The sequence below is a fragment of the Drosophila virilis genome, chromosome 3 (assembly GCF_030788295.1).
Source record: "Drosophila virilis strain 15010-1051.87 chromosome 3, Dvir_AGI_RSII-ME, whole genome shotgun sequence".
In the NCBI taxonomy this organism is placed as follows: Eukaryota; Metazoa; Arthropoda; class Insecta; order Diptera; family Drosophilidae; genus Drosophila; species Drosophila virilis.
The window spans coordinates 8931727-9001677 of record NC_091545.1 but is presented as its reverse complement, the minus strand read 5'-3'; the positions used below and the strand labels follow the sequence as shown (position 1 = coordinate 9001677).

General features: G+C 42.8%; 7 protein-coding genes and 1 long non-coding RNA gene across 16 annotated transcripts; 6 read left to right on the top strand and 2 right to left on the bottom strand.

Moving 5' to 3' along the window:
• Nucleotides 1–13841: 13841 nt before the first annotated feature.
• On the top strand, nt 13842–20424 carry Rsph3 (Radial spoke head protein 3). Of its 2 annotated transcripts, none has more exons than XM_015175361.3 (4): nt 13842–14126; nt 19236–19326; nt 19384–19799; nt 19859–20424. In XM_015175361.3, the coding sequence occupies exons 1-4, from the start codon at nt 13924–13926 to the stop codon at nt 20379–20381; spliced, it is 1233 nt and encodes a 410-aa protein (XP_015030847.1). In that variant the 5' UTR covers nt 13842–13923; the 3' UTR covers nt 20382–20424. The 2 variants fall into 2 exon arrangements, with proteins under 2 accessions (XP_015030847.1, XP_002046842.1); XM_002046806.4 differs by lacking the exon at nt 13842–14126 and adding an exon at nt 15977–17072.
• Nucleotides 20425–20764: 340 nt separating this feature from the next.
• Sbds (SBDS ribosome maturation factor) lies at nt 20765–21693 on the top strand. The gene is made up of 2 exons (XM_002046805.3): nt 20765–20927; nt 20987–21693. The coding sequence occupies exons 1-2, from the start codon at nt 20797–20799 to the stop codon at nt 21612–21614; spliced, it is 759 nt and encodes a 252-aa protein (XP_002046841.3). The 5' UTR covers nt 20765–20796; the 3' UTR covers nt 21615–21693.
• Ist1 (IST1-like protein) lies at nt 21627–23635 on the bottom strand. 5 transcript variants are annotated; one of them, XM_070208436.1, is made up of 5 exons: nt 23318–23634; nt 22503–23253; nt 22367–22429; nt 22035–22097; nt 21627–21929 (listed from the first exon to the last, which is right to left on the bottom strand). In XM_070208436.1, the coding sequence occupies exons 1-5, from the start codon at nt 23497–23499 to the stop codon at nt 21717–21719; spliced, it is 1272 nt and encodes a 423-aa protein (XP_070064537.1). In that variant the 5' UTR covers nt 23500–23634; the 3' UTR covers nt 21627–21716. The 5 variants fall into 5 exon arrangements, with proteins under 5 accessions (XP_070064537.1, XP_015031187.1, XP_015031186.1 ...); XM_015175701.3 differs by lacking the exon at nt 22035–22097 and having other exon boundaries at nt 23318–23635; XM_015175700.3 differs by lacking the exon at nt 22367–22429.
• A 475-nt stretch (nt 23636–24110) lies between these two features.
• On the top strand, nt 24111–32126 carry velo (sentrin-specific protease 6 veloren). Of its 4 annotated transcripts, none has more exons than XM_070208434.1 (9): nt 24111–24709; nt 24847–24947; nt 25015–25701; nt 26400–28817; nt 28879–28993; nt 29576–29694; nt 29760–29976; nt 30048–31495; nt 31567–32126. In XM_070208434.1, the coding sequence occupies exons 2-9, from the start codon at nt 24855–24857 to the stop codon at nt 31936–31938; spliced, it is 5469 nt and encodes a 1822-aa protein (XP_070064535.1). In that variant the 5' UTR covers nt 24111–24709; nt 24847–24854; the 3' UTR covers nt 31939–32126. The 4 variants fall into 4 exon arrangements, with proteins under 4 accessions (XP_070064535.1, XP_002046839.2, XP_032290179.1 ...); XM_002046803.4 differs by having other exon boundaries at nt 24112–24709; nt 24847–24953; XM_032434288.2 differs by lacking the exons at nt 24111–24709; nt 24847–24947; nt 25015–25701 and adding an exon at nt 26199–26336.
• Nucleotides 32127–34114: 1988 nt separating this feature from the next.
• Nucleotides 34115–37282, bottom strand: Ythdc1 (YTH domain containing 1). Its single transcript, XM_002046802.4, has 3 exons — nt 37123–37282; nt 35871–36990; nt 34115–35788 (listed from the first exon to the last, which is right to left on the bottom strand). Exons 2-3 carry the CDS (start codon nt 36814–36816, stop codon nt 34605–34607), a joined length of 2130 nt encoding a protein of 709 aa, XP_002046838.2. The 5' UTR covers nt 36817–36990; nt 37123–37282; the 3' UTR covers nt 34115–34604.
• Nucleotides 37283–37787: 505 nt separating this feature from the next.
• LOC6623909 (membrane protein BRI3) lies at nt 37788–38504 on the top strand. The gene is made up of 2 exons (XM_002046801.4): nt 37788–38009; nt 38069–38504. The coding sequence occupies exons 1-2, from the start codon at nt 37931–37933 to the stop codon at nt 38350–38352; spliced, it is 363 nt and encodes a 120-aa protein (XP_002046837.1). The 5' UTR covers nt 37788–37930; the 3' UTR covers nt 38353–38504.
• A 457-nt stretch (nt 38505–38961) lies between these two features.
• On the top strand, nt 38962–41115 carry Ids (iduronate 2-sulfatase). Its single transcript, XM_002046800.4, has 4 exons — nt 38962–39289; nt 39342–40377; nt 40434–40607; nt 40839–41115. The coding sequence occupies exons 1-4, from the start codon at nt 39029–39031 to the stop codon at nt 40973–40975; spliced, it is 1608 nt and encodes a 535-aa protein (XP_002046836.2). The 5' UTR covers nt 38962–39028; the 3' UTR covers nt 40976–41115.
• Nucleotides 41116–42138: 1023 nt separating this feature from the next.
• LOC116650509 (uncharacterized) lies at nt 42139–42902 on the top strand. Its single transcript, XR_004303487.2, has 3 exons — nt 42139–42325; nt 42398–42506; nt 42563–42902. It is a non-coding gene; the product is annotated as an uncharacterized lncRNA (long non-coding RNA).
• Nucleotides 42903–69951: the final 27049 nt, after the last annotated feature.

Below are 69951 nucleotides of genomic sequence, written 5' to 3'. Positions count from 1 at the left end.
CGCAGGGTGGGTACGCTGGCAAAGACGAAGTGGGACTTGGTTTATATCTCTTCATTTGCTGGCCCGTCCAGTTATTTATTGTATTTTACGTAGCTGCTGCTGCTGCTGTTGCTGCCGTGTGTTGCCGTGTGTTGCCGTTTAATTGAAGGCCAAAAGCTGCCGCATTGCTGCATGCATGGCAAGCATGTCCTGGTTGCAATCGCAGCTGATGGCCACTGGCCAGACATGCCCTTATTTGCGCTGCCAGCCAAAACGGCCAGTGCATAAATTATATGAACAACAGCATTTTATATACCCTTGATGCAACTGAAATATCCATAGCTTACTTATCATGTTTGTAACGCCCAAGGCCAAAAAACTATCGACTTGAACAGAAAACAAAACAAAACAAAAAACTAAAGTGATCGGCGATCAGAGCGATTGTCAGCAGTGATCACCGCGATTAGCACTTGCTTTAAGAAATTATTCATAAATTAGTATTCAACTATAAAATAGTCTATGATTAGCCAGATCGATATGATAACAGCTATTTACATATATTAAAATTGATTTCATTTCAGAGAACGTAAAAGTAGCCAAAGAGCATTTGCCCCTGTTCTAGGTAGAATATCAAGTTAAATAAACATATATTTTTCATTTCTAGTTATACTATAAAATTAAAAATAACAATGATAAGAATTAAGTTTGTAAAGCTTTGCATCGAGAAATTCTCCCAGTTTCTCTCGAAGCTGGCACCCTTTAAAATTGCTGTATGATCCCAACCGGATCGAGGCATGACCATACAGAGTATTTGTTCCACGTTTTTTGGCATTTGTTTTTGTTTTTGGCTCGACTGGCTGTTTTCAGGTGAAGGAAATGTATAAATCAAGATCTCACACATATATATAAAATTATATGCGACGATCATGGCACAACTTGCGCAATGAACGATCCGCACTTAGAATATGTAGCAATTGTTTTGACATCCATAAAACATGCGCTGGATTGGCCTCTTTAGGCAACGTCGCTCTAGATCATGCAAATCGCATCCGAAATCAATTAAAATGCAACAGCCGGGCGTTAATCAAACTTGGAATCAACTCGCTGGCGGTGCCAAATATGTCGTCGTTATCCCCGCCTGAAGAGCTGGGCCGAGGGACACGGGGCGCAGGGCAGCAGCTCCTCCTCTGATAACAATCGCGGCACTCTGACACTTATATAAGCAGTCAGCATCCGTACGGCGCGACCCGAGTGACAGACATCGATCAACGATCAGCGAGCAGCGACATTAACGCTGCATATATTGTCATAAATTACACGATAGAGCCCAGCTCTGTCCCGCCTCCAAGTTGCCCCCGTTGGGCCCTTTGCCGCAGGCTGTGCGTATGATCGCAGCAAAATATGCTCCCATGTGCAGCTGTTGTTGCTGTTGTTGTTGTTGCTGTTGTTGTTGTTTGTGAAACGATAAGCCCAAAAGTCATCGGCATTTAAACCAAAAGCATCCAACACCCCAAAGACTCAGCCCAAGCTCAGATATATCCACATCAAATCCGCATCCCCATCCCCAGAGCGCGTCAGATACGCATCAACGTTTGGCTAAACGTTATCCAGTTTGGGATTTTCTTTCCTTTCATTTTGTTTTCCTTTTTTTTTTCTCCAGCCAGTTTTTGCCTCATGTTGCAGAGTGTGGCCTCAGTTGCCCCCTCCCTCCCCAACGCAGATCGATATGTTAAAAACTGCGATTAAATGCGTCGAGCAATGCGACTGCGAGTGCAACTGCGGCCTCTGTCTGGGAGTTGTGACAAAACTTTGATTGACATGGCTTTTGTATGTTGGCAACGGCAGCAGATCCGATTGCAAGGAACAGCACCGAAGATGTGACAACAACAACCACTTGGGGCAAAGGTCTGAAAGATGAGGCAATTGTTGCAGCTGTACGAAAAGAAAAAAAAGTAAAGCAAACAAACTAGATTCTATCTGCGTGCTGCTGCTGAGCCCCATCTGCAGCTCTAATTCTACAGTATATTAATGGGTACATATACATATTTATAGTTAACGTTTTCTGTTTCACACCGATCGCTGATGTAATCTACCTTGCTAGTGTTTTATTTTGCATAATCAAGGCGTGCTCTAGAAAGTATGCTATACTGAAAGCGCAATTTCTATTGATATTGAACGAATCACTTTCCTATTCAATTCTCTAGCAATATCCGCTAGACCCCTCTATATGAAAATTTATAGTTATGCTATTATTAAATAGCAAAACAAACTTAACAGAACTTTGTAAAAGAAACAAGGACAAATTCAAAAAGAAGTTCGGTGATTCGCTCAACGATTCGAACCAAGTTTCTGGCATTAGCCATGCTGGCAGCCAGCTTTTGAACCCAACATATATTTTTAACATTTTAAATAGACAATTCAATTCAATTGTTGCTTTCCTTTGCCTTATTGCTGGTATAAAAGCGTGAGATTTTCATATACTGGATAACGCATCCTGCTCGTATGTGGCAAAGGTATTAATACTTTGTGGATAGGTCGTCCTTACAAGCTTATAAATCCTATTTTCGGTAGTCGGTTCAGCTGTTTTCTTTTAATTCGTTTAGTTCAACAAAATACATTAACATTTGAAGATCAAAGCAGTTCGTTCGGAAACTAGTGTAAATTCATGATAGAAATAAGAAGAGCTTATATTTAAAAATTAGCTCTAAGATATTGGAATTCTATAAAGTATACAATTCAAAACGAATGCGTTCACTATCTTATCTTACCATCGGACTTGAAATCTTGAGAGAGAACCGCCTATGAACAGATCTTATCGACAGCTTTCCAAAAGGAACACACCTCCCATTAAATATTCACGTTTGTGTACATAAATTGGCCTCAAGGCGTCATAACTTAATAATTTTATGTCATTTCAAAAGCAAAACTCCCAAAAACGAGATGACATCCAAATCCATTTGATATTTTATATACTAAGTAAAATACGTATTAACAAGATCTGCAGAGCAACCTATATATCTGGCTATTGTCTGGCAGTTGCCGCAGCAAATCTATGCAAAGTATTCATATTATAAATATTTTAATTTAATGCACAAATCGAAAATCGAAAAGATACGGAGAGGGTAGGAAAAAAAATGAAAGAAAAACAATCAACTGGCAAACAAAAGCAAACTTGGCAGGCAACAGGCATAAAAGTCGTGATACTAACAAATTTCATTAATGTACAACAGCGGCAACAAGTTGCAGGCACGGCTCACTGGCTGGCCTGCTGGCTGCCTCATCGTCCTCATCTCCTGCAGCAGCAGCAGCAACAGTTGATGCAACCGCCGGCGATTCCATTCATAAAACGGGCGCACTCAGGCACAAACAAGGCACAGACAAGAGCGGGGTTGGATTTGAGGACAGACACTAAGCGCATTGCATGATTTTGCATAATTTTATGTAAATTTCAGGCAGGCGGCTCGAGACTTGGCAGCGAATCGAATGCGCGCAGGCGCAACCACACATCAGTATAGAAGGCGGGGGCGTGGCAGTGTCTGGGCTTGCCGCGCCGCGCTTTGCTGCGCCTCGACGACATGATATATGCCACATGATGACCACGACTAAGCAGCCGATGCGGCAAACAGTAGCAATTGCTTTTGTTGTACAAGGACACGATTATGCACAGGATACGGCACAGCCAGCGAGAACGAGAATGAGATTGAGAGCGAGAGCGAGAGGGGGAGTAGCTCCAAAGCTGAGCTCAATTTATGCAAAGTGTAAAACGTGGCTCAGTTGAGAATATCAAAAACCAAATACAAACAAAAGCAACGCGCGCATTTTGATTTTATAAACAATTTTTTTGTGTATATACACAACAAATAATACGAAAAGTGCTTCTCAAGGCGCAGAAACATATGACAATGACATGGAATTTATGTGCAACCAAATGCCACAAAATATTGTTTAGGGCATATCGAAACGGGGCAGCAGTTCCGAGTAAAACAGGCGAACAAGTCAAGTCAGCAGGCCAAAAGACGCTGCAGCCCCCACACGGCATCAAGTTGCACAGTGGCACCAATGCCATAAACACCAAATCATTTCAAAGAAAGCTTAAAGCTTAACAAGTGTGTAATCATGCCAAATTTAATTTATTTATTTTAAAAACTTCAAAAAACATCAAGTTTCTTATTTTTATGATTTTTTAAAAGTATTTACTGGTATATAGTCCATGCGCTTAAAAAACAGTTTCAATCTTCGCTTTGTGAATCTCGCTTAGAGCTTTTAAAAGCTTCTTAAAATTCAACTAAAATAAATCTATATTCAATTGATGGGTTCAAGTAAAATTTCTATATACAAAGCTTTATATTCTCATCTATTTTATTTATTTACGTTGTACATAAATCCCTGCTTAATGCTTTCAAATGCTTTTAAAGCTTCTTCCTTAATGAAAGTTATCTGTAAAATATATGTATTAAATATACTTGACATCCTATTGGTTTGTTTGAGATTTTCATGATTTTAATTGTATGTTTTTTTTAGATTATTCGTAAATCCTTCCAAGATACTTTCAAGTGCTTTCAAAGCTCATTTCTCAACAAATATATAGCAAAATATATGCAAAGAATGTGCCTAAACATTCTATTGATTATTTTAAGGGCTTTTCATCTAGAAAGTGCTTCATTTAAAATCTGCCTCCCTTTCGTAGAGCGATTTGAAAAGTGCGAGAGCGGGCCACTGTGCAGCATGGAAGTTGAGGGGCAGATTGGCTGTTCCTTGAATTGCAGTTGCCTGCGGTTCAGTTTTAGTTTTGTTGCTGTTGTGAGGTTGCACGTCAACGTCAACTCGGACAACGACGACGAGGAGTTGGCTCTGCCTCAGCCTCTGCCGCTGCCGCTACCGGTGAGCTGGGCCTCTAATCAGATTCAGATGTCGTCGAAAAATGCGCGACGCGCTGGCCATTTTAGCCCTGGACAGCCGCCCGGTTAGGCGGCCGCGTAACACGGTAGTTGATGCTTCTCCAACGGAGTTTGCTGCAACAGAAGAATGACGAAGTCATAGCCGCGATGCGTCAATTTTAGATTCAACAAAAATGATTGCAATGCATGTTGCCTGCCCAGGAACAGAGACAGGCTGTGGTCGAGACGGAGACAGAGGCAGAGGCGGAGGCGGAGGCGGAGGCAGAGGCCATGCAACCAGACCAGGCAAGCCCAACCAGTTTGGCCAGCCACTGGCAGCTACACAGGGAGTCAGCCAGGGAGTCAGCCAGGAGGCAGCCAGTTGGCAGTCGTCTGTCAGGGGCAACTTGTGAAATGCCAATTTATTCGTTAGCAAATATTGCATCTGATAGAACAACAACAGCGGACCCCTCGCTACTGACTGCAGTCGCAGTCGCCGTCGCAGTCGCAGTGGCTGTGATTTGAGTGCCAGTGCAACATATGCAGACATGACTGCCAGGACACAAAAGCGCATGGATCGCCAGTAAATGTCTGTGGCAGTGCCAGAGTCGGGGCCCCGGCTACTGAATCATGTGTAAAAATCTTAAGTGCAAACAATTGTACGCGTTTATCGTGTCTCTGGGGCGACGACCACCATTGAAGTTGGAGTTGGAGCTGAAGCTGGAGCTGATGCTGGAGCTGGAGCAGACAGCAGGCAGTCAGAGATTCCGTTTAATTAAGCGCGCTTTTGTGAAAATTGGTTTAAGCATTTTTTGGAAAGCCCTTAAGGTAGGCACATACACAAGCTTACATGCTGCCAGTACTAAGCCTGGATCGATTGATCGCTTTGCCAAAAAAATATCCATCAAATTGATCAAAGCTAATAAATCAAAAGATGCCACAGCATCAGCAGCAGCAGCATAAAATACTTTCAAGCTTTAGCAAAAGGTGCTCTGCGTTTTGCTGGAAATAGCCCGCAGAGGGGACAGGCTCCGAAATTAGTTTTGCGCCGCGTCCGTTATGACGACGCACGTAGCCCCAATGCTGACCCAATAATTATGCCCCTTTGCCCGAGAAACCGAGAGTGAAACCCAACCGAGGCGACCGACGCAGCCACTAACGACAGCCCATTCTATATATATATTTAAGATATATATATATATTTTTTTTTTTTTGTTATTTTGTGGCCCGCGGCGAACAACGCACAATTTTGCTTATCAGTTAGAGACAAACTCAGCTTTTCCATGTTAAAATACTCTAAAAACAAGGCAACATAACTCGTCTGTAGGCTTAGGCAATTAGAGAATGTGACTTTTATAGCACAGTTGCCAGATGTATGAAATTTAAGAAGAGCTTCTCCTTTACTTTTACTTAAAGTTTTGGGCTGAAAACCCATTTTAATTTATATTTGCGCGCTTGTTCGCTGAAAATATTCTAAATGTTGAATTTTTTCATATACAAAAGATGCGCTAAATTTTATTTTCACCAAAAATTGTCAGCTACCAAATATGATTAGCCAAATGCAATTGTTGGGCCTCCACTTGTATATTTGAAGTCAGAATCTCTCTCATGACATATTTGTATTTAACTTAACGTAACACATAGTTTCCAGTTCGTAGGAAAGTATTAAAAATAAGGTTAATTTAATAAACAGAGATCTAAGAGTTCGATTAGTTGGGACCTTCGCATTCGGACTGCTCCAGTTCTACGTCTCCTTAGAAGACGTCTAGCAAGTCCCAAGAGTCGCTAGTAAAAGTTAAATAAATAAACTTAACTTCAATTTAGAACTAGTCTTAGCTTGCAGTCTTGGTAGTTAGTAGCTGAGGCATGAGCATGATATTCTGGTAGGGTCGAGGAATATGTTGCAGAAACGCATGGAGTCTGGCAAGCTCGCATGGATCAACAGGAAGCTATCATAGCGTTACCCCAACCTAAACTTAGTATTAGTATTCGATGCTTAATTTGTTATAAAGAGTATATGAACTTCGTTCGTAGCCCTAAATAATGCTTTACCAATATATACTTGTTATTTCTCTTTTAACAAATGTTCAAAATTGTTGGCCAATATATACATTTATATTGTTGTTCATAGCACGCGACACAGCAGCAGCGAGGCAGGGAGGAGCTAGGGAGGGAAGATTAGTTGGAAAGCCTCCAAAAATATTGCTGGCCCCAGGGGCAAATGTCACACGGGGCCCATTTGTACGTCTAGACATCTTCTATGTTTCGAGTTGAGGTGGATTCCATTGGGAGCCGACGCTGACCGCTGGCTAATCAATTTTAAATGTGTTTTTGCGTGTCAATCGCTTGTTTGCGTGCCGACTTTTATTGATATGTTTAATTTGTTGTTGTTGCTGTTGTTGTTGTTGTTGTTGTTGCTGTGATTTTTAGTGACTATTGCTAGCCGTGGCTAAGGCATTTGTTAATAATTGGCTGCTCGCCTTGAGTTTTGATTGTTTTGAGTGAAATTCATTTGATTTATTGCACAAATTATGGAAAGTTTCTAAAGGGGTGTGAGCAAACGGACGCCAAAAGCTAGCTGTTAGGCTGTTGTAAGGCATTATGCAAGCCTTACAACAACAACAAAGTCTACTTTACACTTGTCGGCTGACGCATTTTACAAATTTGGCACGCTTGACCATAAAAAATGGTCCGAGCCATGGCAAAAAAGTGTGAAACTGCAAATGGCGTCGCCTTGGTTAGACAGGCTACCCCCCCCCCCCCCTCCTTAGCCCCCTTCAGACCACCATCCAAACCCCCTTCTCAGGCCGCTGCCCATAGCCATCTCTGGTTCTTGCCCCGTTTGGCATGGCATCGATTAGCATAGTTGTTGCCAGATACTGATATATGCACATATATATACAATATATACATCTATATATATATATCTATGTACAAACATATTTATTTAGAGTATGACAACTGCATTAGGGCTATGGGCGTGGCAAGAGACAATTCGGCCACGCGCTGCAGCGGAAGTTCAACTCATTTGGCCAGCGGCAAACGGAAGGGATTTCTTTTTAAGCGCATCCTGGCCACACGGCCAGCCAGGACAACTTCATTGATATATGTTTATTTTTGGCTGCCTTTCGTTTTTATTTTTTTTTTTCGTAAGCCAACTTCCTGTGCGTCTTTTGTTTGCTGCAAAAGCGTCATCAATTTCTCTGTTTACCCCCTGCCATGTTTAAGGCTTCGTTTTTTATGAAGCTGTCGCTCCCAGATTTCCCACTTTAATCAACAAACGCTACCAGCTTTCATTGTGGCCGTAAAATTAGGAGCATTTGTTGATGTTTTTTTTTTTACATAATTAAAAAGTGTTTTGGGCAAAATCCCAGCGCCAGCCACAACACAAAAATCACAATCAATAAAAAAAATTACGATGCGAAGCAAATAAAAATTAAAAAAGATGAAAAAAACCCAAAGAAAGGCAAAGGCTGTAAACATTATGAACCAGTCCGGAGTTAGATAGATGGCTGACACCCCACGCAGCGCCACCCAAAAACATGTGGAAATAACCCATTGATTGGTTGATTTCTTGCATAGTTATGTTTTTATGGGGCCCTTAAAATGTTTGTGGAATATGTTTCGAGTCTTCAGCTGACGAGTGCAATATGTTGACAATAAACAAAAGATTGTACACTTTAAGCAGATGCGCCTTTGCTAGTTTGATGACGTGAGATCGTTCCGTCGCATATGATTGGATATATATCTGGGCGGAGCAGGGGCATCATTAAGCCGCAATTTGTAGGCATCGTAAAAGTAAGCGGCGGAAAGGCGCAGAGTGCGGGGCAGCTATAAAATTGGTAATTTTACGATATTAATTGGGAAAACTACTGTTTATTGTACCCAATATAAAAGGATAGAAGTGAAGGAAAGACATTTCCTCCACTTTCTTTTCTAAGTTAAAAGTGCGCATTGCTCCATAATTAAATTATGAATATAATGAATATTATAAAATAACTCGTTAAATGCTCTCTCGATTGAACAGTGGAGAATATTTAAATTGTTAGGCTACAAAATATATTCACTTAATTTATAAATTCTGAAGAGGTTATTAAGAGTCAAAGTTGTTAATAAAAACAAATCCAACAGCTGCAATAAAATTTTATATTTTGCTCATAAATATTGATGAGCGAATAAGTATTTAAGATATAAGTTAATTAAAAATTTATGTTTTAAGTATCCTTAAATACCGAATAAATTGTTGAAATTGTTTAAGAGCTCAGAAATGCTCATACAAATATTCCGAACATTCAAATATAAAATATATGTTGCTTAAAATAAGTTATTAATACGTCTTTTATGCTATTGTTCAATTTGAAAATTGTTTGTTTCCAAAATGTCCACCTACAATTTCTATCAAGAGTTGATAATCTTCAAAAAAATTCAGTTTATAGATTAAGCAAGACAAGTTGGGATGGAGTAAGTCGGACAAATTGTTGCCATTGTTCAAATGTAACTGTTTGAGGTTCCCTCGGTTTTTGTTGTATTTTTATTATATGGTACCCAAGTGAACGTGACACATCTTCATATCCCATATAATGACTGTCACGCACATCCTTAACACTTGTTCGCTGTAAATTCGAGGCAGGAACCGCACTTTTCCACACATTTTCATTGTTTCCAGCTGCAAACGGAAGTGCGCGCCCGGCCATTATTTTGTGGTATTCTTGGTCAAAATCGACAATCGACAGCCTCTAATAGAGACTTCAATGGCCCAGCAGCACACGTACTTAGCGTGTCCAAACAGTTTTCCGGCTAATTGAGTTATGAGCCAAAACAAAGACAAACAAACTAGGAACAAGATCGATTACGATCGCCCAATACAATATTATTTACAACGCCAACCTTTCCCAGAAATGGGAAAGAGCGGACAAGTGCAGCATTGTGTGGCCAGAATTGCACGTGCAGCAGGTAAAACATATGCCAAGTTCTGGGAAGCACAATTTAGTTCTCCAGGGAGAGGTGAGAGTGAAAGTGTAGGCTACCAGAGATTCTTATCCCTGCCATAGTACACCTGGTGGCGCCTAACGGTGCCTCGACAGACAGAGAGAGAGAGAGAGGAAGAGAGAGCAACCTCTTTGATATGGGCAACTCGTCAACTCGACTTGGCGACTTCTCACAAATGGTCACAACAATAAATAAGCGCACCCAAATTATAATATATATAACAAATTTTTGTTTGACTTTTAATGACAGGCCAGATATATATATATATATATATATATATATATATAAGAAATGCAAAGCACGCAAGCTTTGTGGGTTTGTTTTTGGGACAGTTTGCATGACTGAAATATTTCTGGTATTATTGATTACCAACATTCGCCAAATAAATGGCTCTTTAACTACTTTTGGGGGCCTGACAAATGTGCGAGGTAAGTGGAATAGCTCTACCCAATCGCTCAGTCAGTCAGTCAGTCAGTCGAAGAGCCAGAGCGCCAGTTGGCCAGACATTAGACATTGTAACAGCCCGGCTGCTCCCTGACTCTAGTGCTTATTTGCATTGGACTCGGTCTCGGGATCGGCCACAGGTTCGGGTCGGGACTTGATAACAGAGAACATCGATCGCTCCAAACTACAGAGCGGAATAATTTAAAAAAAACTGCGTTTATTTGAAGCGTTGCGCACAAAAAAAAAAAAAGAAACAAAAACAAAATGAAAAAAAAAACATCCAAATAGAAAATGAAATAAAAATAAAAACGCGATCGTCTGTTCGTCAACCGCAACAGTAACAGCAAGAACAACAATAACAACTACTTCTACAGCTACAACAATAAGAATAAACAATATAAATGGCCGCATCGGAATTGCTAATTTGTTATTGAGTTTGGCTGGGCCCGCTTTGGGTTTTGTGTGCTGTGCGCTGTGGAGCTTGGGTCTGGGTCTGGCCGAGGGCCTCGAACACGTCGGGTTCCTGGTACGTTCTGTCCTCTGCCCCTCTCTCGCTCTCTCTCTCTCTCTCTCTCCCTCTCTCTCTCTCACTCTCTCTCCATCTCTCTCCATCTATCTGTCTGTTCGAGTGCCCCCCTCTGACGACATTTTTGATTTTTGTGCGACATTTTTGACATGCGGATGTTAACGAGTCTCCGAGTCACCGAGTCTCAATGACAACTGTTTCCAAAATTAGGCCCCGGCAAAGCTGCTCAAAGCACAGCTGCAAACGATTTCACAAATGCACAAATCCTGAGCCCAGAACAAATCCTTTGCCATTTACAATAAATTGAATTCGACCAATGCTGTTGCGGTCAAGCGACCGACTCCCCCCGCCCCTCAACAGCCCTCGCTGAGAATCAAAGTTGCAACCAACCGGGCGAAATGCTTCAAAACCGCAGGAAATTCGTCGAATTTGCCATGCGGTAAACTTGTGGCTAAGCCAGCAAAAAGGATGCACAAGGAGCAGGCCTTGCTGCAGGCCATTGTTCTATGTGTGTGTGTGTGTGTGTGTGTGTGTGCGTGTATATCTGTATGTGTATGCGTGAGTGTGGCCTGGACTGTGCATCTGTGTGTGCCAAATGCGGAATGCGTTGGCGTATGCATAATTGATGCGAATGTTTGCGGCAGTGCCCAGCTTAGAATCCAGAGATAGTTCTCATAATTGAGTCGAGCTGCCCTCACCCTTTGAAAAAAAAAGAGAGCAAGCCCAAAAAACTCAGCAAACCGAGTAAAAGAAGCTGTTGGCAAAATTGCAGAGCAACAACAAAAAATGCAAAGTTCATTTGGCAAGCTGAGATTTTTGCATTTGTTGTTGTATGCATCGAGAATATAATTAAAAGCGGCTTCATAGTTTGCTTTAAAGTGACTAAAACATATTGAAGTTGCTTCAATTAAATAACAAGTATATAGCACATCTATATCAATAGCTATTGGAACAACTATAAAAAATGTCGACACACCCATAAAATTCCATTTTAAAATAAAACTGTCTAGCTTAAAGCAAAGAGCTAAGTCCCACACAATTTTACAGTTACTTCCAGATTTCTTCTATACCAAATTGGTATACTTTTTTTATTTTCTACGGCGCCAGCGTAGTCATTGAAATAACTCATAAAAAACGCAACTGCCCGCAGAACCTGGCAATCTACAATGGTTTTTATGTGGCTCAAGCGTTACCTAGATGGTTTATTTCACCTTCCCCCTGGGTAAAACAGGCCTCGAGTTGTACCCGGTAGAGCAATAAATTAATCAAAACTCGAGTGCGACTTCAATTGTAAACGAGTGTTTGGTTTTCTTTGGAAAATCGCAGCTCACACCTACGCGTGTGTTGGGCAGAAAGATCTGTAAATGATTTGTTTGACAACAAACACAGTGGGACACATTCTCTGGACCTTTCGCAGAAAGGTAGCAGCCCCGTCTACCTATCAGTGCAAATGATCGAACACAAAACATTGTGGAAATTGCAGTCAAAGATTATCAATATCGTCATCGTCGTCGTCGTCGTCGTCACCAGACGTCGCCAGGCAGCGTCTGTGTGGCCGCTCGAGTGGGCATCATTAACCTTTTAAATGCCAACAAAAACATCGAACGGACAAGGGAACGGAGCTGAGACCTCTCTCTCAATCTCTCTCTCTCTCCCTCTCTATCTGCAAAATGTCAAACGTCATGGCACTTATTGATGTTTGCTCAATACTATAGACAGACCCAGCTCGTCGTCTCGGCCCATTCCTGTGATCTTATTAGGCAGCCATATGGGCCTGCACAAAGGGGTACAAACAAAAGGACACCAGAAGCGAACGGCGACACACGCGCACAGCAATTATCACCCACCCCCATCGGACTATTGCCTCTCCTCCGCAGCCATAAGTTGGGCATAAAGTCAAACGTCATCGTTGACAGGCGAGTCATTGCTCAATGAGAGCCCTCGGCATCGTCTCAGTGTTAATGAATAAGCAAAACAATAAAGTAAGGCCATGTAATTTCAACAAAACGTTCCTTTCCGATCTGATTGTGAGGGCTGGTCGAATGACATACGTTTCAAAGTATAATATATATCGATACGAAATAAGTTTGGCAGGAGAATCTAATTAATCGAAAGGCTACTGGGATGAGCTGAGGCTTAGAGATTTACTTGGAACGGATATGAGCATTTCGTTTAATTCCTTTAAATTGGCTACTGCAATGAATGTATATTTTGAGCATGAGACAGCAAACAAATCAACAGCTAGGCTTGGCATTCATTATTTAAGAATAGGTTTTTATATACAACAATTCATCAAATATATTTTATTCGAATTCAACTGCTTTAAAACTGCTTGCCGTTAGTGTGTAGAAAGCATTAAAAATGAACTGTTCGTGTAAACTGCTTGCCTTTCAACCCATTCAAGAAAGTAAGCAGTGGCTGTAAGAACGCAACAGCTCAGATTTAAATTCAGTCGTTGTGATTTATTTCAAATTGAAATTGAGTTTTTCCATCAATATAAGCATCCATGTCTATTCGATATCCCGCCGACATCACACAGTATAATGTGCTCTAGGTAAGCCTTTAACTTTGTCAAAACGGGAATCAGCAGCTTTTGCAGAATATCAATATTGTTTGCTATTCATAACATTTTCGAAAAATTTTCGAAAATGTTAAGTAACATAACAACTGCCACTGTTAATGGTTGGCGATTTCAATCCTTTTAAAGAGTTCATAACTCTTTTTGTCAATTTAGCCAAACCACAGATTCTTGCTTCTGCAAACATCACCCAATCCCAGCCCACAAAAGGCAACAGTTTGACTATGCAACAATGCCGACAATAGATTTCCATGGAAACCCGGAAAATTCCGCAGTTGTTTATTTTGGATACGACGCAGCCAAACACAACAAATGTCCACAAAAGCCAGCAATTCCAGAAATATATTTATTATATTATATTTTTATTTTCAAAGTGCATACTTAACAAACTCGATCAACAGGCTTTGTAAAATGTGTCGGCCTACAAGCTTTTTATACACTTAAATTTAGCTACAACCACAGTAGAAAAATATAAGTTTAAATTATATATATATTAAAAACATAGACAATAAGTGTGAAGAACCATAACAATGCCAACGATTCCGAAGCGTGTGCCCATGGGCAGCAAGGGCAACGGCCGCGGCATGGACCTACTCAGCGCTGGAGTAACACGCACAGAGGTCACGGAGATGCAGCTCAAATGGCAGGACAAGCCGTGTGAGGCGCCACCCTGCAAACAGAGCTTCTGGTGGGCCAGCCAGCCAAAGCCCATCAAAATCAAAGGTTGTCCCAAGTAAGTTTGCACAGATTTCTGGGTGGGCCGTAGACCCAAAGGAAGGGGATACCTTCCTACAGCCCACTCGGGTCAATGAATTCAGTAGCCGGCTTTGCCGGCTGATTGACCAAAGAAAACAGAAAACGAAAGTTTTGTCCAGAAGCAGCCAAGTCATAAATTGCGTAAATCAATTATTTAACACTTGATGGCATGTTCACCTGCCAGCCAAGGCACGCTAGCGGACACCTCCTCGTGCGTTGCACAGGAACAATGGGGCATCCGTATAGACGCAGGGCTCGTGTTGAATATTTGGTGCTGAAAACTAAAATTGACGCATTTTGTAGCTATACATGTCGTTAAATGCAAAAATAGACAAGCTAACATTGCGATAATTGTGGCCATCGCGGGTCATATAAAGGTTATTTAGATGATATAGCTATGAAATATAAAGCGAGACTTGTATATGAACTATAGTTTTTACTATAAATTTACAAGTTATCCAAGTTTTCTTTGCACTTTGCATTGGCTCGTGCACGACCTCAAATCCAGGCATGAGAGTATGTTTAGGTTTGTCATACATTTTCTTTATTTAAATAGAATTATTCAGTTTGTAACTTAATTCTGCCCCTTGCATTGAGAATATTGCATGTCGTAAATATTTTCATATTCACTTTGCGGGCTAAATTTGATCTCCACCCAAAGTTGCCATCTACCAAATATGGTTAGATTAAAGGAAACTTTGGGAGTAATTTATACTTTGGGGCTGGGTCTCGCTTATTAGAACCTTTATCTGGATAAAAGCAAATTCTTTTTGTGGATTCGACTTAATGTGACCTCTTAAGCCTTAATAATATCTATAATGTGTCTACCTTAATGGAACACAATTCGCGCTTTTATCGGGAAATCTAGATCAACGAGAATTATCCTACACGCCACTAAAAAAAACACAGATCACATTTGAAGATAGACTAATTGAATATGATATATAGATAGAGTTCTGTTGTTGACATATAGCCAACTAGTTGATTGCCCTTGAAGATAGCGTCTCTTGTCGAAAGCTTTGCACCTTTGACCTTTGTGGCAGCCACGCCTCCCATGTGCGACGCGTCGATAATTCCTCAGAAAAAGACTTGCCCGCTTGAGCACTTCATTAATTCCGCTTATCAGTGGCACACGTCAACTACTTAAGGTGGAGCTTACAATTGACCTTGGCCATTGACTTCGCGGCAGGAATGGGAACAGGCATAGGGACAGGGACAGGGACAGGGACAGGAACGATTCCGAGTAGGCGCCACCCACCTACATTTCAATGTCAGCGAAATGCGTGAAGTCATCTCTGCTCTAGGGGACGAGGGCAGGGGATTTACGGAAATGCGACACTTGGCAAAAACAACAGCCGTACAGCTTTGGGCTGTGCCAATTTCAAGGACACGGCACATAACGAGGTGGACAGCCAGGAAACGCTTTTAATTGGAAACACGACCCAGCTTGCGCCAACTTTTGCCGAACTGAAGTGGAGTACATAATGCGGCCTGCAAATGGCTTTGGCTTCTGGCTAAAGCGAATTTGGCGGCGTTTCAATTGTGCGGCAACAGTCAACACAGGCAGTTAATTGTTGGCATATGCGAGTCCCCAACACCGAACCGACCTAAGTTGGTGGCCGGTGGCAACTCCTGCAGCTGTTGGGCTGGGAGGGGAACCAACCCGCCGAGTGACCAGCGGTGGCATGCGATGGCCGAGCTCCGACCGAGGGCCGAGTGCTGCGGTCATTTGGCGTTCGCCAGTCGAACAGTGCGGTACAACGCGTGCTCCTTGCCGTCCACCAGGCCGGACACGGGCAGGACAGAGCAACGAAAAAAAAACATAAAAAAAACGGTATTGATTAACTTTCTTGTGTGTCTACACAATTGTGGCTATTTATACGCGGGCAATGCGTGGTGTGGAGCAAGTGTGATTTGTAAGACAACGCTAGAGGATCATGCCAGAGACGAACCGCAGCCCCAAGCAGCACATAAATCCAGAACACTTCCCAGACAATAGACCAGAGCAGACAGCCAAGACGGAGCAGCGTGCACAGAACTTCTCCTTTGCCACCAGCTATCCATATGCACCAGGACGCAGCAGCAACAGCAACAACAACAACAACAACTATCACAACTACAACAACAACAGCAATTATCCAGTCTACAACGTTCAGCGCTATCAGAGCCCGTACAATTTCCAGCACGTGGTCACCAACGCGTTCTCCGTGCTGCACAACTCCGTGGAGTTAGACTACGAGCAAAGCTCATACAATAACAAGCCCAATCAGGCCATAGTGCGTCCCATCATACGTGGACAGACGACGGAACATGTAGATCAGCCAGCTGTTGCCGCCGCGGGCAACGTTTCGTCCAATCCGCCATTGACGACGCGTTCGTTCTTCTCGCGCAGCACACAGGAAGTGCGCAGCTTTGCCGATGAGCTGAGCCAGAAGCTGCGCTTCCTGGCGCCGGAGGAGAACTACGCAGCCGGTGCTAGCAGTCGGAGCAGCGCCGGCACCGGCGCCTGGCTGGCCACACGGCAAATGGAACGTCCACGCTTCGAGACGACGGTGCCCACGGGCATATTTCTGCCGCCGCCGCATGAGCTGCAGATGCTGCCCGCATCCATGTTGCGGCGCCATGTCTATGCCTACTCCTCCTACCCCATGATCCTGCACAGCTACTACAATGCCAACAACAACAACAACAACAACAACAATAGCCAGAACAAGGACACCAGCCGCCAGATATCGTTAGCTGATAAGGAAAACAAAGCCTCCACTCGCCAGAACGGAGTGCGTGCCACGGCCGCTGTGGCAGCCGCCGCTGCCGCTGCCTCGGCCTCCAAACCCGACACCCAAACCCTGGCCGGTGGCCTGCACATAACCAAGGCGCAGTTCCAGCAGCAGCTGCAGCAACGACGTAACAATGGCGACAAGAGGTAATAAAAACTGCCCATCCCCGACCAAACCGCCAGCCCCAACCGCCGAACACGGGCTAAATACAGCACAAAATATTTCCATAAATTCAAATGCGAATGAAGGTGGAGGCGGGGGGGCGTGGGCCACACACTTTGGGGCTGTCCAGTGGTGGTTCCGTGGTTTGGTGGTTACTCAAGCAACCTACTTATCGATTGCGGCGTCAACATTTCAATTTGAAATTTTTTTCAATTCGCTTGGAATTTTTAAGTCCAATGCTGATTAATTTATTTGCCGAGTTCGTTAGCGAAATGAGTTTTGCTATCCCTCAGCAAGGACACAGAACGGACATCGCAATGTGTCATGCAACGTGCCTATTTCCCTGCACTCCTTCCCTCTCTCTTAAATAATTTAAATCAAGATGTTATTGGCGCTGGCAACAACAATTACAGGTAGAAGATACCCTGCACCCAGTGCCAAGCCGTCCTTACAAATAATCCAACTTCTTTTGACATATGTCTACATACCAAAAAAACACACTTTTCATGGCGAATGTGCTTTCTCTTCTTACCTTTCTCCCACACTTGTTATAGCGATTTCTTCGGTGTGTATAGTCCGATCTATATTAAACTTTCAGGCAAATCTATGATTAATACAAAAGCAAAAGTCCTTAGCTTTAAAAATAATATTTTTTATTTCAAAAATTGATTTAAAAAAAAAACTACTGTAGTCGGGTATATCGAGCTTTACATTTTTTATAAATGCTTCAAAAAGATAAGCCTCAATATCGGTCTGTATCGATAGTCCTGATCAAGAATAGATATTCTTAAAGTTTACATACATACATTTACATACATTTCCCCAAAAACAATATACCCTTTGTACCTATTTCAATGGGTTTAGAGTATAAAAAGTGCTACAATCGTGGGAAATTTACCTTAAATACCATATAATAAAACCAGAAACAAAAGAACTGAGAAGGAAGTAAGGCAGCAGGACATTGGACAAACGACATATGTGATTCGTATGAGAATAAAAATAGGAATATCAGCATGAGACTGAAGGCATGTGTATTTGTATATGGCCAAAGTGTTGCCCAGTTGTGCGGCTACAAAGTTTTATGTACATGCATGTACAATAAATAAGTTCTTTTTGTTAATGGACACAATTTAATACTCGTAATCTCAGCCTAGATGTGTACATATGTATGTTGACTGCATTGCCATATTATATGAAGATATACATCATTATATGTTTAACTTATATCATATTCCCCTATAACTGGCTATTTATATTTTAAACTTAAGATCTTTTCAAAATCGCTTAAGGACTACACCTAGGTGTCTAGCAAAGGAATAGATCGTTATAAAATCCTCTCTATTCACATAGATAAGCTTTCTATCTTTCTAAAATCTGTTACTTCACATATATCTTTTGAAAGAACTGGAGAAGCGTTTCACATGGCACAGGAACATTTCTCTGCCGCCGCACAGGTCAGCTTATATTTACTATTTACTCGTATTTGAGTCGTCATTTTGGTTGATTGCTTTGTACTTCAGGACCCAGACCCAGAGAGACCTCCTTCGTAGCACCCCGGATAGCAGACATTTGCCTTTTGGTGGTGCTGCTCCTTGGCTGGCAACTTCAAGTTGACTTCCTGTTTGTGGGCCAGTTTCTGCGCCAACAAACTGAAAAATTTGCATAGGTCACGAGTTCAGGTTCTAGCGCCCAAAGAAGTGCAATGTCTGACAATGTTATATACATACCTTACTATACTATATGTGTATAAATAAGCAAGTCATAAATTACTGACCAGTCCAGGGGCAAGTGCCAAGTCCTGCGCTCTCTTTAAACTTTTGTGTAGCAAGAAGGCTTTAATACTGCTTGTGCGATTAAAAGTGGGCTATGGGCTTAGCTCCTCCATCCAATGACCCAAAAGTGTAGTGAACTTAACGGAAATTGATTCGAATCGGAGATGACTTGACAAGCATTCGCGCCCCCATTGAGATGTGGGGGCAACACACAAATTTGATGTTTATCGCCTGAACAGTGCAACAGATTTGGGTATAAATAAGTATGAATAAACGAGTGGGGAGTGTGCTCAGCTAGCCAAGAACAAATCGCAGGTTTGTTGAACTGGGTCGAGGTTTACTAATTGCCTTCGTCTCCGCTTTAACTCACTCCAGACCCGTCGTGCCGCCGCCAGAGCCCTACATGAACATGATGTATGACCGTCGCGTCATAAAAGGAAGCAACTTTGGTACCCCGTCAATGCTGGTGAGTGTTAGGACCGACAGCAGCCCTGACCCGTGAGTAATTGCCTTTGATTTGCAGGCGGAGGTGGATCCATTCGACAAGGCTGCAGAGATACGGCGCCGCAATATGCTCCGCAAACGATCGATGCAGTGCCGCAATCAGCGCAATGTCCTGGGCACACCACCGCCAGTGAAGGGCAGGAAGCACGAAAATATACAGACGGAAAAATACTTGGAGAAATTGGTTCAACGTCCGCCGGAGTACTCAGTGGATACACAAACAGATTTGTTCCTGGAGAAGCCACCTACGCCTCCATATGTTGCCGCCAAAGTGGGCGTTGATGTGGGTACCGAGATTGGTGACGGCGAACTATTTCACTTTGATGCAGAAGCTCAGCCGATTATTGATGTACTCGTGGATGCCTGCATTGAGCAGAGCATGCTGGAAGTGGCTCACGAAATGGAATTGGCTGCGCTGCGCCGCAAGCAGGAGGAGTAATTACAAGGAGATTCGTTTATAGAGATGCAACCTATTAACAAATTTCTCATAACAGGTTCCTGGCTCAACGCGAGGCCGAGCTAGCCGAGCTACGGCGTTTGGAAGCCGAAGAGCTGCGTTTGCAGGCTGAGAAGGATCGCCGCTTGCGCCAGGATGCCATTGCCAAGCAGCTGGACGAGGAGATGCAGAAGAGCGTAACGGCAGCCAAGTTATTGCAGGGACACATTGCCAGCCTGGTACCAGAGGTGCTGGAGAACATTGAGCCGGCCAGCGATGCAGTCAAGAAGGAGCAATTAACGAAGGATATCTGCCCCTGGCTATCAGCTGAGGTTGCCCAAGAAGTGGGCCACATTGTGGACTCTCGCGAGATACTTACAGCCATCATACTGGAGATTATAAAACAGCGTGCAGCTGCTTACATCGACTACAAGGAAGAGGAGACAGAGCCATCATCGTCAGATGTCGGCATTTGTGAAGAGGAGGGATGCATGCTCGACGATATGGAGACATGCCCATGCGAGCCGGAAACTGAATATTCTGATTGTCCAGAGCCGCCGCCAGAGCCACCACATCTGTAAGGAGGGCAACAATTATAAATAAAATAAGATATGATTTGGTTAACTTCAGTTTTGAGTTTGAGGCGCGCCCGTTGGTCGTTAAGTGCATACTAACAAATCCAAAGTGCAGCTTTGTTATTGTGTCTGGCAACAAGCGGGCGTGCCTCGGCCGCTGCATGTTGCCACACACAATTCCATTGGCGCGAATATTGTTGCATCAAAAGTAATCAAATATTGTTAAAGGTTTATGTTTTATCGGAGTATTCAACAATAAAGACAAAAAAAAGTGAAAAGCTAAACGTAATTGCTGGAAGCCGTTACAAGACAGTGCTGTAAACTAAACAATTTATCGCCAATGTTGGTATTTTTTTTTATATGTTTGGTATTATTTGGCTTGCCTGTTTACAGTCACACCGAACAATCAAAACAGTCCAGCATGTCCAAAATATTCACACCTACAAATCAAATACGTCTTACAAATGTGGCCATTGTAAGGCTAAAGAAGGCTGGTAAGCGCTTCGAAATCGCCTGCTATAAAAACAAAGTGCTGTCCTGGCGCAACAACAGGTAAAATAATGCAAACATGCAAGATAGCCATGACTCATAAACTGAACCGATTTCCACAGCGAAAAGGACATCGATGAGGTGCTGCAGACGCACACCATCTTCACCAATGTGTCCAAGGGTCAGACAGCTAAAAAGGATGAACTGGTGAAGGCATTCGGCGCCAAAGATGAAACTGAAATTTGTAAGGAAATCCTGAGCAAAGGCGAACTTCAGGTGTCAGAGAAGGAGCGACACAGTGTGCTAGACTCGCAGCTCAATAGCATAGTCAATAGTGTAGCAGCACTTTGCGTAAATCCCGAAACACGTCGTCCGTATCCGGCCTCCATCATAGAGAAGTCTCTCAAGGATGCACATTTCTCCGTCAAGATGAACAAGAACACCAAGCAGAACACACTGGAGGCAATCAAAATGCTGCGCGACCACATGCCCATAGAGCGCTCACGCATGAAGCTGCGAGTGAGCTTTGCCGGCAAGGAGGGAGGCGGTAAGTTAAAGGATGCGGTTGTCAAGCTGGCCAACGCCGTGGAGCACGAGGAATGGGAGGAATCAACGCTGCATTTGACGCTGCTCATCGATCCCGGCCAGTATCGAGTCATAGACGAGCTGGTGCGCAACGAAACCAAGGGCAAAGGCCTACTGGAGCTGCTCGAACTCAAGGAAGTTGTCGAGAGCGACGAGCTGTTCTAGGCATTAAACGACTTGTATAAAATATATAGTTGATTATTATTGTTAACAAAATTTTGAATGCATAAAGATTAAAACTGTAGGGCGTGTGTGTTAGCATTTGCTTCACTTTCGCTTCTTCAAGTTTTCAAATCGTCGCGACAGTTCATCAAAGTCAATTTCATCGTCATCCCCGCGCTTGTCCCCGCCTGGCACATCCGGCAAATCGTTCGGCACGTTGGGCAGCGATGGCAAATCCATCGGTGGCGGTGCGCTGGGCTGCTCCGGTCCGCCGGGCGGCAGCTTTGAGCGAGGTTGAGGTTTCGGTTTGTTGGCATTCTGCAGCGAAAAAGACAATTATCAGTACATGATTTGTTGTGGTTCAGGTGTAAATATGAATCGTGTGCGTCGTTGCGACGTATCGGTCAAGAGCGAGTCGCTGACCTGCAAATTAACGGGATTAATCGAGGAGTAACGTGGCGGTGGATCATTTTGCGGTTTGGGGCGCTGTTATGCAAAATAAAAAGTTCAGTAAATAAAATCATAAATAATGAAATCATATATAATCATAAGCGGCGATAGCAGGAAGAATAGAAAGCTGACACCACGACCATGACTCATTGTGTTCTCTACACTTACACGCACATTCGTGACACCACAAAGACAACGAGACAACGGAGCGACGATACGTTTGGGTTATAGTGAGTAAAGGGGGGTAAACGAAAAGCAAGTTAGTTTTGGACCATGTCCAGGCATACTACGCGTCGCTAACGTACCAAAATGTTCTCGTCCGGACTGCCAGAGCCATCCGACTCACCGTTGTTGGTTTTAGTTTCGTGCTAAAATTGCACAATCATGCAAGGACATGCAGAAAGCTCAGCATTGAAAATACAGCATTTACCATTAACTTACATTTATAAAATTCGTATTCAAATCCTTTTCTTCTGCGCACTTGCCCTGCGCCGAAGTCGATGCCGGCGGCTGATTGGGCGGTATATTATATGCAAATGGTGGCGGCGGCTGAACGGGAGATGGAGCGGCACAGGCTCCTCCACCAACACCACCACCACCACCACCGCCGCCGCCGCTGCCACCGAAGGGCGGATAGTTAAATGGCTTACTGCTGGGCGGCACTGGCATGTCTGGCAGCTGTGGCATTGCTGGGTAGCCAATGAAGCCCATTTGGGGTGGAGCAGGCGCGCCTCCGCCGCCGCCGCCGCCACCACTAAGATTATTGCGATCTGACAAATCGATTAGATGATGCTGCTGATCGGGCTTTTGCTCCTCCTGCATGACCTGTGGATCAGGCTCGTATTCGATGTTGTAGTTCTTGGCAATGGCTATTAAGTAGTTCTCCACAAGCAGCTTGGGCGGCGCCTGGAGCGTCAGCTTGTGCATCAGCTTCTCCGAGACAAAATGCTCGCCAGTGGCGGTGCGCGAATGCTCCGCAAACTGTGGCCCATACTTATGGACAAAGATGTCAGAGATGACCTTCAGCTCGCCAATGTCGCTCTGCAAGCGAGGGCACACCCAAACAAGGCTCGACACCGGCTCGGCTATGCCAGCATCCAGTTCCTTCATTTGCTGTATCAAGCCAAAGCGTGCCAGCAACAGATCGCAGTACATTTCCACAATTTCCATGGCCTCTACCAGATAATCCTCACTGTAGATGGTTTAGAATATATTCAGACTTGTCAGCTGACCATTAGAATTGGCAAGTAGCCTACCGTATAATATGCTCCACTCGTATGCGTGCCCGTTCTATTTTACCTGTGGCGAGGTAGTCGGCAATTTCCTTGCGGGACTTTTGCGTGAGCTCCGCCTTCTTTTTTTCTAGCAACTTGAGACGATTCTGCGCTAGGCGCAGATTTGTCTTGAGTTTGTTATAGTTGGGGCCACTGGAGAACATCTTGTCACCTGTAGCTGAATTCAGTCAGTGTCCACTATTTACAATAATTTTCTCTTTATGGATGATTCACTTGATTAGGGAAAAACAAACTCTTTGTGTGACGTCACGGGCTGGTGTTGCCAACTATTAGGAACAAAATACATTAAATTTTGCTTAACAAGAAACCCGTTGGTATATCTTATATCAAAGATTCACCAAAAATAATAATGCTTAATAATCTTTTGAATTTTAACAACTTTCATGCTAGCTTATCTCATCTTTCCTTAGAACAATTTAAAAATATGTTTGTAAAAACCAGGCAATCTTATTAAAATAAAAGATTTGTTTTATTGTTTAATGCATATGCACGTAATTTTATTGTTATCAGCTTTTCAACAAATACATGTAACAAATACATTCAAAAATATATCTACAATTAAATAAGTGATAGTGATCAAAATCTATATAATGCAAGGGATTTTATCAAAAACAGCCGTTTAAGTATACACCTAGGTATGCAGCCCTGCCAACTCGACCGAAATGTATTGCTGCGTATTTTTACCACACTACTATGCTGTGTGTTGTTGCTTCATCTTCCTCTTCAAAATAATTCGCAAGAGCTGCGCGCTCCTTTCGCGCTGCACAAGACTTCGTTCAAATTGCCATTAATTCGGATTTTAATTACCAAAACAATTAGTGCATTAAGACAAGACAACCATGCGGACAATGTGTTTTATAAAGGCAAAAGTATCGCACGCGCGATTAGTCAGGAAAATTGTGAAAATTAAGAAAACTCCAGTGATAAGTGGCTTTCGGGCATTTGGTGGTCCCACAAAATTCACTCAGCGCCCTACATGCCAAGTAGAGGTACCACTATACATTAGACGTAAACGCGCCAGAAGCAGACGTCGATAAAAGTGCAAAACAAAACACAACGCTGAAAATATTTGTAAACAGCTGTCGGCCAAACGTCCGCCAGATGGCGCCGCCTCGCCTCGCTTGTTGGCATTGCCAGCTGCAAGTAAACGCCATATTTGATTCTGCCTCGTCGCTTTGGTGTTTGTTAAAGAAAGCGAATTTTCATACAAACAGCATAATTTGATGCTGATGCATATTGTGACTGAAATTTAAAAATAAAAGAAAATGATTTGAATATTACGTGCGAATGAGTGTGTGTTTTATATCGTGAGTTGTAAGGCGTAACAGCAACAACTGGCCAAGGCCCAGAAAGGTAAAAAAAAAAGATGATGCGAAAAGGAAAATTGCGCTGCTGCCTTACGAGGCATGTGACGTCACAGACACACACGCACTCACTGCGTACAAAATAATTCATGGCACAAAACCAACTACAACTTGTCCCTTTTGCAGCGTTCGCCATGGAACAATATATCGTACATAGCAACAGTGAGGACATGGAAATGAAGCCCGTCTACTCGGACCTGCAAGTGGTGCAAGTACCGCACGACGAAGTAAGTGTAAGTACAATAACACGACACCACAGAGCTGAACTCTGACTTAAAGCTTCTCGCCCGACAGTCTCTCGTCCTGCAGGACGATCAGCAACTGGTGTTCAGTGATCAGCAGCAAGTTGTCTACCAGACCGCCGCCCCCGCGCAGTATCAACAACCGCAGCAGACGACAACTGCGAGTCACTACATTATAGGCGCCGAGCTGCAGCAGCAACAGCAGCAGCAGCAGGAAGTGCAGCAACAACAGCAGCAGCAGCAGGTGGTTATGCACCATCAGCATCAGCAGGTGCACTACCAGCAGCAACAGCAGGAAGTGCAGCAGCAGCAGCAACAGTTGCGTCTGGAGCAACAGCAGCAATATGTGCAACAACAACAGCCCGCCATTCAGCACACACAGCAAATCTATTACACATCAGACCAAGTGCTGCAGCCCAATACCATTGTGCAGCATGCATCCATGCAGCAGCTGCAACAGCAGCAGCAACAGAAGAAACAGCAGCAACAGCAAGTGCTGCAGCAGCAACACCAGCAACAGTACCAACAGCAGCAGCAGCACACCGCCTATCAACAACAAACCACGTCACTGGTGCAGGCCACTCCTCAGCAGCAGCAGCAGCAATTGCTGCAGAGCCCACAGCATCAGCAGCAAACGCTGCAGCTGCAAACGGCACCAGCGCAACAGCAGCAGCCGCAGCAGCACCCGCAGATTGTCTACCGCATGACGACCACGCAACAACAGCAGCGCCAAATAAGCGTAAGCATTTTGAATAAGACACCTCATAAGAACCCTTTATGGCAATGGGCTATGGACAAGCAATTCCTTTCGTGCTCAAAAATGTATGTGTATTAGTATCAACGAACATCTCAAATCTCATCTGTAGATTTTCCAAAAACGCCAAATATTTGACCTATAAAATGAATTGTTTACAAATTTAAGTTACCTTTTTGAAATTAGTTCATTTTTATTTGGACCCAATATTTATTTGAAGACATACAAAGAGCTGCGCGTTTCACACCTATACTTAGTTGTATATATATATATATATATATATATTAATACACAAGAAAATAAGGGACGAGCCAAGATCTTAAAAGGAGCTCTTAGCTCGACGAGCTCAAAAGGGAAACTGAAAGTAGTTTATGACAGTAGAATAATGACATCAAAGGCCGAGTTGATTGTTAGTTATCGGCATCTTCTTAACGAGCAATATATCTTTATTATGACAGCTCTCTCAGCCTACGACAAGTCGAACTTAATACTTTTTTTATTCAACAAATGAGAAACAACAAATAATTCATTAAGAAAAACATCCTAGTCCCAATGACTGTCCCATATTAGTCTCAGTTTCTCTGGTTTCGGAAATGCATTGATATTATTTAGGTTTATGTGTGAGTTGTGTCGACAAAGAAAACAATACGATATATAGACTAATGCGCATAATTTGCTTACAGATGCTCAACAACACGCATGTGATTGTGCAACAGCCGACAGGACAGCAGGTGTTGATACAGGCCCCACAGCACCAGGAGCTGATTATGCGACAGGCCACTGGCATTCCACAGCAGGGTATCAATATTCACGCGTACAACAATCGCGTAGTGTACACCACCTCGCCCCAGCAGCAGCAACAACAGCAGCACGTACTGCAACAACACGTGCAACAGCAGCAGCAGCAGCAACAACAGCTACATCTACAGGCCCAGACCACACATCTTGTGCAGACGCGTGTCGTGCCGCAGCAGACAGGCAACGTCGTCTATCAGCAAGTGCAATTGCCCAAAGCGCCACTGCAGCAGCAACAGCAGCCGCAGCCACAGCAGCAGCAACAACAGCAGCAGCAGCAGCAGCAACAAGGACAGGTGCAGGTGCAGCAGCAGCAGCAGCCACAGCTGGTGACCACAGCCACGGGCACACAACTGGTGCGCTCGCCATTCCGGGGTAAAGCCACACGTGGCAGCGCCGTCATTGCCAGACAACCCATTGGAACTGCGGTAACAACACGTGCGGCTTTGGCGCCCACTCTGGTGCGACAAATGCGACCTCGTGGCGGCCTTCAGACCGTAACGGGTGGCATTGTAAGAAGTGTGCGGCAGCCGGGAGTGCGACCCACTCGCACGCAACTGGTGGTGCAGACAAGCGCTGCCGGCGAGGGCCAGACCATGCAGCTGGTGACCCAGCCACAGATGGCCAAGCAGATAACTATAACGAATCTGGGCCAGCCCACAGTGACGGCGCCGGGCCAGCAGATGCAGCCGCGTCATATATATCGCCAAGTGGTCAGCGAACCGTCTGCCAATGCTCAGCAGCAACACCAACAGATGGTCGTGATGCGACAACCGCCCTTACGCTATCGGACCGCCTCGGCGCCAACGGCGGCTGCGCCTGCACCCAACAGCAACACGATGGGCTTGGATCTAGAAGAGAGCATACAGGCGGTGGTGGTAAAGAAAGAGCAACAGCAGCAAAAGCCAGCGCCGACCAATCTGCCCATGCAGCTTGCAACGGGCGGCAACACCACGTTGACCACCTACTACCAGCAGAACTCGGCCGCCAACAGCAGCAGCGAAGAGGAGCAGCAGCAACAGCAGCCGCAACAGCAGCAGCAACAACAACAACTACAACAGGCTCAGCAGCCTGGTGTGCGCACTGCCAGCGGATCCAGCATGAGCTTAGCGGAATACAAGAAACGTCAAACCATGGCAAGTTCACCAGCTCCAACGGCCACGGGCACCGCTGGACTAACGCCCATGCGAACGGCAGCGCCTGCCACTCTGGTGCGGTCGGTGCCCAAGTTGACGCAGACGGCGCCACAGCCTCAGGCAACACAGCAGCAGCAGCAGCAGCAACAGCAACAACAGCAGCAACAACCCAACGCATCTGCCGCACCGCGCATTATGCAATCTCAGCAGCGGGTACTTACTACAGCGCCACCCGCGCCACAGCCGCAGGCGTCGTCCGTGCAACAGACGTCGCACAACAACTACGAGATTCATTCGCAGCACGTGCTGAATAATCGCGCCGGTCAGCCGATTGCGGATCGTGATCGCAACAGCGCCAAAATGTTGGTCATTCTCGCCTCCGGGGAGCAACGTCTGATAACGTTTACGCTGCCGCGGGAGTCGTGTACCGTGCAGGATCTGCTGGAGCAGGTTTGCGTGCCTTTCGACAATAGCACCACCATTCAATGCGTGGAGCATCACGGTGCCAACGTCGACTTTGTAGTCACCGTGGGCTTTTCCGTCAACGAATCTGCCAGTGAACTGATTTCACGCGCTGAGGAGAGTCTCCAAATGAATCGACAGCAGGAGAACGCCGCCGCAGCAGCAACTACAACGCCTGCCTACAATCAACAGCCGGCAGCAGCGGCCAGTGCAGCAGCTGCCGAACAAGTTAAGCGAGATGCAACAGCCGCCGGCACAGGCAGCTCCTCCACAGCTGTGATTGCGCCATCGGAAGGACCCAAGCTGATTGACGGCTTCTATGCCGTTTGCCAGCTGTGCGGCTTTACGGGCATGGACCATGCGAAGTGTGAACGATGTAAACGAGTATTCCAGGAGCCGCCTAAACGCAAATCCTATGTAACCAAGTCTTCGAATGCCTCCGTGGCTTCCATAGCTGGCGCAGGCACATTGGCGGGCGAGCCGGCGACAGCGGCAGACAAGAAACGTGAACTGGCACGTCTCAACAAACAGGTGGGCGGCGTTGGCGGCACTTACGCGCCTGGCTCAAGCAACGTGCGGGGTAGGGGCATGGCAATTAGAGGCGGACGCACGCGCAGCGGTCGGCGAGTGGCCGAGGCGGATCCCGTAGTGTTGCTCAGCAGTGATGATGAGGCTGAACAGGACGAGTCTAATGGCGATGCTGGCAATGTAAGTAGACACAACAGACTTTCTGAATATATTGACATTTCATGACCATTTGCCGCCTCAGTTCTCCAATGCCACCAATGCCAAACGTAATTCGAATGGAAGCGTTAATCAACTGCCTGCTGCATTTGCCTGTGATCCAATACTGCCCGAAGTGGACGAGGAAGCATTATACAAAGGTAAGCGAACAGCAAAAACATTAGGATCTCAATTTCAATATAAAGTGGAATTTAGCAGTAGGAGCTATACAGCATTAGGATTTATTGATCTTAAAGTCATTAATTCAAAAGGCGCACTTTATCTCTACTGTTTTGCATCCCTGGCTTTTACTAAATTACTATGTATATGCATGTGCCGTAATTTGATGTTGGCAATGATATGCGCACGGTTGCATTTGCTGTATAGGACGCCAGATGGCGCTCGAACACCACGCCATTTTTCATACAAGAGCGTAGAAAGAAGAAGAATAACGCAAGGCGAATGCGTATTGGAGAAGTTCCTCACTTCTGCTGCATTAGAATTTGTCGTTTGTTGCTAGATTATTTTAGTTTGTTATGAGTTTGACGCAATAAGTAATTTTAAAAGCAAATAGTTCAACAATGAGTGATGAAGGTAAGCGGCATAGGCAGCAATAAACTACAAGTGAAAAAAATGTGACTGACAGCCGCCACAGCGACAAACAGATGCAGCCACATGTATTAAAGAAAAGAAACCAAATCAATTATAATTCAAACTGTATCCAACTTTATATTTCTATGCAGACTTTGTACGCGGAGATGTTACCGATCTGTCCGATATGCCCGATGGCGAAACATTTACCACCGAACTGACCTGCAAATGTCTGCGCCTGATGCCCTATCGTTTTATGTTAACCGAACCGGTAAGTGGCCAACTCCTACTCGATTTTTTCAAATGCTAATTACGTGTTGCCTCTGTCAATTGCAGGTTACCTTCACCTCAAAGGGCGTGCGCTTGGCCGGAGTGCTACCGGACAAGGACGAGAAGTTCGTGCTGCACATATACAAGCACGAGGTGATCAAGGTTATTGCACACTTTGCCAGCTATGAGCAGGCGCAGCCGCTGGTCACGCTCTACATGCTGAAGACCTGCGCTCAGTATGTGAAGTCGCAGCTGCAGCTGCCCGAAGATGCGCCCAATGAACGTAAGTAGCGATGGTTTTTACTTTTGAGCAGCTATTAACGATTCCCATTTCTTACTTCCATTCTCCTACAGAGTTTGGCGTCAAGTGGCACGGCAGCTTTCACGAACGCCGCTTAATATTGCTCTTTGATACGATCAGTTTTTCGGCTCGCGAGACCCTCAAGTCAATGTTTAGTTTTCTGGATGAAATCTCATCGCGTGATGCGGCGGAAATATTGGAGCGTATCGCGGACTCAGATCGCAAGGCACTGGACAAGCCCACACAGCTGGCACCGCGACAGCTGCGCCCTGACGAGCAGGTCAGTCTGCTTATGTACCCGCCCAAGGGCACGGGCGGACTATGCATACGCATGGAGGATTACGTTTGCCTAACCAAGGAGTCGTACTTGAATGACATTATCATTGATTTTTATCTGCTTTGGCTGCGCAACACCCTGATACCAGAGGCTCAGCGGGAGCGTACTCACATTTTTAGCACATTCTTTTACAAGCGCCTCACAACGCTGACACGTCCAACGGACGTAAAACAGACTGCGGCACAGAAGCGTCATGCACGTGTCCAGAAATGGACGAAACTAGTTGATATATTTGATAAGGATTTTATCATAGTGCCCATTAATGAGCAATCGCATTGGTTCCTGGCCATCATCTGTTTCCCCTGCCTAAAAGGACCCGTCACCTTCGATACGAATCAGCCTGTGGAGCCGCAACATCTCAAGCGTGCGCGCGGCAAAAAGGTCGCTCTGCAGATTGGCAACACAACAATAACACCGCTGTCCAAACGAGAGACAGTCACGCTGCCGGCCATGCCCAGCGAAATCTGTCGCATTGCCGACGACGAAAGCGAACGTGATGAGGCTGAGGGCGATGACAGCGATATGGCGTCTGAGGTAAGTGAGAACTCGAATCCACCTATCAGCAAGGAACCGACAGCTGCGCCAGCGGCAACGCCAGCTGCACCCACGACGACAACGCCGACGTCTTCGGGACCCGCACGAGCAAGTAACGACGACGTGCCGGCTGTGAAGCAGCCTTTGATCTTAATCTTTGACTCTCTGGCGGGTGCCTCGCGCAGTCGAGTGGTGGCCACGCTGCGCGATTATCTGACATGCGAATACAAAGTGAAGAAGCCGGATGCGCAGGCGCACATATTCAACAAGGATAACATGCCGGGACATTGCGTCAAGGTGCCGCAACAGAACAATTTTACCGACTGCGGCCTCTATCTCCTGCAGTATGTGGAGCATTTCTTCAAGGATCCCATTAAGGATTACAGGCTGCCCATCAAGCAGCTAACCAATTGGTTCGATTATCTTACCGTCACCAAAAAGCGCGAGGACATCGCCCAGCTGATACAGCAGCTGATGGATGACAGCAACACACAGCAGCCGCGGCTCATTTTGCCCGTAATCGAGTTTCCCACTCTCAATGGCCAGTTGGTTGAGTATCCCGAGGAGACGGAGAGCGCCGAGTTTGAGGAGGAGGAGGGACACGAGGACGAGGAACACGCTAGTGATATGGTAAGAAGCCCCCTCCGCAGGCAATCCCCATGAAGAGATACTAATTACGCATCAACATTCTAATGTGACAGCACGAGGATAGCACACCCACTGAAATGGAGGTAGATCCCACGGCTGAGGAACTGCAGCAGGCGCAGGCTTCAAAGACGTCCGCACAAACCGTGACAACAACTACGACAACCACCAGCCCCACTGTGATGACAGGAACGACGACGCGCAGATTTGTCCTCAAGCGTCGCCTGCAAAACGGTGCCTCCGCTTCGCCAAACAATGGCAATGGAGCGAATGCTGGAGAGAACAATAACAGTAACCAGGTGGTGATGCCACAACTGGTCAGCACCTCCCCCCTCAGCAACAGCAGTACACCCAGCTCTCTGATAGCAAAAGGGGTTGCCGCTAGCGTTGGCACTGGCAGCCTTAAGATTCGCAAGATCGAACCGTAGCACTCGGGTGCAGACCCTGTCGCAGACATGCCTCCGCTGCAGCTGTTGCAGTTGTTGCGCCCATTGTAAATAATAAAAATAAAAAAAATTTATTATACAAACATTTAAAATAATTATGCCCAACATTTCTTAAATTAATGATAATTATAAAAAACAAAACTCGTCAAATATATTGAATAATGAAGTTACACGGAAAACTCCATTCGTTTGTGCAGAAAATATAAAAGTGCGCCTGTGTTGATGTTATTCTCTTGCAATCTGTGTGTGGGCGTGTAAACTTTCAATTTCTAATGCCTCCTCTCTGCCGCCCTTGCCCAAGAACCAGTTTGCGTTCGCCATGTAAGCTAGAATGTCTGCCATGTATACGACTGCCACAAGCTTACGTGTTTACATGGTGAGACTTTCATAGCTACTCGCAACTTAACTCAATAATAAGTAAAAAGCAGATTTGCCTGCAATTTCTGGAGAGCTACTTTATACATTTAAGTACCCACACTATGTTATTCAAGTAGAAATTAGCGTAGTTTTCGGTGCGTGCACCCTGGGGCAGCTGCCATGTAGCTGATTAAGAATACATGGCAAGCTACATGAAACGCACACATACACATACACGCACATGCATACGTCATGTATTGTTCGGCCTCAAAAGTTGGGTTATGTTTACAGCAGCAACAGCGAGCGGTGTGAGTCGCGGGGGCTGAACAACGAATGACGTGCGCAAAGCAAACGAAAGAAACGCGCCCACCCTAGAAGTTTGAATTGAAAATATGTATTGGCGTTAAGCAAAAAACTATTAAACGAATAATTTGATGTGGCATTATTTAATATGTTTAAAGTATAATAAATTTACTTGTATTTAGTTAAAAAAACGCAACAATTAAATGCCATAGTATTTATTGTTGCAAATGTTCTTTAGAGTGGCCGAAAGCGGTTAACCTCTTAATACCATATATTGCATATGCAATACAGTAGAAAACATTTAACACTCTTATTCCCCAAATTCATTTTAATAATTATGTTTGTTTATTGTATGAAAATTATCGATAACAAATCAGCTGTGCTGTTCATAAGCAAGCAAGCACAACTGTTGCTTGGTCCGGCCGTTTTGAAAAGTTTGGTCACTTTGGACACCAGACGCTTCTCGGGAGTTATTTTACAAATTACCCTAGGGAAATTTTTCGAGACCAAAAATTTCCTTTTGTTTATCAAATGCACTTGACTGCGAAAAGAATGGTAACTAGAATATACAGAAAATGTAGACCTTTTTTTAAATTTGATTTTTTTATTTCATAATTTGTAGTTGTGCGTCCATTAAATATTGTACACAAGATAATCACAGCTTTGGAGTGAATTCAGTCTTCGATCTATGTAAAGCTCATCGACATCCAGTAGCCTCCAGTGCTTCGCCAGGACCTGCAACAGAAGAGAAGAAATAAAAACAAAAAAAAAAAGTGTCCTAATAGTCCAATAGTCAGGTGTCGTGCAGTCTTTTGGTCTCTCGCTCCACAAGGGAACTGAAAACTCGCCAGTCTTAGAAAAATTGCAGTTTTGGAAATATCAATTTGAAAAGTCGTTAGGACCAGAATATAATCGTCTAATATTTTTCATTTCTGAAGAGCCATCCGGCTCAAAATATGCATATGCATTTATCACATTATCTTATACTCGAAAAATATGTATATCTTTGGAGGATTTGAACCTTGTACGAATTAATTTTTCTGGTCTCATTTTGTAGTCGTTCTGTCGCTGAAAGACAGAAATATTTTAGATTTTAGATTAGCATGGGTTATGCTCTTGTCTTGGGGGTTAGCTTGCCGGTCCGGTTGTTAGATTTGATATTAGATTTGGATCGTTTATAAAAAACGATTTATATATATAGATATAAATATAGTATGAGTGCTGTTTGCTTTAGGGGGCTGCGGAGTGCGGGGCGTGACTCGACCCCGACTTCGCATGGAACGTTCAATTTGCAACTCTTTGGTTGCTTTCATCTGACTAAAAGTCCAACTCTCGTGTGGGGGAAGCACCGGGGGGTTAAAAGCACACACACACACACATTACACACACGTCACTGCTTTGATTTTTCATTAACATTGTTAACGGTACGTTCTTGTTGTGCTGTTGTAGGTTGTTGTTGTAGCGTCTTTTAAATAAAGTTCACGTTTTGTGCTTAATATATTTTTTTTCTCTCTTTTCTGTATTTTTTTTTGTTTTGGTTTAAAATATGTATTAGATGATTTTTTTTTTCTTTGTAATTTGCTTATTTTGTAAGTTTGTTTAAATCATAGAGAACTTTCGCATGACATATAGCTAGGCAAAAGAGAGAGAGAGAGTGAGAGTGTAGGAAACAGACAGAGTGAGAGAGAGAGAGAGAGAGTTGGAGTGTTGTGTATAAGAGACGAGCTGTTCGTACGATTGGATTTGCATAACGATTATTGGCGCTGGGGCTGTGTGCGTGGGTCCAGCTGCTCACTTAGCTTACTTTTGTTTTTCATTTATGATTTTCATTGCATTCGAAGACATCTTCGTTTCTACTACTTTTCTTCGACTTTCACACGCGACCGTTGCGACACTTTTCTGTGCATCATTTCTTGAGATGGAGTAGGTTGGTTGGGAGGATTTTCGCGCACTTTTTGAATACCCGTAAACAATACTCAACGACACACTCAACGTCTGCCGTCCCGATAGCTGCGTTGACCCCCACCGCCACCGCCACGATCGCCACGAAATTGTCGCGAGGATCCGCTACGATTGCCGCCATACTCGCGTCGTCGACCGCCCACGGAGCTGTTGTTGTTGTCCCGGTTGCCTGCACTGATACCCGGCACGTTTGGCCCGCCCACATTGCCGCCAGCTGCATTGCTGCTGCCACTACCATTGGCAGCGTAAACCGGAAATCCAGGTGGAGCCGACACTGTCGGGAGACCGGCGTTTTTCCAGGCCGCAAAATCCTCGTAGCTGGGCGCCTTATCGAAACCCGGCGGCGGTGGTCGCATTGGCTGTGGCGGCGGGTAGTCTGGCAGCGGCGGCGCTCCAGGTCCATCATAATACCGCACCGGTGGGGGCAGTTGCTCATACATTGACGCTGGCGCGCCCGGTGGTAATGCGTTGGCAGCTCCCGCAGCCGAGGGCATTGGCAACTGGCCAAAGGGCGGCACAAACGGCAGTGGAGGCAGCTGACCGTGCATGTTGCGTATATAGTCGGCCACATAGGCCTCGGCGGCAGCGGCCGAGGACATGTAGCGCTCCCACGAGGGCATGCCCATGTCACCGGGACCAGCTGCACCGCCAGCCATCTGGCGGTAGGGTGAACCACCGCGTTTAAAGCCGCCGCTGCTGGGCATGCCCATGCCCATGCCATGGTGATGATGATGCCGATAGGGTCGTTGATGATGATGTGGCGCGCCATGTCCATAGCTGCGCTTGTGCCGCATCGGTCCGAGCTGGCTGTTGCCACGGCCGCTACTGTGACCCCGCGTGGAGAGGCTTCGCGGCGCCTTGTAGATGACATGGATGCCCTTCTCGCGCATGACGCGCGCCGTTTCCTTAGACTTCCGCAGAATGGGCGTTAATTCGATTTGTTCGTCCTCGGGAAACAGGCGGCACAGCTCGGCGCCAATTTTGGGCTCAATCTCCTGGCCATCACGTCCTATCTTTACCGGCTTGCCCTCGTTCCACGAGTTGTGCAAGTGCAAGGTGGCATTGAACGACAGCTCCTTGCGACAGATCCAATCCAGCTCGATGACGCCGCCCAAAGCCTTGGGCGAAATGCTAGGGGGCAGCACCCAGGCCACCTGCGGTATGTCCCTACGCGAAGGCGCCGCCATGCGCGCAAAGCCCGCGAATTTACCTATCAGATCAGATATAAACGGGGAGAGATGCACAAGAGAGAGTATTAGTTACCAAAATGGAGTCTCGATCAGGTCGCTTACCGCTCTCGTTAACGGAGAATATGAGCAGCACGTTGCGCGCCTCCTTGAAGGCCTGACTGAGATTGGCATCGTTCTGAGGCAGCGTCGCCCAGACGCTCTTGCTTTTGGACAGCTGCACGTTGTCGCTGTTGTTGGACTTGATCAGAAAGAAGCGGGTGTCGCGAAAGAGATAATTCAGCTTGGTCATGTAGTCATAGGACTTTTGGGTGTTGCCGCCGCCATCCTTTTCCGGCGTAGAGCTCTTCGAGCTGCTCGCCATCGTCACCTTGCTGCGCGCGCCGCCATTCCGTTTGTGCTGTGTGCCCGAATCCGAATCGGAGGACTCGCTATCCGACTCGAGGGCGGGCAGTAGTGAGGGTTTCTCGTCTTCCGCATCGCTAAGATCGCTCTTGTTGCCGCCGGCACCCGCCCCACTCAGATTGGCTGCCGTGGAGCTGCTGCTGCTGGTGGTTTTCTTGCTGCGCGTTTTTTTGATGCTCGGCTCACGTTCCTCGCTGTCCTGTGACTTGGAGTTGGCCTTCTCATCTGTCTCAGCGGGCTTCTTCGACTTGGACTCGCTGCCGCTGCTGTTGGACTTTTTCTTTTTGCCATTAAGGTCGCCTGGTGATGCGTCACGCTTGGTTTTCTTAGACGACTTGCCCTTGCTAGTGGACGCAGCTGTTGCACTTGTTGACGTTGCGGATTTGACAGCAGTTTCTTTGTTTGCTTTACTGCTAGACTTGGTTTTGGTCAGCCGTTTGCTGCTCCTGCTGCCATCCACAGAGGACGGAGCCGTACTTACCGAGCTAATGCTCGGCTCCGAGTCGGAGGCCATGGAGCCAGCTCGCGATTTGGACGCTTCACTGCGCGTGTCGAACGAATCGAAGTCCTGCAATTCCTCGGCAATATCCGCCTCATTCTCGTCCAGGCCGAGATGTACTGCATCTAAATCGGCCATGTCGCGCATTAGCAACTGCTGCGCTTATCTTATTTGACGCAATTAACGGTACTCTGTTTGTTTACCTTCCCACAGTGTTTTGTTGCTGTAGCTGTTGCTTTCGTCGTTGTTGTTGTTGTTGCCCGCTTATAGTACTATGGACTGCTTGGCGGCGGCTTCTCTGCTCTCCTCTTCTATGCGCTCCTTCATTCAAGCGCGCATGAATGAGACAGCAAGCGGAGCAGCGGAAATAGACATAGAGAAAAAATGCCAATCGATTTAGCAAACCGAATCTGCAAAACTCAATTTGCAAATTGCACAGTGTCCAACACTCACTTTCTGCACGCTGCGTGCTAGTAAACGCAGTAGATTTGCGCTCACTTTATTGCACTTTTTGTGTATTTTTCACTGCTTTAATTTACCAATTTAGAAGAACAAATCTTTTACAACGATTTTGCGTCAACAGAGACAAGAGACCAATGGCGGCAGAGAAGTGCCGCTATATGCATACAAGCGCAATGCAGGGTTTCCTTGGGCTTACCATCGAATTTGTATCTACCGACCGGCAACAAGTTATCGAATAGCTAGCGGCCTTTTTTCCACGCTTAATCACTAACCATACAAGACTTGTATGTCTAGAGGCTTAATGCTTGGCAAACTAAACTTTAAATACATTTTAATAGGTCTTTAAATTAAATTACAAGTAGAATTGATATATTAAATATTCAGCAGCAAATACTTTTTATTGTTATTCCATATAATTTTACAATAATTTTTATATTTCTTATTTTACAGCGACTAGCAGCAACAATATTATGATTATATATCTTGATCGTAAGCACTTCCTAAGCAAACATAAAAAAACAAACATCATTTAAATCTAAGTGCTACTGCTGGCAGTTAAAAGACTTTACATTTAAATGGTGACGCACGCATTTGGCGCGTGCATCATTGTGCTCTGCTCCATTCGATAGCAGAGCTGACCAGCTGATTCATCGATAGTCAGAAGAAGGCAATACAAAGAAAGAGCAGGCACAAGCTGACACAATAAAAACAACACAATAACAATAACTAATTAAAGCTAAACAGCAAGTATTAAACACAGTGAGTCATCGAATAAACGGGCAAAGGTTTATTCTTCACCATGTCCGAGAACACAGCAAAAGAAGCCGAGCCACCCAGCTACGAGGAAGTCATGAGAGGCAGTGCGCCCCCCATGCAGGGTGAGTAAACGAATGCCAAAGCAAAACACTTAAACATTACATTTAACCAATTATTGCAGATGCTCGACTCATAACTGGCGTACATCAGGGCGCGCCGACAGCACCACCAAACATGGCCAGTTATGGAGCATTTGAGACAACGCCAGTTAGCATTGTGGTGCAGCCAGCGCTGCCCACAGAGATCATAGTGATCGGTGCGTGCCCGTCGTGCCGCATTGGCTATCTGGAGGACACATTCTCGCCGCTGGGTCTATGCTGTGCAATATTTCTCTTTCCCATAGGCATACTCTGCTGCCTGGCGATGCGCGAAAAGCGCTGCAGCAATTGTGGAGCGACATTTTAGTTGGAGGCGTTGCGCCACCTGGTTAACTCTCGATGATCTGCAAGATCTGTAACTATTCCCTGACACATTGGACTGTTAAGTTTTTAATATCACACAATCAAATTATGCTAACTGGCTAGCTTGTTAATCATTAAACTCGATGTATGTATGTATATGCACATGTATATATCTGTAAATACGGATATCTTAGGCTTTCACGAGGCGTCTGCTCTGCCCGGAATCAGACTCGCCCAAACATTACATTCCATTTGCGATGTCGCCGTTGTTGTGTGGACAAGGCCCGCTTCCGTCAAATTTAATTGAGATATAATGGGGGCGGTTTTGAATTACGCCGCTTGTTTGCTGCCTTCTCTGTTTATTTTTGTTTGCATATATATTTTTGCTCTTTGTGAAACGTAAACAAGTGAAAATTTAAGTTTAAGCATGCACGACCCTCGCATGCCCTGTAAATAAATATATTATTAGACACTCTCCGTAAACTGTCCATTAGTAAATTTTATTATAAAATAATCAATAATCGACCCACTTTCTATGCGAATTGCTTCATCAAAGACAGACCTATAACCATGAATCCAGTTCGTTTTGCCTGACGCCTTTGCAGCTAGCTTATATGCCCTACTGTGTATATTTAATCAGCTCAGTGTAGAACAAAGTCGCCGGCATTCACATCCGCCGCATGGGCATCTTTCAGACTGCAGTCGCAAAAGTCTCTCGAGTAGACATGTCCAATATCTCACCTCTGCTCCAGCTGCTACTGCTGCTGTGGACTACGCTCCTGGCTGGAACAGTGTCAGCCTCCGCCCGATACAATGTGGTAATGGTAATCTTTGACGATCTGAGGCCGGCTTTGGGTGTTTATGGTGATAGCCTGGCGCGCACGCCACATCTGGATGCCTTCGCCCAGGGCAGCAGCTATTTTACACGCGCCTACAGCCAGGTAAGTCTCCAGGACTGCTCCCAAGCCCACTTTTCATCGATTTACCAAATAGCAAGCGCTGTGCGCACCCAGCCGCAACTCCCTGCTGACCGGTCGACGTCCAGACACGTTGCATCTGTACGATTTCTACAGCTATTGGCGCAGCTTTGTGGGTAACTTCACGACCTTGCCGCAGTACTTCAAGGAGCACGGCTATTACACCTACAGCTGCGGCAAGGTATTTCACCCGGGCCTTTCCTCCAACAACAGCGACGACTACCCCCTGAGCTGGTCGGCGCCGGCGTTTCGTCCGCGCACGGAGCAGTTCATGAACTCCCCAGTCTGCCCGGATCATGGCGGGAGCGTGCTGCGCAAGAATTACCTTATATGCCCAGTGCAGCTGCAAACGCAGCCATACAAAACGCTGCCGGATATCGAATCCGTGTCGGAGGCACTGCGTTTCATAGACTCGCGCAAACGCAGTCGCCAGCCGTACTTTCTGGCGGTGGGCTTCCACAAGCCGCACATCAATTTCCGCTTTCCCAGGCAGTTTCTTGGGCGTTTTCCTCTGGCACCTTTCTACAACTACACGGAGGATGCTGTGAAGCCACCGGATATGCCAGACGTGGCCTGGAATCCCTATACGGATGTGCGCTCACGCGACGACTTCAAGCACAAGAACATATCCTTTCCCTATGGACCCATTTCCAGGCAGCAGGCGGCGCAGATTCGACAGGCCTACTACGCATCCGTGGCGTATGTCGACGATCTGTTTGGCAAGCTGATGGCTCGCTTGGATTTGGAGCGCACAGTGGTTGTCGTACTGGGCGATCACGGTTGGTCGCTGGGCGAGCACGCTGAGTGGGCAAAGTACAGCAACTTTGAGGTGGCACTACGCGTGCCGCTTATCATACGCAGTCCAGAGTTTCCATTGATCCAGCCTCGTCCGATGCACAGCATCACAGAGCTACTGGACGTCTTCCCTACGCTGGTGGATCTGGCCCATCTGCCGCCGCTTCCGGCGTGCAATAGAAGCAGCAGCGCACTGGAACAGTTGACCTGCTCCGAAGGAAAGAGCCTGTACCCGCTGCTCCAAGGCTTGGGCTTGGGTAAGTGTCATGTTTGCTTGTGCGTTTACCTTTAGCTAAATCTTTTTATCTCACAGCTGAGGAGCATGTGGCCATCAGTCAGTATCCGCGTCCAGGTATGCTGCCCACAAAGCATCCCAACAGCGACAAGCCCAAGCTGCGCAATATCAAGATCATGGGCTATAGTCTGCGCACGAACTATTATCGTTACACGCTCTGGGTGCGATTCCATGCCCATAATTTCAGTCGAGGTGAGTCAAAGGGTTCAGCACTTCCCCGAGCTACTTACCCTTAAGGTAGAAATACCTTTAAGTTAAAGAGAGTGCCCACAAAAATTTAAATAAAAACAAAAAGGCGAATTATTTTCATTTCAATTTATTTTTCTTCTAATAAATATACAAATTTTTAATATTTAAAAATATGCTTATCGATTGTAGATGAATAAATTAATAACAAAATATTTTGTTTGAAAATATTTACAGATTGGCAGAACATCTACGGCGAGGAGCTGTACGATCATCGTTTGGATTCCGGCGAAGAGTTCAATTTGGCTGCGCTGCCGGAGTTCAATGCCATTCGCCAGCATTTGCGCTGCCGTCTGATTGAGGCCGTGGGTTAAAATCCTGCTAGGGTCAAATACAACAATTCATATGTATTAAAGGAAAAACAACGAAGGAGCCAAGAAATAAACTTCGCAAATTATAAAAAGAAAATAACTTTATTTTCGATTAGACGAGTTTCAATCTTAAGATAGTATAGGTACAGGGACTAGAAATTTTGGAAATATATTTATAATAGTAATAATAATAAAATATTGATAGTAATAATAATTATGAACGTAATATTAGCTTTCATAGTCATATTTAAAATTAATTTCAAATCATTAGTTGATTGATTAGATGGTTGGTTACGTTATACCAATATTATAGGGTATATATTAGTTGGGAGCCATTTTTTTGGCTCTCCACTCTTGTCGCAGTTCGTGCCGCGCCGCGCTGCTCCGCGCATGCGTGACTTGTGCCGTCGCCTTTTCCGTTGCTTCGTTTTGTGAATATTTGTGAATGAAATTTCATTGAACGTTAGCTCTTGCCGCTGCCGCCGTTGACAGCGAAACGTCGCCGTCAACGTCGCAGTCGCTGTTGGCGTCGACGCCCATGCTGTTGCCAGGCGGGTGAAAATATGTTGGCGCTGTTTGGCTGGGTAATTAAATCTGCAGTCGACGCATCGCTTGATCAATCTGGTCTGCCCCTCCCCACCGCCAGCTTCCAGCTTCATTCGGCTGTGCTCTCCAATTGCACACCTACATAACTATGCACACACACGCGCGCACACACACACATGCACATGTGTGTCTAGTATTTGGCGTGGGCTATGCTGGGAGTCGGCTGTGTTGTTGGCTCCGCTTGTCATCTGGCCATATGGGCCGTTTCTTGAGGTGATTAAACTGAATTTTTGGCAGCGCTTTTACTCGCAATGGGCGTTATGAACCACATTTTCCGCTAGCCATACAGCTGCTGCCATTATGTGTGTGCGTGTGTGTGTGTGTGTGTGGTGGGTGTGGCAGATGCCATAAATTGCAGTTATACGTGTATGTGCATACATATTATACATATGATACATAGATATGCATATGTATGGAGCAGCCTACTCGTATAAATTTCGAAAGCTGCGCTTAAACGCGTATTTCTATACCCTGTTAATTTATGAAAGTGTTCAAAAAGCGTATTACATATGTTAGTAATAGGCACCTGACAACTTCGATCTAGATGCAGATTTCAGATACATTTCGGATTACACATTCATTTGATTTTATCTTTATTATGATTTGAATATTATGTTAAATATTATTATTATTTTAAATATTATGATCAGTAAACGTAATGCTGAGCCCTTGCCGAAGTGGAGATCCACCTCACCTGGGAGTTTCTAGTGATCCCAGTGTGAGAAGATCCTCAGCAAAAAAAAAAAGGTATTTGTATAATTAGCATTACTATAAATATTATTATTTATATGCTTTGCTTCGCTCTATTGTTATTTTTAGCATAGCATATAAATAACCAAGTGGTCGAACTTGAATATTCATCATACATTCGTTTAGCTATTGACAAAAGGTTTCATTACATTTTCTACATTCCAAATTGAAATATAAGGTGGGCCACAGTTAGTCTATACTGATATACATACTGATCTTCATTCTCAATTGCAGCTCGAGAACTTCCGGCATGGACGAAGCCAATTTCCCAAATGCAGAAAGTGCTCTTTCTCTAGGTTTTTCTAGAGTATTTTGTCTGATGGGGCCAGGTGCTTGATGGCACACGTCTGGTATGTTAATGTGCAGATTCATGCAGTTAAGGCATTTAAGAGCAGATGAAAGATGAGAGGAATCTGTTTGATTGTTCAAAAGGGCAACGGCTGGCAAATGTTGCTGAAAGACGGGCTCGAAAAATAAACTCGCTAAAAAAGCTATAAAGCTGACAAGTAAATTTGAGCAACATATGTGAGTTAGAGTATGGCAACTAATGTGAATAAATGTGAATACATGTGAATACAACTATATATAATATGAGTTTGTAGGTTGTTGTCGTGGTTGTTGTTTATTTCTAAGCTAATTCAAATGCGTGGGCGTCACAAACGAAATTGCAAAATATGCGTAGGCTGACGGTGGATATGCGAGTGCGAGTGTGTGTGTGCTTGTGTGTGTGATACCTCAACAACATCGTTGCGTTCTTTCTTACCTACGCACAGTTTTCAAGCAACTGAACACGAAACGTGGTGCTCGATGCTCGATGCCCGATGCTTGGCTTCAACACGGGCTCCCAACTTTAGACAACGCATCGTCGCCGTCGCCGTCGCCGTCGTCGTCCCGCTCAAGTTGGCCCAAGAAAAATGCTAATTTTGGTTGACATGCCATAGTTTGGCTAAGGCTAATGACGAAGGTTGTTTGTTAGCTTCGTCAGTTGATTTAATTTTTCATACCCTGAACCCATCGAAAATGCTTAAAATGGGTATATTGGGTTTGTGCGCGTGTATGTGGCGAGCAGAAGTAGGTTTCTCCAAACCCCATAAATCTATTTATTCTTGATCAGCATCAACTGCCGAGTGGAGCTAACCAGCTCTGTCTGTCCGTCTGTATGATCGATTTAAAAGATTATAAGAGATTAAGATTTTAAGATTAAGAATCTATATCGACGGCATGTTATTTGATCACAACTCTTAGCTGATTAGAGCTGGAGACTTAAGTTCCTTGTGGAGAATACGCAGCTCCAAAACCCTGAAGTTTTTGGATAGTCTTGGGCTTTGGTATATGCACACATCTAAATTGTAATATTTAAGCCCTAATAGTTTAATAAAGATCGGACCAAAAAGTAGCATAGTTAATCAGGTATGCATATCTCATATAAATTGTGGCACCAAGGCAAGAAGAAACACAGAATGTTACTTAATAGAACTTTAGACTCGCAGCTTTGTTTAGGGTATCTGCCAGTCGAGTACTTCCGACTAGAGCATTCTTACTTTTTTTAGATGGCTAGTAAACTACGTTGCCCATAACTGGTTGCCAGCCGAGACGGCGATAGGGAGGCGGAGCGCGGGCTCTAAATTTCTTTTGACGGAATCTCCATGAATTAATGTTGGGCCGGATTATGCCAACTGATCATCATCAGCATCATCATTATGATCATTGGCCTCTCCTTAGGCGCTTGCCACTTTATATACATATGTATATGATACTTATACCTTTAACAGATGTCAAGCTGTGTCAAGCTGGAAATTTTGGGTGATTACTTATGCTGATGAGACCCGAGAAGCGCTGCCCAGCTGACAGCCGAGTTTGCCAACTAACAACTAGCACACGTTAAAATAGTTTTTTATGGTAAAGGCAAGAGCTTTAACTAAAAACCATGAGAGAAGACTTTGGCTAACAGATCAGTGTGTGAAGCTAGCCAAATCTTTGCCGTGATCTTTGGATAACTATTTAAGAGCTATTCAGAGATACCCATGGGTCGCCTCTCAATGTCAAGGCCTGATCGCTTCATCAGCGCATTTCTTCAGCTTCAGCTGCTCCCAAATAAAAAAAAAACACGAGCAATAGCCTTGGCCATAAAAAGAGCGACACGACAATGCCAAAAAGAAATTGGTCAAGCAAAAAATATTTTGAATGAAATTCCAGCGACGCAGACGCACAAACAATAATAAAAAACAAGCAGAACAAGTCAGAGCAGGCACTGGGCATGGCTGACTAGGAGATACCCTCTATTTGGTTAATAGACAGATATATTTTTAAGAGTTGCTTCAGAGTCTAGAAGATAGATACAATATAAAACCCTGAGTAGGTAAACATTTTATGTTATTTAAGTTTTTTATTTTTAACTTGAACTGGCTGGAATTCGAACCCGAATCTTCGAACATAGTTTTTTTTTTGTAACATCTTACATATATGTTGAATGGATGTTTAGCACAAGTGCTTATATGTATTACTAGATATATTATACCCTAGTTATTAAATACAGGGTATATAAAGCATTCATTCAATGGACACAAAGATTGTGAAGAGGATTCCCAACCGCCTTGTCTTGTGGCAACAAAATAATTTATTGAAATTCAAATTTATTATCCGCTGTTCGGGCTTGGCCCCGGCCAGACTCGGTCAGCTCAGTTTGTCAGTTTGTGAGTTTGTCTTGGCTTGGTTTTGATATTTTCCCGTTTGGTTTTTGGGATTTTTTTCTTTTTCTTTCAGCCTCTGAAGCGAACCCAATTCAGCTGGAATGCAACACATATGGCCTAGAGCGTTAAACATAACTAAACGAAACAATCAAGAATGAGTGTAGAAATTCCAGAATGAGCCCACGCAGCGACCAGATCTGGCCAAGGGCAGCGGGCAGCGGGAAGCGGCAAGACCTGGCGGATGACCTGGCGAGGGGCAGCGGGATGGCGGGTTAGGCGGGGCTGCGGACAGCGGACAGCGGACAGAGGCTATGTGATCAACGTTTAGCTGAACGGATTGCGAGTAAAACGAGAAATTTTTTGCTCGTTTTGCTGGCATTTTACATGTGGCATAAACAAATACGAGGGCGCAGCGATGAGAGGCATGAGGGGTGTGAGGTGCATTTTTATTTTAGTGAAGAGTGAAGACTGACCGCCAGGCAAATAATTTGAAAAGCAACACGGGCAGCCGCTGTAACGCGTGCTAAACAAGTTTTGTCGATCGGCAACGAAGATCGAGACTTTTATCTTTTGTCTTTGGCCCTTGGATCTGGAGACCTGGACCTGGACCTGGACCTGGATGTGGCTTCAAAAGGTTTGTCCTCTGGCCGTTGCAGTGCTTTTCGGTGCTGCTTTACCCAAAAGGGGTTGAGTTTTGAGGCTCCAGCATGAACGCATGGACTGTCCACATAAAAGACATTGAGAAATCGTTTAGCTGTAGAGTGGGATCTGCTGCCGCTGCTGCTGCTCCTTTCAGCCAAGTTTTTATGATTATAAATATTTATGCCTTCTGCTTGGTTCTGCGCTGGGTCCGCTGCCTCAATTCAAATCGACAACGACGACGACGACGTTGAAATAAAAATCTCATTTTTACAGACAAGACTGGAGACGCTGCCCAGGCTAACTTCGTTGTCCCCAACCCCGGCTTCGTCTGATTCTCCCTTTCCCCATCCACATCTCTACCGTCCCTCTGATCCTATTGTGTGTTATTTACGTTCAAATAATTCAAATTAAGCAGCGCAGCTGAAATTCGGCTGTATCTGCTGCTAGTTATGCTCGCATCTTAACACCAACCTCTGGTGACCGAACAATGGACCAGTCGGAGGCCGCGTGCCAAAATTTTGATGAACTACCTTGCCGAGGAGCAGCGGGTCGCGCCTGCGTCTTCCTGGAAGCGCTCGCCTTCAGCCAAGTGCTTATTATGCCTCTGGCTTTAGTCTCAACTGTTCTGTTCTGTTGTGTTTTTTTTTTCTAAATACCCTTCTTTTATCATTTTGGATAATATCATTTTGTCACGAAATGTTATATATATATACGGATTGGATTGCTATATCTTATAGCTGCCATAGGAACAATCCTTCAAAAATCTTCCTTGTCTAAAAAACTTTTTTGTTTTTTAAGATATGTTAACCAAATTATACTTTTACGACGTCCACCATGCTCTTCAGATATGGGCCAAATCCTACTATCATCGGACTGCTATATAATCAAGATTTATCGAAAGAAGTGGTCGAAAAGTAAGTTTTTATATGACATATTTTTCTGTTTATTTTTTTAATATTTTGACTTAGCTGTTACGCACTTCACTTTTCTTTTATGTTATTTACAAAACCATATTAAAACGGATTACTATATTATATAGCTCAAATGGGATCAATTGCCCATATATCAAGCGTAGGGTATTTGATATTCGGCTTGCCGTTATTAGCCATTTGTCTTTTGTTTATTATTTTGTATTTTTTACCCGCTGGACCTTTTGATTGCGCTATCAGACTGTGGCCCGGGGCAGAGACGTCGCGTCGCTGCCGCTGAGGCTTGGCTGCTGCTGCCGCTGCCGACGCTGACGTTGCGAAAAGTTTACAATTAAATGATTTAAACAATGTTTTGCCGCTTTACGGTTTACACCTGTTTGAGTTCAAACTATAAATACCCCTGACGTAAATACTCATAGCCACGGTCCGCCTCAGAGCCAAACTAAATCCGTCCGAATGGGGCCCCTCTCGTTTGTACATCTTCTATATCTATATCTATATATTTATACTTGTGCGTATGTATGTATGTATGTATGTATGTATTTGTATGTGTTCAAGTGTAAAGTAAATAAGTATGTGCCTGAGTATAGCCACTTGGTCGAATCGTTGGCGTTCCCATTGTCTGTCATTTCCATTTGAATGTTTTTCCCAATTTTCACGCTTCAAATTAATGAGCATTTCAGGTAGTCGAGGCAATTGCTGGCGCCAGTTTTTCGCTAAATGTTATTCGAAATATTTGCCAATGGGCGATTTTCTTTTCTATTTTTTTTTGTTTTTTGTTTTTCGGTTTCGTTTTATTTGCGGAAAATTTTGCATTTCGATAATGTTGAGGCGTGAGATGTGTTTAAATATTGTGAAGAGTTTGCTTCAAATCAAAGCTGAAAATAGTTTTGCATGATATGGGGGAATCGCTTATGCGAACTGACGGAAATTCGGCTCGTTTGACGGTTAGCAATCGGATATAGATCCGGGCAGAGATCTCTGCAGAACAGTTCCCCTAGTTATATACATTATATTTTCTTCTATGCACATATATTCTTTGGGCTAGTTATTTTGCTCAAGAGATATTTGTGAATGAAAAAGAAAAATTTGCGTAAAATAGTAAAGGGTATTTATTTTCGTCAGGAAGAATACAATACATTTGTATTAGGAAATGTTAGTGCTTGTTAAATATTTCTCCTTATTTTTATTAAAGTACTAATAGCTAGTTCCCGGCCCTGCCCTAAAAAATCTTTTTTTTTAAACAGTTTTCACCCATCTCCCAGCCGAGTGAAATCTAAAATGGCTTTCGCATAAGCCTGAAGGACATTGCACCCCCCTTGATCTCTCGATCCAAAGAGACACGTGAATTTTAACAAAGATATTAAAAAAGCAACCGTTTGTAAGGCCCTTAGCAACTATTAGAAATATTCATGTTTAATGTTATTTCATATATTATACATTATGATTTAAATATGAAAGTATTTTTTAAAGATATGTATCACCAATGTTAATAAATAAGGGAATATAAGTAGTTATAAATAAATAAAATGAACAGCTATCGTTTTTATATGTACGCATCTCTTCTACGGCCGCTTTGTGGGTAATTAAAGGGGGAAGAAGTACCAGGCGAACAATAATTGCAATTCGTTTGTTAAAAGTCTACGATCGGAACATTCTACTGCATACTTTCAGGGGCGACAATCACAAGCAATTCATATTTTTCTACACTAAGGGATAACACGTCTGCAGCTAATGGAAACAGGGATTAAGGCGGGGCAGCTGTTGCTGGTGTGTTCGGCTGTAAAAGTGTCCATGTTCTTTAGCTCTTTAGTTTCACTAGAACTAGCTCCCTGATTTAATTACTAAGGATGTAAAAGTGACTAGGAATCCTTTACTGGAATTTGGTGAAATAGACAAAATCCACCGACAATCGACCGACTGTAAGGTTGATGGCTAGACATTTTTTCGGACCAAAAGACTCAGATCTTTACTGATTACTTTGCACCATTTTACTCAAAATTGTATCATTTTACCTTATACAATTCGAACGGATCCCTACTTTCAGTTTGCAAACAAAAACGTTACATCACTTTTCTTCTCAAAATCGGAGTCGGTTCGAAAATCAAAACTTTTTTGATAGTTATTTTTTGAATATCTCGGGTAAATAATTTTATAATTTTATACCTTTTTCAATTCGTACGGATCCCTACTTTCAATTTGCATTCAAACAAATCAAAAATCGATGGCCTAAAAAAAGTTGTTGACCAAAAAACGATTTGTTGGTAAAGTATAACATTCCAAAATCAGGCGTTATTTACTCGAGATATTAAAAAAAATCATCGAAAAAGTTTCGATTTTCGCACCGACCTCGATTTTGAAAATATCGTGATTTGGAAGGTCACACATGGGGAGATATGTCGCTTCAAAAACGACATATCTCCATGATCTTCGGGATTCAAGAAGATATGTCGTTTCAAAACAACATATCTCCATGATCTCCGGGATTCAAGAAGATATGTCGTTTCAAAACGACATATCTCCATGATCTCCGGGATTCAAGAAGATATGTCGTTTCAAAACGACGTACGGATCCCTACTTTCAATTTGCATTCAAACAAATCAAAAATCGATGGCCTAAAAAAAGTTGTTGACCAAAAATCGATTTGTTGGTAAAGTCCACCTTTTTTGATGATTTTATTGAATATCTCGGCCAAATAATGTCCGATTTTGGAATGATGTACCATTTTTGACTCGCGAGGATCAATACCATCGATTGGCGTTCAAAAATAGAAAATCTCCGCGCGGAGTTATGTCGTTTTGGAACGTCATATCTCCGCGCGGAGCTATTACCCGAGATATTAAAAAAAATCATCGAAAAAGTTTCGATTTTCGCACCTACCTCGATTTTGAAAAAAATCGTGATGATTTGGAAGGTCATATCTCCGCGAGGAGCTATGTCGTTTTGGAACGTCATATCTCCGCGCGAGTTATGTCGTTTTGGAACGTCATATCTCCGCGCGGAGTTATGTCGTTTTGGAACGTCATATCTCCACGCGGCTTTATGTCGTTTTGGAACGTCAATATCTCCGCGCGGAGTTATGTCGTTTTGGAACGTCAATATCTCCGCGCGGAGATATGTCGTTTTGGAACGTCATATCTCCGCGCGGAGTTATGTCGTTTTGGAACGTCATATCTCCGCGCGGAGTTTTGTCGTTTTGGAACGTCAATATCTCCGCGCGGAGTTATGTCGTTTTGGAACGTCATATCTCCGCGCGGAGTTATGTCGTTTTGGAACGTCATATCTCCGCGCGGAGTTATGTCGTTTTGGAACGTCATATCTCCACGCGGAGTTATGTCGTTTTGGAACGTCATATCTCCGCGCGGAGTTATGTCGTTTTGGAACGTCATATCTCCGCGCGGAGTTATGTCGTTTTGGAACATCATATCTCCGCGCGAGTTATGTCGTTTTGGAACGTCATATCTCCACGCGGATTTATGTCGTTTTGGAACGTCAATATCTCCGCGCGGAGTTATGTCGTTTTGGAACGTCAATATCTCCGCGCGGAGTTATGTCGTTTTGGAATGTCATATCTCCGCGCGGAGTTATGTCGTTTTGGAACGTCAATATCTCCGCGCGGAATTATGTCGTTTTGGAACGTCATATCTCCGCGCGGAGTTATGTCGTTTTGGAACGTCAATATCTCCGCGCGGAGTTATGTCGTTTTGGAACGTCAATATCTCCGCGCGGAGTTATGTCGTTTCGGAACGTCATATCTGCGCGCGAGTTTTGTCGTTTTGGAACGTCATATCTCCGCGCGGAGTTATGTCGTTTTGGAACGTTATATCTCCGCGCGGAATTATGTCGTTTTGGAACGTCAATATCTCCGCGCGGAGTTATGTCGTTTTGGAATGTCATATCTCCGCGCGGAGTTATGTCGTTTTGGAACGTCATATCTCCGCGCGGAGTTATGTCGTTTTGGAACGTCATATCTCCACGCGAGTTGTGTCGTTTTGGAACGTCATATCTCCGCGCGGAGCTATGTCGTTTTTGAACGTCATATCTCCGCGCGGAGTTATGTCGTTTTGGAACGTCATATCTCCGCGCGGAGCTATGTCGTTTTTGAACGTCATATCTCCTCGCGGAGTTATGTCGTTTTGGAACGTCAATGTCTTTGCGCGGAGCTATGTCGTTTTGGAACGTCATATCTCCGCGCGGAGTTATGTCGTTTTTGAACGTCATATCTCCGCGCGGAGTTATGTCGTTTTTGAACGTCATATCCCCGCGCGGAGTTATGTCGTTTTGGAACGTCATATCTGCGCGCGGAGTTATGTCGTTTTGGAACGTCATATCTCCGCGCGGAGTTATGTCCTTTTGGAACGTCATATCTCCGCGCGGAGTTATGTCGTTTTGGAACGTCATATCTCCACGCGAGTTGTGTCGTTTTGGAACGTCATATCTCCGCGCGGAGCTATGTCGTTTTTGAACGTCATATCTCCGCGCGGAGTCATGTCGTTTTGGAACGTCATATCTCCGCGCGGAGCTATGTCGTTTTTGAACGTCATATCTCCTCGCGGAGTTATGTCGTTTTGGAACGTCAATGTCTTTGCGCGGAGCTATGTCGTTTTGGAACGTCATATCTCCGCGCGGAGTTATGTCGTTTTGGAACGTCATATCTCCGCGCGGAGTCATGTCGTTTTGGAACGTCATATCTCCGCGCGGAGTTATGTCGTTTTAGAACGTCATATCTCCGCGCGGAGTTATGTCGTTTTGGAACGTCATATCTCCGCGCGGAGTTATGTCGTTTTGGAACGTCATATCTCCGCGCGGAGTTATGTCGTTTTGGAACGTCATATCTCCACGCGAGTTGTGTCGTTTTGGAACGTCATATCTCCGCGCGGAGCTATGTCGTTTTTGAACGTCATATCTCCGCGCGGAGTCATGTCGTTTTGGAACGTCATATCTCCGCGCGGAGTTATGTCGTTTTGGAACGTCATATCTCCGCGCGGAGTTATGTCGTTTTGGAACGTCATATCTCCGCGCGGAGTCATGTCGTTTTGGAACGTCATATCTCCGCGCGGAGTTATGTCGTTTTGGAACGTCATATCTCCGCGCGGAGTCATGTCGTTTTGGAACGTCATATCTCCGCGCGGAGTTATGTCGTTTTGGAACGTCATATCTCCGCGCGGAGTCATGTCGTTTTGGAACGTCATATCTCCGCGCGGAGTTATGTCGTTTTGGAACGTCATATCTCCGCGCGGAGTCATGTCGTTTTGGAACGTCATATCTCCGCGCGGAGTCATGTCGTTTTGGAACGTCATATCTGCGCGGGAGTTATGTCGTTTTGGAACGTCATATCTCCGCGCGGAGTTATGTCCTTTTTGAACGTCATATCTCCACGCGGAGTTATGTCGTTTTGGAACGTCAATATCTCCGCGCGGAATTATGTCGTTTTGGAACGTCAATATCTCCGCGCGGAGTTATGTCGTTTTGGAATGTCATATCTCCGCGCGGAGTTATGTCGTTTTGGAACGTCATATCTCCGCGCGGAGTTATGTCGTTTTGGAACGTTATATCTCCGCGCGGAGTTATGTCGTTTTGGAACGTCATATCTCCGCGCGGAGTTATGTCGTTTTGGAACGTCATATCTCCGCGCGGAGTTATGTCGTTTTGGAACGTCATATCTCCGCGCGGAGTTATGTCGTTTTGGAACGTCTTATCTCCACGCGAGTTGTGTCGTTTTGGAACGTCATATCTCCGCGCGGAGCTATGTCGTTTTTGAACGTCAATATCTCCTCGCGGAGTTATGTCGTTTTGGAACGTCAATGTCTTTGCGCGGAGCTATGTCGTTTTGGAACGTCATATCTCCGCGCGGAGTTATGTCGTTTTTGAACGTCATATCTCCGCACGGAGTTATGTCGTTTTTGAACGTCATATCTCCGCGCGAGTTATGTCGTTTTGGAACGTCATATCTCCGCGTGGAGTTATGTCGTTTTGGAACGTAATATCAAAAATTGAAAATCTAAATTTTTTACCAAAATCGACCAAAAAAGCAAGGGGTTACATCACGTTTTTTCTTAAAATCGGAGTCGGTTCGAACATCAAAACTTTTTTGATCGTTTTTTTTGAATATCTCGGGTAAATATTGTCGGATTTTATAATTTTATACCTTTTTCAATTCGTACGGATCTCTACTTTCAATTTGCATTCAAACAAATCAAAAATCGATGGCCTAAAAAAAGTTGTTGACCAAAAATCGATTTGTTGGTAAAGTATAACATTCCAAAATCAGGCGTTATTTACTCGAGATATTAATAAAAATCATCGAAAAAGTTTCGATTTTCGCAATGACCTCGATTTTGAAAAATATCGTGATGAAGGAAGGTCACACATGGGGAGATATGTCGCTTCAAAAACGACATATCTCCATGATCTCCGGGATTCAAGAAGATATGTCGTTTCAAAACGACATATCTCCATGATCTCCGGGATTCAAGAAGATATGTCGTTTCAAAACGACATATCTCCATGATCTTCGGGATTCAAGAAGATATGTCGTTTCAAAACGACATATCTCCATGATCTCCGGGATTCAAGAAGATATGTCGTTTCAAAACGACATATCTCCATGATCTCCGGGATTCAAGAAGATATGCCGTTTCAAAACGACATATCTCTCATGTCTCCCCGCGGAGTTATGTCGTTTTAGAACGTCATATCTCCGCGCGGAGTTATGTAGTTTTGGAACGTCATATCTCCCCGCGGAGTTATGTCGTTTTGGAACGTCTCCGGGATTCAAGAAGATATGTCGTTTCAAAACGACATATCTGCATGATCTCCGGGATTCAAGAAGATATGTCGTTTAGAAACGACATATGTACCTCCGCACGTCGTTATCTGATATCGCAAATCCTTTTATAATTGCACAAGATACCCTTTATTCATAAGAGAAGCAATGCGTTAGCAATTGTCAAACGTAAAGGCGTTTTGTTCACACATGGGGAGATATGTTGCTTCAAAAACGACATATCTCCATGATCTCCGGGATTCAAGAAGATATGTCGTTTCAAAACGACATATCTCCATGATCTCCGGGATTCAAGAAGATATGTCGTTTCAAAACGACATATCTCCATGATCTTCGGGATTCAAGAAGATATGTCGTTTCAAAACGACATATCTCCTTGATATCCGGGATTCAAGAAGATATGTCGTTTCAAAACGACATATCTCTCATGTCTCCCCGCGGAGTTATGTCGTTTTAGAACGTCATATCTCCGCGCGGAGTTATGTCGTTTTGGAACGTCATATCTCCGCGCGGAGTTATGTCGTTTTGGAACGTCTCCGGGATTCAAGAAGGTATGTCGTTTCAAAACGACATATCTGCATGATCTCCGGGATTCAAGAAGATATGTCGTTTCAAAACGACATATCTCCATGATCTCCGGGATTCAAGAAGATATGTCGTTTCAAAACGACATATCTCCATGATCTCCGGGATTCAAGAAGATATGTCGTTTCATATCTCCATGACCTCCGGGATTCAAGAAGATATGCCGTTTCAAAACGACATATCTCTCATGTCTCCCCGCGGAGTTATGTCGTTTTAGAACGTCATATCTCCGCGCGGAGTTATGTCGTTTTGGAACGTCAATATCTCCGCGCGGAGTTCGGAGTTCCGTTCGAAAATCAAAACTTTTTCGATAGTTTTTTTTTAATATCTCGGGTAAATATCGTCGGATTTTATAATTTTATACCTTTTTCAATTCGTACGGATCCCTACTTTCAATTTGCATTCAAACAAATCAAAAATCGATGGCCTAAAAAAGTTGTTGACCAAAAATCGCTTTGTTGGTAAAGTGACACATTTTTTGATGATTTTATTGAATATCTCGGCCAAATAATGTCCGATTTTGGAATGATGTACCATTTTTGACTCGTGGGGAGCAATACTATCGATTGGCGTTCAAAAATTGAAAATCTAAATTTTGACCAAAATCGATCAAAAAAGCAAGGGGTTACATCACGTTTTTTCTTAAAATCGGGGTCGGTTCGAAAATCAAAACTTTTTCGAACGTTTTTTTTGAATATCTCGGTTAAAAATCGTCGGATTTTATAATTTTATACCTTTTTCAATTAGTACGGATCCCTTCTTTCAATTTGCATTCAAACAAATCAAAAATCGATGGCCTAAAAAAAGTTGTTGACCAAAAATCCATTTGTTGGTAAAGTCCACCTTTTTTGATGATTTTATTGAATATCTCGGCCAAATAATGTCCGATTTTGGAATGATGTACCATTTTTGACTCGTGAGGATCAATACCATCGATTGGCGTTCAAAAATAGAAAATCTAAATTTTGACCAAAATCGACCAAAAAAGCAAAAGGTTACATCACGTTTTTTCTTCAAATCGGGGTCTCTTATGATCTCCGCAATTCAAGAAGATATGTCGTTTTGAAACGACATATGTACCTCCGCACGTCGTTATCTGATATCGCAAATCCTTTTATAATTGCACAAGATACCCTTTATTCATAAGAGAAGCAATGCGTTAGCAATTGTCAAACATAAAGGCGTTTTGTTCACACATGGGGAGATATGTCGCTTCAAAAACGACATATCGCCATGATCTCCGGGATTCAAGAAGATATGTCGTTTCAAAACGACATATCTCCATGATCTCCGGGACTCAAGAAGATATGCCGTTTCAAAACGACATATCTCTCATGTCTCCCCGCGGAGTTATGTCGTTTTAGAACGTCATATCTTCGCGCGGAGTTATGTCGTTTTGGAACGTCATATCTCCGCGCGGAGTAATGTCGTTTTGGAACGTCAATATCTCCGCGCGGAGTTCGGAGTTCGGTTCGAAAATCAAAACTTTTTTAATAGTTTTTTTTGAATATCTCGGGTAAATATCGTCGGATGTTATAATTGTATACTTTTTTCAATTCGTACGGATCCCTACTTTCAATTTGCATTCAAACAAATCAAAAATCGATGGCCTAAAAAAAGTTGTTGACCAAAAATCGATTTGTTGGTAAGGTGACACCTTTTTTTATGATTTTATTGAATATCTCGGCCAAATAATGTCCGATTTTGGAATGATGTACCATTTTTGACTCGTGACGATCAATACCATCGATTGACGTTCAAAAATTGAAAATCTAAATTTTGACCAAAATCGACCAAAAAAGCAAGGGGTTACATCACGTTATTTCTTAAAATCGGGGTCGGTTCGAAAATCAAAACTTTTTTGATCGTTTTTTTTTAATATCTAGGGTAAAAATCGTTGGATTTTATAATTTTATACCTTTTTCAATTCGTACGGATCCCTACTTTCAATTTGCATTCAAACAAATCAAAAATCGATGGCCTAAAAAAAGTTGTTGACCAAAAATCGATTTGTTGGTAAAGTGACACCTTTTTTGATGATTTTATTGAATATCTCGGCCAAATAATGTCCGATTTTGGAATGATGTACCATTTTTGACTCGTGGGGAGCAATACTATTGATTGGCGTTCAAAAATTGAAAATCTAAATTTTGACCAAAATCGGGGTCGGTTCGAAAATGAAAACTTTTTTGATAGTTTTTTGTTGAATATCTCGGGTAAATATTGTCGGATTTTATAATTTTATACCTTTTTCAATTCGTACGGATCCCTACTTTCAATTTGCATTCAAATAAATCAAAAATCGATGGCCTTAAAAAAGTTGTTGACCAAAAATCGATTTGTTGGTAAAGTATAACATTCCAAAATCAGGCGTTATTTATTCGAGATATTAAAAAAAATCATCGAAAAAGTTTCGATTTTCGCACTGACCTCGATTTTGAAAAAAATCGTGATGATTTGGAAGGTCACACATGGGGAGATATGTCGCTTCAAAAACGACATATCTCCATGATCTCCGGGATTCAAGAAGATATGTCGTTTCAAAACGACATATCTCCATGATCTCCGGGATTCAAGAAGATATGTCGTTTCAAAACGTCATATCTCCATGATCTTCGGGATTCAAGAAGATATGTCGTTTCAAAACGACATATCTCCATGATCTCCGGGATTCAAGAAGATATGTCGTTTCAAAACGACATATCTCCATGATCTCCGGGATTCAAGAAGATATGCCGTTTCAAAACGACATATCTCTCATGTCTCCCCGCGGAGTTATGTCGTTTTAGAACGTCATATCTCCGCGCGGAGTTATGTCGTTTTGGAACGTCATATCTCCGCGCGGAGTTATGTCGTTTTGGAACGTCTCCGGGATTCAAGAAGATATGTCGTTTCAAAACGACATATCTGCATGATCTCCGGGATTCAAGAAGATATGTCGTTTAGAAACGACATATGTACCTCCGCACGTCGTTATCTGATATCGCAAATCCTTTTATAATTGCACAAGATACCCTTTATTCATAAGAGAAGCAATGCGTTAGCAATTGTCAAACATAAAGGCGTTTTGTTCACACATGGGGAGATATGTTGCTTCAAAAACGACATATCTCCATGATCTCCGGGATTCAAGAAGATATGTCGTTTCAAAACGACATATCTCCATGATCTCCGGGATTCAAGAAGATATGTCGTTTCAAAACGACATATCTCCATGATCTTCGGGATTCAAGAAGATATGTCGTTTCAAAACGACATATCTCTCATGTCTCCCCGCGGAGTTATGTCGTTTTAGAACGTCATATCTCCGCGCGGAGTTATGTCGTTTTGGAACGTCATATCTCCGCGCGGAGTTATGTCGTTTTGGAACGTCTCCGGGATTCAAGAAGATATGTCGTTTCAAAACGACATATCTGCATGATCTCCGGGATTCAAGAAGATATGTCGTTTAGAAACGACATATGTACCTCCGCACGTCGTTATCTGATATCGCAAATCCTTTTATAATTGCACAAGATACCCTTTATTCATAAGAGAAGCAATGCGTTAGCAATTGTCAAACATAAAGGCGTTTTGTTCACACATGGGGCGATATGTTGCTTCAAAAACGACATATCTCCATGATCTCCGGGATTCAAGAAGATATGTCGTTTCAAAACGACATATCTCCATGATCTCCGGGATTCAAGAAGATATGTCGTTTCAAAACGACATATCTCCATGATCTCCGGGATTCAAGAAGATATGTCGTTTTATATCTCCATAACCTCCGGGATTCAAGAAGATATGCCGTTTCAAAACGACATATCTCTCATGTCTCCCCGCGGAGTACTGTCGCTTTAGAACGTCATATCTCCGCGCGGAGTTATGTCGTTTTGGAACGTCATATCTCCGCGCGGAGTTATGTCGTTTTGGAACGTCATATCTCCGCGCGGAGTTATCTCGTTTTGGAACGTCAATATCTCCGCGCGGAGTTCGGAGTTCCGTTCGAAAATCAAAACTTTTTCGATAGTTTTTTTTTAATATCTCGGTTAAAAATCGTCGGATTTTATAATTTTATACCTTTTTCAATTAGTACGGATCCCTTCTTTCAATTTGCATTCAAACAAATCAAAAATCGATGGCCTAAAAAAAGTTGTTGACCAAAAATCCATTTGTTGGTAAAGTCCACCTTTTTTGATGATTTTATTGAATATCTCGGCCAAATAATGTCCGATTTTGGAATGATGTACCATTTTTGACTCGTGAGGATCAATACCATCGATTGGCGTTCAAAAATAGAAAATCTAAATTTTGACCAAAATCGACCAAAAAAGCAAAAGGTTACATCACGTTTTTTCTTCAAATCGGGGTCTCTTATGATCTCCGCAATTCAAGAAGATATGTCGTTTTGAAACGACATATGTACCTCCGCACGTCGTTACCTGATATCGCAAATCCTTTTATAATTGCACAAGATACCCTTTATTCATAAGAGAAGCAATGCGTTAGCAATTGTCAAACATAAAGGCGTTTTGTTCACACATGGGGAGATATGTTGCTTCAAAAACGACATATCTCCATGATCTCCGGGATTCAAGAAGATATGTCGTTTCAAAACGACATATCTCCATGATCTCCGGGATTCAAGAAGATATGTCGTTTCAAAACGACATATCTCCATGATCTTCGGGATTCAAGAAGATATGCCGTTTCAAAACGACATATCTCTCATGTCTCCCCGCGGAGTTATGTCGTTTTAGAACGTCATATCTCCGCGCGGAGTTATGTCGTTTTGGAACGTCATATCTCCGCGCGGAGTTATGTCGTTTTGGAACGTCTCCGGGATTCAAGAAGATATGTCGTTTCAAAACGACATATCTGCATGATCTCCGGGATTCAAGAAGATATGTCGTTTAGAAACGACATATGTACCTCCGCACGTCGTTATCTGATATCGCAAATCCTTTTATAATTGCACAAGATACCCTTTATTCATAAGAGAAGCAATGCGTTAGCAATTGTCAAACATAAAGGCGTTTTGTTCACACATGGGGCGATATGTTGCTTCAAAAACGACATATCTCCATGATCTCCGGGATTCAAGAAGATATGTCGTTTCAAAACGACATATCTCCATGATCTCCGGGATTCAAGAAGATATGTCGTTTCAAAACGACATATCTCCATGATCTCCGGGATTCAAGAAGATATGTCGTTTCATATCTCCATAACCTCCGGGATTCAAGAAGATATGCCGTTTCAAAACGACATATCTCTCATGTCTCCCCGCGGAGTTATGTCGCTTTAGAACGTCATATCTCCGCGCGGAGTTATGTCGTTTTGGAACGTCATATCTCCGCGCGGAGTTATGTCGTTTTGGAACGTCATATCTCCGCGCGGAGTTATCTCGTTTTGGAACGTCAATATCTCCGCGCGGAGTTCGGAGTTCCGTTCGAAAATCAAAACTTTTTCGATAGTTTTTTTTTAATATCTCGGGTAAAAATCGTCGGATTTTATAATTTTATACCTTTTTCAATTCGTACGGATCCCTACTTTCAATTTGCATTCAAACAAATCAAAAATCGATGGCCTAAAAAAGTTGTTGACCAAAAATCGCTTTGTTGGTAAAGTGACACATTTTTTGATGATTTTATTGAATATCTCGGCCAAATAATGTCCGATTTTGGAATGATGTACCATTTTTGACTCGTGGGGAGCAATACTATCGATTGGCGTTCAAAAATTGAAAATCTAAATTTTGACCAAAATCGATCAAAAAAGCAAGGGGTTACATCACGTTTTTTCTTAAAATCGGGGTCGGTTCGAAAATCAAAACTTTTTCGAACGGTTTTTTTGAATATCTCGGTTAAAAATCGTCGGATTTTATAATTTTATACCTTTTTCAATTAGTACGGATCCCTTCTTTCAATTTGCATTCAAACAAATCAAAAATCGATGGCCTAAAAAAAGTTGTTGACCAAAAATCCATTTGTTGGTAAAGTCCACCTTTTTTGATGATTTTATTGAATATCTCGGCCAAATAATGTCCGATTTTGGAATGATGTACCATTTTTGACTCGTGAGGATCAATACCATCGATTGGCGTTCAAAAATAGAAAATCTAAATTTTGACCAAAATCGACCAAAAAAGCAAAAGGTTACATCACGTTTTTTCTTCAAATCGGGGTCTCTTATGATCTCCGCAATTCAAGAAGATATGTCGTTTTGAAACGACATATGTACCTCCGCACGTCGTTATCTGATATCGCAAATCCTTTTATAATTGCACAAGATACCCTTTATTCATAAGAGAAGCAATGCGTTAGCAATTGTCAAACATAAAGGCGTTTTGTTCACACATGGGGAGATATGTCGCTTCAAAAACGACATATCGCCATGATCTCCGGGATTCAAGAAGATATGTCGTTTCAAAACGACATATCTCCATGATCTCCGGGACTCAAGAAGATATGCCGTTTCAAAACGACATATCTCTCATGTCTCCCCGCGGAGTTATGTCGTTTTAGAACGTCATATCTTCGCGCGGAGTTATGTCGTTTTGGAACGTCATATCTCCGCGCGGAGTAATGTCGTTTTGGAACGTCAATATCTCCGCGCGGAGTTCGGTTCGAAAATCAAAACTTTTTTAATAGTTTTTTTTGAATATCTCGGGTAAATATCGTCGGATGTTATAATTGTATACTTTTTTCAATTCGTACGGATCCCTACTTTCAATTTGCATTCAAACAAATCAAAAATCGATGGCCTAAAAAAAGTTGTTGACCAAAAATCGATTTGTTGGTAAGGTGACACCTTTTTTTATGATTTTATTGAATATCTCGGCCAAATAATGTCCGATTTTGGAATGATGTACCATTTTTGACTCGTGACGATAAATACCATCGATTGACGTTCAAAAATTGAAAATCTAAATTTTGACCAAAATCGACCAAAAAAGCAAGGGGTTACATCACGTTATTTCTTAAAATCGGGGTCGGTTCGAAAATCAAAACTTTTTTGATCGTTTTTTTTTAATATCTAGGGTAAAAATCGTCGGATTTTATAATTTTATACCTTTTTCAATTCGTACGGATCCCTACTTTCAATTTGCATTCAAACAAATCAAAAATCGATGGCCTAAAAAAAGTTGTTGACCAAAAATCGATTTGTTGGTAAAGTGACACCTTTTTTGATGATTTTATTGAATATCTCGGCCAAATAATGTCCGATTTTGGAATGATGTACCATTTTTGACTCGTGGGGAGCAATACTATTGATTGGCGTTCAAAAATTGAAAATCTAAATTTTGACCAAAATCGATCAAAAAAGCAAGGGGTTACATCACGTTTTTTCTTCAAATCGGGGTCGGTTCGAAAATCAAAACTTTTTTGATAGTTTTTTGTTGAATATCTCGGGTAAATATTGTCGGATTTTATAATTTTATACCTTTTTCAATTCGTACGGATCCCTACTTTCAATTTGCATTCAAATAAATCAAAAATCGATGGCCTTAAAAATGTTGTTGACCAAAAATCGATTTCTTGGTAAAGTATAACATTCCAAAATCAGCCGTTATTTACTCGAGATATTAAAAAAAATCATCGAAAAAGTTTCGATTTTCGCACTGACCTCGATTTTGAAAAAAATCGTGATGATTTGGAAGGTCACACATGGGGAGATATGTCGCTTCAAAAACGACATATCTCCATGATCTCCGGGATTCAAGAAGATATGTCGTTTCAAAATGACATACCTCCATGATCTCCGGGATTCAAGAAGATATGTCGTTTCAAAACGACATATCTCCATGATCTTCGGGATTCAAGAAGATATGTCGTTTCAAAACGACATATCTCCATGATCTCCGGGATTCAAGAAGATATGTCGTTTCAAAACGACATATCTCTCATGTCTCCCCGCGGAGTTATGTCGTTTTAGAACGTCATATCTCCGCGCGGAGTTATGTCGTTTTGGAACGTCATATCTCCGCGCGGAGTTATGTCGTTTTGGAACGTCATATCTCCGCGCGGAGTTATATCGTTTTGGAACGTCAATATCTCCACGCGGAGTTCGGAGTTCGGTTCGAAAATCAAAACTTTCTTGATAGTTTTTTTTGAATATCTCGGGTAAATATCGTCGGATGTTATAATTGCATACCTTTATCAATTCGTACGGATCCCTACTTTCAATTTGCATTCAAACAAATCAAAAATCGATGGCCTAAAAAAAGTTGTTGACCAAAAATCGATTTGTTGGTTAAGTGACACCTTTTTTGATGATTTTATTGAATATCTCGGCCAAATAATGTCCGATTTTGGAATGATGTACCATTTTTGACTCGTGGGGAGCAATACTATCGATTGGCGTTCAAAAATTGAAAATCTAAATTTTGACCAAAATCGATCAAAAAAGCAAGGGGTTACATCACGTTTTTTCTTAAAATCGGGGTCGGTTCGAAAATCAAAACTTTTTTGAACGGTTTTTTTGAATATCTCGGTTAAAAATCGTCGGATTTTATAATTTTATACCTTTTTCAATTAGTACGGATCCCTTCTTTCAATTTGCATTCAAACAAATCAAAAATCGATGGCCTAAAAAAAGTTGTTGACCAAAAATCCATTTGTTGGTAAAGTCCACCTTTTTTGATGATTTTATTGAATATCTCGGCCAAATAATGTCCGATTTTGGAATGATGTACCATTTTTGACTCGTGAGGATCAATACCATCGATTGGCGTTCAAAAATAGAAAATCTAAATTTTGACCAAAATCGACCAAAAAAGCAAAAGGTTACATCACGTTTTTTCTTAAAATCGGGGTCGGTTCGAAAATCAAAACTTTTTCGAAGGTTTTTTTTGAATATCTCGGCCAAATAATGTCCGATTTTGGAATGATGTACCATTTTTGACTCGTGGGGAGCAATACTATTGATTGGCGTTCAAAAATTGAAAATCTAAATTTTGACCAAAATCGGGGTCGGTTCGAAAATGAAAACTTTTTTGATAGTTTTTTGTTGAATATCTCGGGTAAATATTGTCGGATTTTATAATTTTATACCTTTTTCAATTCGTACGGATCCCTACTTTCAATTTGCATTCAAATAAATCAAAAATCGATGGCCTTAAAAAAGTTGTTGACCAAAAATCGATTTGTTGGTAAAGTATAACATTCCAAAATCAGGCGTTATTTATTCGAGATATTAAAAAAAATCATCGAAAAAGTTTCGATTTTCGCACTGACCTCGATTTTGAAAAAAATCGTGATGATTTGGAAGGTCACACATGGGGAGATATGTCGCTTCAAAAACGACATATCTCCATGATCTCCGGGATTCAAGAAGATATGTCGTTTCAAAACGACATATCTCCATGATCTCCGGGATTCAAGAAGATATGTCGTTTCAAAACGTCATATCTCCATGATCTTCGGGATTCAAGAAGATATGTCGTTTCAAAACGACATATCTCCATGATCTCCGGGATTCAAGAAGATATGTCGTTTCAAAACGACATATCTCCATGATCTCCGGGATTCAAGAAGATATGCCGTTTCAAAACGACATATCTCTCATGTCTCCCCGCGGAGTTATGTCGTTTTAGAACGTCATATCTCCGCGCGGAGTTATGTCGTTTTGGAACGTCATATCTCCGCGCGAAGTTATGTCGTTTTGGAACGTCTCCGGGATTCAAGAAGATATGTCGTTTCAAAACGACATATCTGCATGATCTCCGGGATTCAAGAAGATATGTCGTTTAGAAACGACATATGTACCTCCGCACGTCGTTATCTGATATCGCAAATCCTTTTATAATTGCACAAGATACCCTTTATTCATAAGAGAAGCAATGCGTTAGCAATTGTCAAACATAAAGGCGTTTTGTTCACACATGGGGAGATATGTTGCTTCAAAAACGACATATCTCCATGATCTCCGGGATTCAAGAAGATATGTCGTTTCAAAACGACATATCTCCATGATCTCCGGGATTCAAGAAGATATGTCGTTTCAAAACGACATATCTCCATGATCTTCGGGATTCAAGAAGATATGTCGTTTCAAAACGACATATCTCTCATGTCTCCCCGCGGAGTTATGTCGTTTTAGAACGTCATATCTCCGCGCGGAGTTATGTCGTTTTGGAACGTCATATCTCCGCGCGGAGTTATGTCGTTTTGGAACGTCTCCGGGATTCAAGAAGATATGTCGTTTCAAAACGACATATCTGCATGATCTCCGGGATTCAAGAAGATATGTCGTTTAGAAACGACATATGTACCTCCGCACGTCGTTATCTGATATCGCAAATCCTTTTATAATTGCACAAGATACCCTTTATTCATAAGAGAAGCAATGCGTTAGCAATTGTCAAACATAAAGGCGTTTTGTTCACACATGGGGCGATATGTTGCTTCAAAAACGACATATCTCCATGATCTCCGGGATTCAAGAAGATATGTCGTTTCAAAACGACATATCTCCATGATCTCCGGGATTCAAGAAGATATGTCGTTTCAAAACGACATATCTCCATGATCTCCGGGATTCAAGAAGATATGTCGTTTTATATCTCCATAAGTTCCGGGATTCAAGAAGATATGCCGTTTCAAAACGACATATCTCTCATGTCTCCCCGCGGAGTACTGTCGCTTTAGAACGTCATATCTCCGCGCGGAGTTATGTCGTTTTGGAACGTCATATCTCCGCGCGGAGTTATGTCGTTTTGGAACGTCATATCTCCGCGCGGAGTTATCTCGTTTTGGAACGTCAATATCTCCGCGCGGAGTTCGGAGTTCCGTTCGAAAATCAAAACTTTTTCGATAGTTTTTTTTTAATATCTCGGTTAAAAATCGTCGGATTTTATAATTTTATACCTTTTTCAATTAGTACGGATCCCTTCTTTCAATTTGCATTCAAACAAATCAAAAATCGATGGCCTAAAAAAAGTTGTTGACCAAAAATCCATTTGTTGGTAATGTCCACCTTTTTTGATGATTTTATTGAATATCTCGGCCAAATAATGTCCGATTTTGGAATGATGTACCATTTTTGACTCGTGAGGATCAATACCATCGATTGGCGTTCAAAAATAGAAAATCTAAATTTTGACCAAAATCGACCAAAAAAGCAAAAGGTTACATCACGTTTTTTCTTCAAATCGGGGTCTCTTATGATCTCCGCAATTCAAGAAGATATGTCGTTTTGAAACGACATATGTACCTCCGCACGTCGTTATCTGATATCGCAAATCCTTTTATAATTGCACAAGATACCCTTTATTCATAAGAGAAGCAATGCGTTAGCAATTGTCAAACATAAAGGCGTTTTGTTCACACATGGGGAGATATGTTGCTTCAAAAACGACATATCTCCATGATCTCCGGGATTCAAGAAGATATGTCGTTTCAAAACGACATATCTCCATGATCTCCGGGATTCAAGAAGATATGTCGTTTCAAAACGACATATCTCCATGATCTTCGGGATTCAAGAAGATATGCCGTTTCAAAACGACATATCTCTCATGTCTCCCCGCGGAGTTATGTCGTTTTGGAACGTCATATCTCCGCGCGGAGTTATGTCGTTTTGGAACGTCTCCGGGATTCAAGAAGATATGTCGTTTCAAAACGACATATCTGCATGATCTCCGGGATTCAAGAAGATATGTCGTTTAGAAACGACATATGTACCTCCGCACGTCGTTATCTGATATCGCAAATCCTTTTATAATTGCACAAGATACCCTTTATTCATAAGAGAAGCAATGCGTTAGCAATTGTCAAACATAAAGGCGTTTTGTTCACACATGGGGCGATATGTTGCTTCAAAAACGACATATCTCCATGATCTCCGGGATTCAAGAAGATATGTCGTTTCAAAACGACATATCTCCATGATCTCCGGGATTCAAGAAGATATGTCGTTTCAAAACGACATATCTCCATGATCTCCGGGATTCAAGAAGATATGTCGTTTCATATCTCCATAACCTCCGGGATTCAAGAAGATATGCCGTTTCAAAACGACATATCTCTCATGTCTCCCCGCGGAGTTATGTCGCTTTAGAACGTCATATCTCCGCGCGGAGTTATGTCGTTTTGGAACGTCATATCTCCGCGCGGAGTTATGTCGTTTTGGAACGTCATATCTCCGCGCGGAGTTATCTCGTTTTGGAACGTCAATATCTCCGCGCGGAGTTCGGAGTTCCGTTCGAAAATCAAAACTTTTTCGATAGTTTTTTTTTAATATCTCGGGTAAAAATCGTCGGATTTTATAATTTTATACCTTTTTCAATTCGTACGGATCCCTACTTTCAATTTGCATTCAAACAAATCAAAAATCGATGGCCTAAAAAAGTTGTTGACCAAAAATCGCTTTGTTGGTAAAGTGACACATTTTTTGATGATTTTATTGAATATCTCGGCCAAATAATGTCCGATTTTGGAATGATGTACCATTTTTGACTCGTGGGGAGCAATACTATCGATTGGCGTTCAAAAATTGAAAATCTAAATTTTGACCAAAATCGATCAAAAAAGCAAGGGGTTACATCACGTTTTTTCTTAAAATCGGGGTCGGTTCGAAAATCAAAACTTTTTCGAACGGTTTTTTTGAATATCTCGGTTAAAAATCGTCGGATTTTATAATTTTATACCTTTTTCAATTAGTACGGATCCCTTCTTTCAATTTGCATTCAAACAAATCAAAAATCGATGGCCTAAAAAAAGTTGTTGACCAAAAATCCATTTGTTGGTAAAGTCCACCTTTTTTGATGATTTTATTGAATATCTCGGCCAAATAATGTCCGATTTTGGAATGATGTACCATTTTTGACTCGTGAGGATCAATACCATCGATTGGCGTTCAAAAATAGAAAATCTAAATTTTGACCAAAATCGACCAAAAAAGCAAAAGGTTACATCACGTTTTTTCTTCAAATCGGGGTCTCTTATGATCTCCGCAATTCAAGAAGATATGTCGTTTTGAAACGACATATGTACCTCCGCACGTCGTTATCTGATATCGCAAATCCTTTTATAATTGCACAAGATACCCTTTATTCATAAGAGAAGCAATGCGTTAGCAATTGTCAAACATAAAGGCGTTTTGTTCACACATGGGGAGATATGTCGCTTCAAAAACGACATATCGCCATGATCTCCGGGATTCAAGAAGATATGTCGTTTCAAAACGACATATCTCCATGATCTCCGGGACTCAAGAAGATATGCCGTTTCAAAACGACATATCTCTCATGTCTCCCCGCGGAGTTATGTCGTTTTAGAACGTCATATCTTCGCGCGGAGTTATGTCGTTTTGGAACGTCATATCTCCGCGCGGAGTAATGTCGTTTTGGAACGTCAATATCTCCGCGCGGAGTTCGGTTCGAAAATCAAAACTTTTTTAATAGTTTTTTTTGAATATCTCGGGTAAATATCGTCGGATGTTATAATTGTATACTTTTTTCAATTCGTACGGATCCCTACTTTCAATTTGCATTCAAACAAATCAAAAATCGATGGCCTAAAAAAAGTTGTTGACCAAAAATCGATTTGTTGGTAAGGTGACACCTTTTTTTATGATTTTATTGAATATCTCGGCCAAATAATGTCCGATTTTGGAATGATGTACCATTTTTGACTCGTGACGATAAATACCATCGATTGACGTTCAAAAATTGAAAATCTAAATTTTGACCAAAATCGACCAAAAAAGCAAGGGGTTACATCACGTTATTTCTTAAAATCGGGGTCGGTTCGAAAATCAAAACTTTTTTGATCGTTTTTTTTTAATATCTAGGGTAAAAATCGTCGGATTTTATAATTTTATACCTTTTTCAATTCGTACGGATCCCTACTTTCAATTTGCATTCAAACAAATCAAAAATCGATGGCCTAAAAAAAGTTGTTGACCAAAAATCGATTTGTTGGTAAAGTGACACCTTTTTTGATGATTTTATTGAATATCTCGGCCAAATAATGTCCGATTTTGGAATGATGTACCATTTTTGACTCGTGGGGAGCAATACTATTGATTGGCGTTCAAAAATTGAAAATCTAAATTTTGACCAAAATCGATCAAAAAAGCAAGGGGTTACATCACGTTTTTTCTTCAAATCGGGGTCGGTTCGAAAATCAAAACTTTTTTGATAGTTTTTTGTTGAATATCTCGGGTAAATATTGTCGGATTTTATAATTTTATACCTTTTTCAATTCGTACGGATCCCTACTTTCAATTTGCATTCAAATAAATCAAAAATCGATGGCCTTAAAAATGTTGTTGACCAAAAATCGATTTCTTGGTAAAGTATAACATTCCAAAATCAGCCGTTATTTACTCGAGATATTAAAAAAAATCATCGAAAAAGTTTCGATTTTCGCACTGACCTCGATTTTAAAAAAAATCGTGATGATTTGGAAGGTCACACATGGGGAGATATGTCGCTTCAAAAACGACATATCTCCATGATCTCCGGGATTCAAGAAGATATGTCGTTTCAAAATGACATACCTCCATGATCTCCGGGATTCAAGAAGATATGTCGTTTCAAAACGACATATCTCCATGATCTTCGGGATTCAAGAAGATATGTCGTTTCAAAACGACATATCTCCATGATCTCCGGGATTCAAGAAGATATGTCGTTTCAAAACGACATATCTCTCATGTCTCCCCGCGGAGTTATGTCGTTTTAGAACGTCATATCTCCGCGCGGAGTTATGTCGTTTTGGAACGTCATATCTCCGCGCGGAGTTATGTCGTTTTGGAACGTCATATCTCCGCGCGGAGTTATATCGTTTTGGAACGTCAATATCTCCACGCGGAGTTCGGAGTTCGGTTCGAAAATCAAAACTTTCTTGATAGTTTTTTTTGAATATCTCGGGTAAATATCGTCGGATGTTATAATTGCATACCTTTATCAATTCGTACGGATCCCTACTTTCAATTTGCATTCAAACAAATCAAAAATCGATGGCCTAAAAAAAGTTGTTGACCAAAAATCGATTTGTTGGTTAAGTGACACCTTTTTTGATGATTTTATTGAATATCTCGGCCAAATAATGTCCGATTTTGGAATGATGTACCATTTTTGACTCGTGGGGAGCAATACTATCGATTGGCGTTCAAAAATTGAAAATCTAAATTTTGACCAAAATCGATCAAAAAAGCAAGGGGTTACATCACGTTTTTTCTTAAAATCGGGGTCGGTTCGAAAATCAAAACTTTTTTGAACGGTTTTTTTGAATATCTCGGTTAAAAATCGTCGGATTTTATAATTTTATACCTTTTTCAATTAGTACGGATCCCTTCTTTCAATTTGCATTCAAACAAATCAAAAATCGATGGCCTAAAAAAAGTTGTTGACCAAAAATCGATTTGTTGGTTAAGTGACACCTTTTTTGATGATTTTATTGAATATCTCGGCCAAATAATGTCCGATTTTGGAATGATGTACCATTTTTGACTCGTGAGGATCAATACCATCGATTGGCGTTCAAAAATAGAAAATCTAAATTTTGACCAAAATCGACCAAAAAAGCAAAAGGTTACATCACGTTTTTTCTTAAAATCGGGGTCGGTTCGAAAATCAAAACTTTTTCGAAGGTTTTTTTTGAATATCTCGGTTAAATATCGTCGGATTTTATAATTGTATACATTTTTCAATTAGTACGAATCCCTACTTTCAATTTGCATTCAAATAAATCAAAAATCGATGGCCTTAAAAAAGTTGTTGACCAAAAATCGATTTGTTGGTAAAGTATAACATTCCAAAATCAGGCGTTATTTACTCGAGATATTAAAAAAAATCATCGAAAAAGTTTCGATTTTCGCACTGACCTCGATTTTGAAAAAAATCGAGATGATTTGAAAGGTCACACATGGGGAGATATGTCGCTTCAAAAACGACATATCTCCATGATCTCCGGGATTCAAGAAGATATGTCGTTTCAAAACGACATATCTCCATGATCTCCGGGATTCAAGAAGATATGCCGTTTCAAAACGAC

Coding starts and splice junctions, on each gene's coding strand:
- Rsph3 (XM_002046806.4), top strand. CDS start 16,087: ATGCCAGAGACGAACCGCAGCCCCAAGCAGCACATAAATCCAGAACAC. Junction 17,073..19,235: donor CGTAACAATGGCGACAAGAG/GTAATAAAAACT, acceptor AACTCACTCCAG/ACCCGTCGTGCCGCCGCCAG. Junction 19,327..19,383: donor TTGGTACCCCGTCAATGCTG/GTGAGTGTTAGG, acceptor TTTGATTTGCAG/GCGGAGGTGGATCCATTCGA.
- Sbds (XM_002046805.3), top strand. CDS start 20,797: ATGTCCAAAATATTCACACCTACAAATCAAATACGTCTTACAAATGTG. Junction 20,928..20,986: donor CTGTCCTGGCGCAACAACAG/GTAAAATAATGC, acceptor CGATTTCCACAG/CGAAAAGGACATCGATGAGG.
- Ist1 (XM_070208436.1), bottom strand. CDS start 23,499: ATGTTCTCCAGTGGCCCCAACTATAACAAACTCAAGACAAATCTGCGC. Junction 23,254..23,317: donor CGAGTGGAGCATATTATACG/GTAGGCTACTTG, acceptor AACCATCTACAG/TGAGGATTATCTGGTAGAGG. Junction 22,098..22,366: donor GTCCGGACGAGAACATTTTG/GTACGTTAGCGA, acceptor TTTGCATAACAG/CGCCCCAAACCGCAAAATGA.
- velo (XM_002046803.4), top strand. CDS start 24,855: ATGGAACAATATATCGTACATAGCAACAGTGAGGACATGGAAATGAAG. Junction 25,702..26,399: donor AACAGCAGCGCCAAATAAGC/GTAAGCATTTTG, acceptor ATTTGCTTACAG/ATGCTCAACAACACGCATGT. Junction 31,496..31,566: donor AGGAACACGCTAGTGATATG/GTAAGAAGCCCC, acceptor CTAATGTGACAG/CACGAGGATAGCACACCCAC.
- Ythdc1 (XM_002046802.4), bottom strand. CDS start 36,816: ATGCGCGACATGGCCGATTTAGATGCAGTACATCTCGGCCTGGACGAG. Junction 35,789..35,870: donor ATTCTCCGTTAACGAGAGCG/GTAAGCGACCTG, acceptor CTGATCTGATAG/GTAAATTCGCGGGCTTTGCG.
- LOC6623909 (XM_002046801.4), top strand. CDS start 37,931: ATGTCCGAGAACACAGCAAAAGAAGCCGAGCCACCCAGCTACGAGGAA. Junction 38,010..38,068: donor CAGTGCGCCCCCCATGCAGG/GTGAGTAAACGA, acceptor CAATTATTGCAG/ATGCTCGACTCATAACTGGC.
- Ids (XM_002046800.4), top strand. CDS start 39,029: ATGGGCATCTTTCAGACTGCAGTCGCAAAAGTCTCTCGAGTAGACATG. Junction 39,290..39,341: donor TTACACGCGCCTACAGCCAG/GTAAGTCTCCAG, acceptor TTTACCAAATAG/CAAGCGCTGTGCGCACCCAG. Junction 40,378..40,433: donor GCTCCAAGGCTTGGGCTTGG/GTAAGTGTCATG, acceptor TTTATCTCACAG/CTGAGGAGCATGTGGCCATC.